This window comes from Neltuma alba, unplaced genomic scaffold, assembly GCF_004799145.2.
Source record: "Neltuma alba isolate B1F8T4 unplaced genomic scaffold, ASM479914v2 tig00011438_pilon, whole genome shotgun sequence".
Taxonomy (NCBI): Eukaryota; Viridiplantae; Streptophyta; class Magnoliopsida; order Fabales; family Fabaceae; genus Neltuma; species Neltuma alba.
In genome coordinates, this window is record NW_021636120.1 from 1 (window position 1) to 63,566 (window position 63,566).

The 63,566-nt window shown below is 34.4% G+C and overlaps 6 protein-coding genes and 1 non-coding gene across 8 annotated transcripts; 4 read left to right on the plus strand and 3 right to left on the minus strand.

Moving 5' to 3' along the window:
* Nucleotides 1–6,420: 6,420 nt before the first annotated feature.
* On the minus strand, nt 6,421–6,492 carry TRNAT-CGU (transfer RNA threonine (anticodon CGU)). The gene has a single exon. It is a non-coding gene; the product is annotated as a tRNA-Thr (tRNA).
* A 161-nt stretch (nt 6,493–6,653) lies between these two features.
* On the plus strand, nt 6,654–15,427 carry LOC114713577 (asparagine synthetase domain-containing protein 1-like). Its single transcript, XM_028898248.1, has 14 exons — nt 6,654–6,746; nt 6,908–7,268; nt 7,592–7,737; nt 7,838–7,965; nt 9,360–9,646; nt 9,796–9,887; nt 10,473–10,587; nt 10,743–10,848; nt 12,224–12,317; nt 12,656–12,852; nt 13,366–13,465; nt 13,558–13,674; nt 14,759–14,815; nt 15,177–15,427. The coding sequence occupies exons 1-14, from the start codon at nt 6,654–6,656 to the stop codon at nt 15,288–15,290; spliced, it is 2,007 nt and encodes a 668-aa protein (XP_028754081.1). The 3' UTR covers nt 15,291–15,427.
* Nucleotides 15,428–16,019: 592 nt separating this feature from the next.
* LOC114713574 (protein ENHANCED PSEUDOMONAS SUSCEPTIBILTY 1-like) lies at nt 16,020–17,630 on the minus strand. The gene has a single exon (XM_028898245.1). It carries the CDS (start codon nt 17,609–17,611, stop codon nt 17,069–17,071), a length of 543 nt encoding a protein of 180 aa, XP_028754078.1. The 5' UTR covers nt 17,612–17,630; the 3' UTR covers nt 16,020–17,068.
* LOC114713571 (uncharacterized acetyltransferase At3g50280-like) lies at nt 16,214–16,930 on the minus strand. Its single transcript, XM_028898242.1, has one exon. It carries the CDS (start codon nt 16,928–16,930, stop codon nt 16,214–16,216), a length of 717 nt encoding a protein of 238 aa, XP_028754075.1.
* A 3,249-nt stretch (nt 17,631–20,879) lies between the features above and the next one.
* On the plus strand, nt 20,880–28,252 carry LOC114713572 (cell division control protein 48 homolog B). The gene is made up of 13 exons (XM_028898243.1): nt 20,880–21,015; nt 21,207–21,251; nt 21,544–21,618; nt 21,764–21,884; nt 22,003–22,152; nt 22,854–22,958; nt 23,447–23,546; nt 23,711–23,995; nt 24,077–24,246; nt 25,282–25,410; nt 26,914–27,001; nt 27,240–27,317; nt 27,650–28,252. Exons 1-13 carry the CDS (start codon nt 20,880–20,882, stop codon nt 28,115–28,117), a joined length of 1,950 nt encoding a protein of 649 aa, XP_028754076.1. The 3' UTR covers nt 28,118–28,252.
* Nucleotides 28,253–36,581: 8,329 nt separating this feature from the next.
* LOC114713575 (protein SPIRAL1-like 1) lies at nt 36,582–38,683 on the plus strand. 2 transcript variants are annotated; one of them, XM_028898246.1, is made up of 3 exons: nt 36,582–36,650; nt 37,703–37,927; nt 38,384–38,683. In XM_028898246.1, exons 2-3 carry the CDS (start codon nt 37,712–37,714, stop codon nt 38,468–38,470), a joined length of 303 nt encoding a protein of 100 aa, XP_028754079.1. In that variant the 5' UTR covers nt 36,582–36,650; nt 37,703–37,711; the 3' UTR covers nt 38,471–38,683. The 2 variants fall into 2 exon arrangements, with proteins under 2 accessions (XP_028754079.1, XP_028754080.1); XM_028898247.1 differs by having other exon boundaries at nt 36,632–36,650; nt 37,699–37,927.
* Nucleotides 38,684–53,606: 14,923 nt separating this feature from the next.
* Nucleotides 53,607–63,288, plus strand: LOC114713573 (serine/threonine-protein kinase 4 homolog A; the record flags this gene model as incomplete). Its single annotated transcript, XM_028898244.1, is given in 14 exon segments — nt 53,607–54,423; nt 54,697–54,785; nt 54,886–54,993; nt 55,164–55,271; nt 55,515–55,605; nt 56,303–56,355; nt 57,980–58,042; nt 59,208–59,252; nt 59,696–59,731; nt 60,515–60,570; nt 61,088–61,169; nt 62,564–62,692; nt 62,833–62,977; nt 63,159–63,288. Coding segments are annotated over 14 exon segments (1,937 nt in total), but the record flags the coding sequence as incomplete, so codon positions are not given.
* Between the last annotated feature and the right edge of the window lie 278 nt (nt 63,289–63,566).

Below are 63,566 nucleotides of genomic sequence, written 5' to 3' on the forward strand. Positions count from 1 at the left end.
AGACATACAAGAGGAGGTTCAGCTAATGCCAATGAAATATGATGGAAACCAATAAATCTTCACACAAGTGTGCATGAGAAGAACCCTGGCCTTGGAGTATTGGCAGCCATTGTGATTTTGCAGGCCTTAGAATACATGAGAGAAAGCTAGTGCGGAAGCAAGACCTCCAAGCCATTACTTGCTCAATTAAATAAGGTTCAGGAGCTCCAAACTCTTCAATGAAGTAGGTAAACAAGAACTCTTAACAGTCCTGGGAGTCAGATTGGAATATCAATAACCTTTTGCATCTATGAAATTTATTTACTAGGTTTACAAAAGTGATTGATCAAGCTAATTATGGATAGAAATATTAGCAAGTTGTTAGAAATATGGGAGTAAATTATCAACTTGAGGCGCGTTTAGTATCACTGTTTTTAATGATATTTCATCTACAAGAGTATGCATCACCTTAGGACTCACCAGCAGGGAATTATCAGAATACATTACCATCCGTGTGATATAGACGAAAGATCAGAATTTCAAATTCTCAATCATCCCTCTCCTTTCGCTTCTCCTCCCCTCCGATTACGATAAGCCGAAAACCTTCTTCTTCCTTCCACCGCCCCTTCAACGCCTGATGCTCCTCCACCGTAAACAGGTTGGCCGGGTCTTCTCCGCAAATCTCTCCAAGAAGAGCTGGAGAGGAAAGGGTCATTAAGCATGGAGAGGAGAGAAGAGGGAGACGAAGGTCGTAGATGAACAAGAAGAGCTGGAGTAGGAACCCGTCGAACTCCCTTGTCCTTCGTCCTTCTCTGTTCTTACCTTCTGCGGCTGCTTTCTCACTCTGTGTATTGTTCATTCCCCTTCTACTACTGTTTTCTTTTCCTCCTCCTCAGCCGCGCCTCGTCTCCCCGCCCCCGTTCTTCAGCCGCATTCCCTAATAAGTAATAACTGGAAATTATAATTATAAAATGCTCCTTGAGTCATTAATACAGAACATAATTAATTAATTAATTAAATTAAATTAAAAATATGGTTAAATTGGTTAATATGATATTTTTTAATTAAATTTTTTAATTCTTTTCTTCTTTGTACTATTTGATTATTGTTGGAAAAAACATCAATAAGGTTAATTTAGAAAAAATTTTAAATATAAAGAATACGTCTAACACTCTATTAGTTCCTATATTAAGATTAGGGGAATAATAAAATTACTAAACCACCCTTAATGTCCCCAATACTTTTTTAACAAAAAGAATAAAAGAAATAAAAGTCAACATATGTTATCAAAAAAAAAGCCAACATAAAAGGGAAAATCTCACTTGAGTCCCACAGAAGGGACTTTATCAAAAATAAGTCTCAAAAGATTCAAAAAAATCAGTTGAGTCTTTTAAGCCTAAATTGAAATTAAGTTTGACAGCAAAATGACAAAAGCAACCCTGAGTAATAAAAGAAGAATAGATGGATGAAAACAATCAAACCCATTGGCATGTGCTCTGCTGTCTCTTGGTCAAGAATGCAAGGTTGATTATTCTCCTTTTATAAGAGGTATAGTCAAATTTTTCATTTTAGAAAGTCTCATCTTATTGATCTAAATTGTTAAAAAGTTGTAGTTTGAGATGAGCTTGTAGTGTGAGGAAATGGGTATGGAAATAATAGGGTTATTTGATAGGGTGTACAGTAGAATGTATCTTGCTTGTTTGGACGAATGGGTAAAAAATGATGGACGTGGATGGTATTAAATTGATCTGTCCAGAAAAAAGGTGTACCTTGTGTTGTGAAAATGCAAATGTTATGTTGTAAATACACTAGTGATAGTTGTAAAGTTATAACTAGTTAAAGTTTTGCTAAGCAATTGAAATTTACACAAGTACCATTATGAAGTGGGAGTTGTGAATTTACATATATACCATTGTCATTTTTCTATTCTCTTTATTGCTATAATCTATCTTCACTTATAACTTACTTATGAGTACTTGAAAAGTATGAGCTGTAAAATTTCATTTGTATAGATTGTCATTTTCTATTTTTTGTTGTCAAAAAATGTATCCCCAATTATAACTTACGTTTGAGCACTTACAAGTACTTATGAGATAGCTGTAAATTTCCACATGTACTATTGTCATTATTCTATTCTGTATTTCTAAAATGCTATCTTTACTTGTAATTTATTATGAGCACTTGAAAAGTACGATTTGTAAAACTTTCACCACACACACACAACCACACGTTGTTATTATTTTTATATTATTTGTTATTAAAACATGTACCGCCACTTATAACATACTTACACGAGCACTTGTGAAGTGAGAGTTGTGAATTTTCATGTATACTGTTGTTATTTTTTTAATTTTTTGTTGCTAAAACGCATATCTCCACTTGTAACTTCCCCATATTTTTTTTTTGCAAACTTGTAGCTTACCTATATGATTATGTAAATTGGGATATTATAAACGAAAATATCATTTCACTGCATCACTTGTTTTCTATTTACATTGTACAGTTAGAAATACTACTACAGAAAACATGTCATTGCAATAAAATGACTATTTCTTTACGCACATTATATTCCTGTATAGTTTTAACTAATGATTGGCTATTTCTTTCCCCTTGCTCTGTGCAACTAGATTTCATCCAGCCGTATGGGATGAGTCACAAGCCCCTGAATAAGTTAGGCTTTATTACATCAAGTTGTTCCTATATCGCGAGTCCTCTGATTAATAACCCATATGTGCAACATTGTTATCAAAATAATATAGTACCTCCGGTCATTAATATAAGAGCTGGTTTGATTTTTAATTTGGCTTTAAATATAAGATTTTAATTCATTTTGCTTTCTCATGCTTATTTTTTTTTAAAAAATAGTCTTATAGTAGTTGTACATGTTAAATGTTCAATCAAATCGTAGTTTTAGCTAATAATACCTTCGATCCTTAATATAAGACTTTGTTTGATTTTTATTTTGATTCTAAATATAAGACCCTACTTCCACTTTGTCTTGAATATTTATACATTTTTTTTATAAAATAATCCTTCTAATAATGATAGTTCTAGCCAACACATTTGATTAACAAGGATATTTTAGGAAAGACAACACCTATTTATTACAAATAACTAACTTAACTTATTTTTCAGTTTCCTCAAATTAGTCAACTAACTCTTATAATTAGAACTGGAGGTGGTACACGAGAAGCAAAGGCATTTTAGAAAAAAACAATACCTAATTATTATAAAGGGATAATTAATCTCCAACTCCTTATAGTTCCATTTGATTTTTAATGAGATTCTTATAAAATTTTTCTTTTATCAGATCCTTTTACTTTCGTGTGTTTTTAATGAGGTCCTTCTTTTTTTTTCTTCTTTTTATTAGGTCCTTATAGTTCACTTATTTTTTTAATTAGGTGCTTTGTAGTTTTAAAAAATTATTTATTAACTTTATTCTTTAAAATTAATTTATTTTTAAATTAATAATTATATATTGGACAAAATAATTAATATAATCATTTAGTAATTAATAAATAATCAGAATATACTTAAATATAATTATTTATAATCATATTTTAATTTTAGAAAAAATTATTATTATAATTTGAATTTTATAATTATAAAAATTTGAATTGAAAATAAATAATGTATTTGTTTAACTAAAAAATTTAAAAGAATATTAACATAAGATTGTTACAATGATTTATTATTTTTAAGATGTTATTATTTGTAAAATAAAGAACAAAAACTACAAGGACTTAATTAAAAACAAAGTAAAACAATAAGGACCTGATAAAAAAAATTATATGGACCTGATTAAAAATATATAAAAGTATAAGGACCTGATAAAAAGAAAAAAAATTATAAGGATCTGATTAAAAATATATAAAAGTATAAGGACCTGATAAAAAGAAAAAAAATTATAGGGACCTGATTAAAAATCAGTTAAAACTATAAGGACTTACATATTAATTATCCCTATTATAAATAACTAACTCAACAATTTTTTAGTTAATTAGTTTTTATATTATTAAGGATTGAAGGTAATATATGTTTACAAGCACAGTCTGGAACTTCTAACCATATCTCTTGCATCGCCACACTTCGTGAATAGTTACTTAGTAAAACTTCAACAAAAAATAAATTTACAGCTACCATGAGAATATTTACAACATAACATTTGGATTTTCACAACACAAAGTTACATTTTTTTTTTTCCTGGACAGATCAATTCTTCCATATCTATCCCTTTCACCCATTTGTTAAAACAAACCAGATACATTTCCGCTATCCACCCTGTCAAATAACCCATTATTTCCATGCCCATTTCCTCACACTACAAGCTCATCTCAAACTACAATTCTTAACAATTTGAACCATTAAGATGAGACCTTCTAAAATGAAAATTCAGACCTTACCTCAGTTCGATTGCGTAACTCAACAAAGACGCGACTGGATAGAGTAGAGTGGTGCGATTTGGGATTGATTGCGAAACTCAAGTTTATACTACAAAAACTGATTGCAAAAAGAGAATAACCGACCTCGCGTTATTGACCAAGATATGGGAGAGTACATGGCCACCGAGCATCACTCGCATTTGTGATTACTTTTATCCATCCGTTTCTTACTATCTCCAGTCTTAAATATAAGAACTAGTCGACTAATTTGAATAAATTAAAAAATAAGTTAAATTAATTATTTGTAATAAATAGATGTTGTCTTTTTTAAAATATCCTTACAAATCAAGTTTATTGGTTAGAACTACCATTACTAAAAGGATTATCTTAAAAAAAAATGAATAAGTATAAGAGACAAAATTGATTAGGGTTTTATATTTATGACCAAAATAAAAGTCAAATGAGGTCTTATATTAAAAACCAGAAGTAATATTTCATTACTCAGAGTTGCTTTTGTAATTTTGCTATCAAACACAATTTCAGTTCACGCTTAAAAGACTCAACTGATAATTTTGAAGCTCTTGGGACTTAAAGTACCTTGTGGGGACTTAAGTGGGATTTTCCCATAATAAAATAGCACAGAGAGTCAACTTCAATAAAGGGGTGTTTGACAACCTCCAAACCATGGTTTCAGATGCACTTTTTCATAAAATGAGATAAATTCCTCCACATATTTACTCCGTAAACCGTAAAAGTACTTCTGAAATCATGGTTTGGTTTCTATCCAAACACCCCCTAAATCAATATTAGTAATCTTCAATTTAACTCTCAAAGTATGCACAACATAAAATAATATTTATCAGACATATGTGCAAAAGCATCAAATGAAAAATTTAATCATAACTATTTAAGATTTAACCAATTAATTTTCATAAAATCTGAAATGGATAATAAAATAAAATATATTCTTCCACACAAAAAATATATTCGCTGGCAAATAAAATAAAATAAATTATATTCTAATTAAACTTAATCATTCAAAATTCATTACTAAAAAACTAAGCAAAGAGAATAATCTTCTCATTACTGACTTCCATACCAGGAATAAAGTTCTGACATATTACCTCCGGTTTGTAATATAAGACTCTGTTTGACTTTTATTTTAGTCTTAAATAGAAGAGCCCAATTTACTTTGTCTCTCGTATTTATGTATTTTTTTTCATTTAGAAAAGATAACACCTATTTATTATAAATAACTAATTTAACTTTTTTTAATAATCTCTTTAAATTAGTTAACTAATTTTTATAATTAAAACCAGAGGTAGCATTTAGCTAACAACTTCAGAATGGAATGATTAGCTAGAAGATCCCTAGTCATTGATCGGCAGTCAACCAAGCAAGGTTCGTATACCAGGTAGTCAGCCTCATTCCAGCCAAGCAAGTTATCAGGCAGCAGGAAGCACTGGTAAAGATTGGCTCCCATTAAGGAAGATAATAATAAATCCGCCAGGCCAGGCCCAGCCTGTGGCTGAGCCTCTAACTTTTTAGTCATAGATCGACCAACTTTTTTAATCTAGCTAATACTATTATCTCCTGTTCTTAATAAAAAAATTTATTTAATTTTTATTTTGATTTTAAATATAAGATTTCAAATTTATTTTGTCTCTCATATTTATCTTTTTTTCTTCTAAAATAGTCCTTGCACTAATAGTAATTTCAGCAAATATACTTGATTAGTAGAGATATTTAAAAAAAACAATATCTATTTATTATAAATAACTAACTTTTTTAATCTACTTAAATTAGTTAATTAGCTCTTATATTAAAAACCGAAGTAGTAATAGACAGGAAAAAAATAAATTAATAGAGCAGTAAATAGCTCTTCTGAAAACAAAAATTGGAGCGAACATATACTGCAAAATATTCCATGCCATGAACATCCGCTGAGAGAGCAGCATATGGTTCAGGCTTCAGAGGAGGACATTGTTCCCATTTCCCAAAAAGCGTTTCGCAATCGGAGAGCGGGGCCTCGTTTGGAGACGGAAAAACACAGCGAAAAAGCTCCCGGCGAGGATCGAACTCGCGACCTTTCGCTTACGAAGCGAACGCACTACCACTATGCTACGGAAGCTCCGGTGACGCTCGCTCTGGCTTGATATCTTGTAAACAAATATTCATTTGAAGAAGTCTTCTTCTCCAACTCTGAAGTCAAAACCCTTGAAGAATCTTGTGCTGCGGACGTCGAGCACGTTCTTTGTAGTTGCAGAGCTAGGACAAGCAAGTAAGCAAGAGATGTGTGGTATTGCTCTGATTGTCTCAGGCGTTCGGATTGACGTTTCATGTTTGTTCTTGGATTCGACATGCCCACCACACAAAACAGAAGATGTAAGTTCAAAATGGGCAGGATCTGTGCATTTCTGATAGAAAAACATTGTTTTATCTTGAAGTTAGATGGTGTTTTGTTTGATGTAGATGCAAAATTCTGCCTATGTACGAACTTATTTATTTTTTCAATTGTTAGTTCTTATTTGGGTGCTGTGCTTCAGTTGGTGTTCTCTGTAGATGATCTTAAAGCAGCTCTACGTAGAAGGGGTCCTGATAGCTTAGGTAGCAAGAAAGTGAATCTTCAATTCAACATCTCAGGTCAAAAAAACATTTCAACTTTCATTGAAGATGACGAGGCATTGGAATTGGGGGCAGACATTGAGAAGTTGCATATAGTACTGTCTGGAAATAAATGTGATTGTGTGTCCTTGGATAACGGGCTGTCTTGCTCGTTATACAATGCTGGTGTCCGAAGTCCGTCTGCAGAACTGCATTTCATTGGTGCAACCTTACAACTCAGGGGAATAAATCCGCTCGTTCAACCTTTGGTGGATTCGCATGAAAACATCCTTGTATACAATGGTATTCTGTATTTTCTCTGCATTTTTTTTTTGGCTTAATTGACATCCTGCCCTTTTTTTTTTCTAGTAGGCAACAAGTATAAGTGAGCGTGTAAATTGAAATATCTCTTTCCAATTTGAAGTTATTCTACTCAACATGTTTTCACAGAGCTTAAAATTGTAATTCCTTGAACCTACAGGCATAGGTCCAGGTCTTGAATATCATATGCCTGTTTGTATCTTTTTGCATGTATTCCTCTCTCGGTAATCAGGAACTCATTTTAGTTTGCTACATTTGCTTATAATGAAAATTTTGACATTCTGTTTTATTGTGCTGTTTTTCAGGTGAAATTTTTGGAGGAATCCATATTGCAAGTGATTACAATGACGCTGAATTTCTCATGCAAGCACTTGCAAAGTGCGGCTCACGTGATTCTATTCCTGATCTTCTTTCTATGATTAAAGGACCATGGGCTATCATCTACTGGCAGGTAACTCTGAGTGGTAAGTTTCCATCAGTCGAAATAAATTGTAGCATCATTTTCCTTTCCGCTATGGTGTTAGAAGTTGTGCTTCCTTTGCCATTTGTAGGATAGCTCAAGAACCCTTTGGTTTGGCCGAGATGCATTTGGTAGGCGGAGCCTGCTTGTTCACTGGCCTACAGAAGATGACCCAACCTTTATGCTTTCTTCTGTATCTCCTCTTTCACCTATTGAGAAGTTTTCTGGTATGTAACCTTTCAACTTTGAGTTATATAACGCTTTTATGGTCTATCCATTTTCTTTACTGCTTCACATGTGGCATCATTGATTTTAGATATAGGTGAGCTGTAGTTTTATTATTTTCTTGATTGCTTAAGCCTCTCATGGCTATGCCAAGTTAAATTTGGTTTAGTTAATATATTTGCAAAATCCTTGAGTGAAGTATTTTTTTTTTCCTTATATAAATTTCACTTAAGACTCTTTTATTACTTAGCAAGATATTAAATCTATGGTAATTTTATTAAGTGATTGATTACATCTCTATCCAGTGCATTCTATTTAATAAATATATTTACTTAGCATAATAATGATTACATAAAGCACGAGACATCTTAAAATCAAATAAGCACGTACTACAATTTTAGTGTAAACATATTGTCACATATTTTTCAATTCAAGTAGTTTACTATATGAAACATCTGATATAACATGGAGTTTATCACAGTTAAATAGGTATTTTAAATTCAAATGAACGTGGATGTTAAGCATGTATGTTAAATTCATATATATTATCCTAGTTTTCAGAGGATGTTACAGTACAAATCTTCTATTCTTGCACTTTTGGCTCCAATTCTGAGTACTACACGGATAAGAGCAGAATCTACTGTCACTGTTACACAACTAAGATTATTGGAACTACTGTTAAAAGCATACTATGTGCTATATCTCCTAGCATTGTGGTACTATGTTTCGGAGAAATGGTTCTGAAGCATGTGCAGATTCGGGATATTGTTATTAACGGGATACCATGAATGCTACTTATTTATTGACTGTTTATCCACCCTGTTCATTGTCGAAACTTTAAGGGTCCATGTCAAAAATGAAGGGCTTACGTCATTCATTTGTAAATTTAAATGTCTCAAAATTTTCCTGCCTAAATTTAATAAAATGCTAAGATAATTTTTTAAATCAAGCACTCATGACAATATGAAACTTTAGAGCCTTTCAACTGCCAACAATTTGGCGTCAACTTTCTAATTTTTCATCATGCCACATTTTCTACTATGTAAGAAAAATTATTTGTTGAGAACTGTGAAGATAAATAGCTTGGAGAGAGCCACTAATGATGGGATGTTTTATTAGATAAGAATGGTGTGATGTCAAATGTTAGGGTTATTTACATCTAGCTTAATCATCTTCTCTTTTTCCTCCCTTTTCTTTTTTCTCATGTTTTCACGCCACTTCAATTTTTTTGCTTGATATTTGGGCTATAAGTTTAATATATTTTCTCTCCTTTCAGATTTGTGTTTCTCTTAATGTTGTTTCTATCCTTTAAATATTATGAGGGTTTGTTCTTGGTTGGCACTGTTTGAATTGTTGAAATAAAACTTGCTATTATCGGAAATATTAAGTAAAATAAACCATGAAGCTTCAAATGGAACAGGCTATCTCAGTTACTGGGAAGAGCTACCATGCGGAATATACAGTGTACATGTTGAGGCATCAAATTCTAATCGGGGACTGATTGGTGAAGTCAGAAGACATGAATATACAAACTCAACGCTAAAGGAGCTTATCAAATGGGAGCGAACTTCTATTGAACCCAAACCTGAAGACCTTCGTACATCCCAATATGAGTCTTCTAGGATGCAACACAATGTGCATTCAACTCTGTTGGAGGCAGCTGCATGTGAGACAGGTAATTATCTTATTATATTGGCAGAATGTGGCATTGATTCATTTGAACTTGCTGCTTTTATAATGTACAGAACTTTGATTGAGGCTGCAGCTTTTGCTTTCAAGTCTTGTTAGGCTGTGATAGGTCTTCAATTTTTTCTTTTTGAGCAGGCCCAAATCAATTCTCATTGCCAGCTCATTCTCTGCTAAAGACTTTAAAGGAGTCTGTGTTTCGGCGCACTTCATTGTATACTATCTATCAGGTGTGGAATCTTAGTGAATTGAATCACAAATGTTGTAGTTGTATGTGGTTGATAAGATAGTGTAAATGTGATCAGTAGCTCCAAAATGGATCCCTGAATTCTCCATTTCTCCGCATAATTTGCTTGCCTTTAATTTTTGTCCGGCTGTTAGTGTACTTAAGCTGAATTTTATGTATTGTTTCTTGGGTTTTGTGATAGAGAGATGCTTCTGGATGGATAGAACATGCCACTGAAACATTTTAGCTCATATATGAGCTTTTCCAGTGGCTGTTTGCTGGCGGTTGTAGCTGATGCCAGTTATCTCCATAGACAGGAGGGTTAATTCATGTTATTTGCTAGCAAGCTAGAAAAAATGCAATAAACTGGTATTCTATGGGACAAAAAAGACTTCTGTTTTAATTTATTGCTAGGATTGGCATATCTGTTTTCTTGATTTCTTCTTGATAACCTTTTAGATGACAGGAACTTGTACTTTTCGATCTTGCTAATGCTGATACTTTTGAATTTGTGCTTGATCTGTCCTTTTCTTTTGGTTAATAGTATTTATATTTGTTATAGAACTCTATGGCTTTTTTTGTGGCATAGGCTACAATCTCTGATGTTGGACAAGAAGGTTATGTTCCTGTGGCTGTTCTGTTTTCTGGTGGCCTGGATTCCATGATACTTGCAGCATTATTGGATCAATGTCTAGATCCCTGCTGTCAGTGTTGCTACTTCAGCTCCTTTTGTTTACTGAGTTGACATTTAGTTCCTTGTTTGGTGTTAAAACAAATAGTGTTGGATAAAATGTTTGGCAAATTTCATTTTTAGGAACCTTCAGCATAGCTGATCGTCAATTCCTGTTTGTATTGGCAGATGAAATTGATCTACTTAATGTGAGCTTTGATGGCCAGTCTGCTCCTGATAGATTATCTGGCAAGGCTGGTTTAGAAGAACTAAGAAGAGTTGCACCTTCTAGAAGGTATGTACTTGCGACTTAAGTTTTCCATAGATATGTTTTTTGTGCTCTTTTTTTTTTTTAGGTGTATTATCGGAAAAATCTTTTGCTGGAATGTAAATGTTAGCTCCTGTTACTCACTTATTTTAAAACTGGCTCTATGCATAACTTTGAGCATTTTATGCACGTATTTATATGGAGAGGTTTAAAATTTATTCTGAAATACTAAGTTCTACTTGTTATTTTGGATGAGTGATTTTATAAACGAGTCAGGGAAATGCTGGATTTCTCATCTTATTCCATAGAATAGGGAAAAGAGAAGCCTTTTTTCTGAGTTCAGAAGTGATCCAAAAGGCATGTTCTGTACTGCATTGATTAGTTGAAAATTTTCATTTTTGTAATTAAAATGAATTCCACAAGTTTAATTAGAAATAGAGGCAAATCTTACAAATTCCTTGAACATTGGATGCTACATATTGAATGAATATTTGACAAACCCAAGCATCTGTTGAGATCAATTCGTATATGTAGGTTTGGAATTTTACGAATGCAGTTGTGAGGTTCAAAGTGACTTCGCAATATTTAAATTTTCGCATACCTAGGTGGGAACAAAGGTATAAGGAAGCTGTATTTGGATATTTTTTATTTGAAACAAGATCAAAGTAAAATCCAACTGCAATTAAAATTTTGCTGATTGATTGATAGAGCTCAATGGCATGTAGCCGATCCCACTTAATGGTATAAGACTTTATTGTTGTTGTGATCTTATTGCATAAGACAAGTGAAAAAAATTGTAATCATGGAAATATTATTGAAGACTATAATTGAAACTCCTAAGTTTGATGTTGCATTTATATATAAAGAATTTTTTAACCTTTAAAATATATCTAAGAAACAGTAATTCACCATAAGAGGGGAAGGATATTCTTTGTTAACGTTTTGTGGACTATCCTGATTCATCATTATAATAATTCATATTATCTTTGCTATTTACATAACCCTTTTAAGGTAATCAACATATCATGGAGTCAAATTTCTGTGTGATAATGCCTTGGGTTTAATATGATTTTATTGTCCCCCCTAAGTAGAAGTCCATGCTTCATTTTATAAGTTTTTGCCTCCAGGAAGCATATATTTGGTACATTAGTGATGAATATCATGAGCCTTGACTGTTAATTGTCAAGGATAATGAAGGATAAAAGAGGTTTTTGTTTGAGTTCGCGAAACTTATGAAGTACATCTTGCTTGCTTTGTTTATATGGTTTCTACTGTTACGATTATGTCGTTAGTGTCATGTATAATGTGACTGACCTGTTAAACACTATTCATTGTATTTTTTTTTTTAAAAAAAATTGTTGGTGTCTCTAAATGTTCAGTTACAACTATGTTGGAAGTGCAGGTGGAGGCTCGTTGAGGTTGATGCCGAATTGTCTGACTTGGCTTTTGAAACAAGTCATGTTATGTCACTCATAGAACCTGCAAATACTTACATGGTACTAATTTAATTATGTGGACCAGCAATTTATTATGCGGAGATTAAATTTTGCTAGTGTTAGCATAATAAAGAAAGAATCCAACATGCCTTTTCTTCTGTTCTTTTCTCAAATTCATTTGAATTGATCTTAACTTTAATTCTCTTCAGAGCCTTTCAAGGTTATAGTGATTTCTCTTCAGAGCCTTTCAAGGTTATAGTGATACAGTTCTTCAGAAAATTATAAAACTGAGAGAGAAAAAGTGGGTCCTCTTTAAAATTATCAACGTGTCCTTTATGTCAGATGAACTACTATTTCTGATCTGACCATGCATAAGTAGTTTGCACTTATCCTTACAGGACTTGAATATAGGAATTGCTTTATGGCTTGCTGCTCGTGGTGATGGATGGGTGTCTGATGGAAATAGTGATGGCAATGACAACAATCTTGCACGTATTAAATACAAGTCCAAAGCAAGGATTTTACTTGTTGGTTCTGGTGCTGATGAGCAGTGTGCTGGCTATGGTAGACACAGAACAAGTTATAGACGAGGAAGGTATTGATATGATAATGGTAAATCATGGCAATTTCTTTGTGCCTCCTGTGTTCATTTGATTCTCTATTATGGTATAAATCAGCATGGATTATATGATTGGTTGGATTCAATGCTTTTATAATTGTGATTTCTTTCATCTTTCTATTTTGTTATATGAGTGACTTCATATTACAAATGGGGGGAAAAATGTTAAGACTCTGGAACTTTCTGCGGGAAAGAAAGTCAGGGATCATATTATTAAAAACTTACAATGAAGTGAATGCTGTAATTAATTTGAACTTTCAAGAGCTATTCAGATAACAGGGTATAGTACGTACTGACAACTAATTAATGCTTTGGTTATTGACATGGGGGGTTGACCTTGTATTCATTTTGATAGTGTTATAAATGCTTGCTTAGAGCAGGGAACGTTATGGAAAGTATTAAGTGTTCAGTGGACAGTTCCAAACTGGCAAACTCTCCAGGTCAATTAGTTTTTCAATACATTCTGATGTTACCATGTGCCTTTTTCAGTTGGCTGGAGCTTGATAAGGAAATGAAACTGGACATACAGAGAATTTGGAAAAGAAATTTAGGGAGAGATGATAGATGCATTGCTGATAACGGAAAGGAGGTAAGGTGAATATAATAGGTCAAATATCAGTAGTCATTTTGTCTCAGTTCACCTGCCAGTAACTCTAAACGTTTTTCCTTCTAACATTCTAGGCTAGATTTCCTTTTCTGGACGAGGATGTCATGAGGATTTTGCTCAATTTTCCTTTGTGGGAGGTCACCAACCTTGATCAACCAAGCGGAATTGGTGATAAAAAGATTCTAAGAAAGGTATTGCCATTTATGTGCTGGGTTTTGATGATCTAGTATTGTCCTGGCTTACAATTATTATGAATGGTTTTGTAACTATGAATATGCTACTGGTTAATAGTGATTTTGTGTTTGTCTACTATCATAAAAAGCACTTTTTGACTTGAAAGTGCTTTAGAAACTAATTGAAATAGCTTCTCCAAATAATTAAAGAAAAATACCAAAGTTTTTTAAAAGTGTTCTTCTAAAGGAAAAGTGATATATTTCCATGGAAAAAGCTCAAACAAATGGACCTCAAAGTATGTAAAGGTTAACTGTGCCCATGTTTTCCCCTCAAAATCTTAGTGATTACCTCACATCAATTAGTAATCTCTGGTTGGTAACAAGAGCTTGCAGACATCAACGAACATAAACAGCTTTCAGGACCCATGAAGGATGTCACCTCTTGCTTGCTCTTGTGATATTGTGATAGAGTCAGCCTATTTAAAAATACCTATAAGAGGCGATACAGGCAGAATCAAGGAAAAGGCAACAACCCATTCTGAGCATGCAGGGAGTTGACTTCTGACTCCTACTAATTTGGAGAAAGCAGTATACTCTAGTATCTTTTAGGTCTCTTGTAGGTCTGTGTCCTAGATTAATGTTTTATTTAGGAGACTGTGCTGTTAGTTTTGGACAGGTTATTAGCCGTTGCTTTTTGGGAGAGGGGGGCAGGTATTGTTTTGAGGTATCTTCGGCAGGGAGAGTGCTAGCCTCTCGAACGCTAGGTCCAGGGATTATTTTGAGAGCCATTGATGTATTCCAGTCTGTAACTTCTTCCTTGTCCCACTGAGAAGGAAGTTTTGATTAATATTATTCATATTCGGCATCTTGTGATCTATTTCTGTTCTGGGTCTTATCATATTGATATATCGGTAAAATTGTTTTCCTGGATATGCAAAACAATAGATTTTATTGCAGTAGTTAATATATCAGATAATTTCCATTGAGTTTTCTGACACATTTATTTTAATTTTTACTAGATTATGAGCTCTTATAAATATAAAATGAAACTAGAGCAATTCTGATCAAAGTTTGAATCTTGTGCGTAACATTTTTCGTGAAGGTTGCACAATTACTTGGTTTACATGAAGCGGCAGTGTTGCCCAAACGAGCGATCCAGGTTTGTATCTCTGAAAATTGCTACACTTCCTGTCTCAGGTTAAAATGAATGAAGTAACAGGATCTTAAAAGTTAGGGCATAGTAATAGAAGAAAAGTTATTTGTGAAAAATACCTAATTGAAAATACAATTTTATGAGGGACTAAACTGATGTTGGTGTTGATTTTGATTTGTTGATAAAGCATCTTAGATACCGTAGAGCAAAAGGAAAAATGCATATAAAATGCAATGCCACTATGCTTCTTTATCCTTCATTGTACTGTTGTGTCATTGTTAAACGTTAGTTTTACTTTTACCTCTCCTCTCAGCAGCTTGGTGATTAATTAGTGTTTGTTTCTTTGAACCGAATTGTATCGATGTAGTTCGGTTCCAGAATTGCGAGGGAGTCCAATCGCAAGAATTTCGGAAGTAACCGGGCTGCAAATCAGGCATCCGCTGGCAGTGTGATGATTCACAGTAAATCCAACCTGAGTTGATTCCTTATTTCCTCATCTTTTGACCCACAACACCTATCGCCTTAATCCAGAGCACCTTGTTTAATATAAGCTTCAAAAAGATATATCTTTGTTTCTCTAACATCAATTCAAATCATGAGTATTGTGAAGCAAAAAAACTCATGTAGGTCTTCTTTCTTTCTTTCTTTCTTAGTTTTTTTTCCCCCCGAGTGAAAAGGGTCTGCTGTTAGTTGTATGGCTTAATCATTGCCTTATGGCCTTTGATTTATTTTTATATAAAGAAAAATCAGCTCAGATGGAGCAAATACCGAAGTGTATGTAGCATCTATTTTTCCCTGGAAATTTATGGTCATGTTGGATTTAAAAGAGAGTTGGAATAATTTCCCTCGAGGATTGAAGGGAATTATTGCATTTTTTATCACATTCCATCTTTCTTAATGTGAGATGGATGTTGATGAAAGAAGTCCATTTTTCTGCTTGTAATCTTGACTTTGTTCTTTTGTATTAATGGGTATATAGTTTCTACTCTAAAAAAGAAAAAAAAAATCCTTGCAACTTGCTATGTGACTTTTTAATTATATATCTCACATTCATCTACCTAAGGAGATAAAATATGTAAAATGCATTGACACTTTGGCATCACCCCCTTGCTCCTTAAAATATGAAATTGAAATATATTGGACTGCACACCAGAGAAATATTGATGCACAAACATAAGAAGACGGATGCTTCTATAGCATATCGAAGCCGTAACAATAAGCTATCATAGCGATTGACATATAACATAATCAAAAACTACAATACATAATTGATGATGTTAAAAACATTACGGGGAAGTTTGAATACCCTGATATTCAATTAAAAATTTTCACGCATGTAAAGATAATTTTTTTTACATACTTTTATACACTGTCACACGTCTAGATCTCTTATTATATCCAAGCCTACGCCAGCTTCTGCGGTGACACCATATGCATGAACTCAGGGTCCCTTCCCATGGCTTCCAATATTTCATGGGAAGCACACATCTCAAAGTGAAAGCTACCTTCTTCTGCTCCGGCATCAGCCGCCAGCTTCCAACACCTTGTGTTGGCGGGACCAAGGTGAATCGCCACCGGCCTTCCCCAACCAAAGTCAATGTCATAAAATTTGGTACTAGGGGAGCTACAAGTTCCCATGAACTTCCCAATTGTGGCACGTTGTGTGCGGAATGTTGGATTTTGTACCCAAGCTTCAAAGTCTCTCTTGATCTTCTCTTCTGTGCATGATGAGATTGCCTTGTTCAACTCCAAACCAAACTTCCCAAGGCCTCCATCTCCCACCAAGTCCCTTACTTTCATTGTCACAGTAGTGAATTGCACGGTGGGTCCAAAATAGTTGTCTGGAATTGGTGGGTAAGAAACTTTGGATCTAGCATATATGAGGAATCTGTAAGTGACTTCTTCTTCTGGGTCAAGCTTCTGATTTCTGATTGCAGACCTCCAAACCTGGCCTAGCACAGCATGCAAGGAGGAGATTTTGTTGCTAACGACACCATCCTCTACTTGTGAGTTAGCTTTTGCTTCGAGTTCAGCAATTTTTTCCTTTTTAAAGTGAAAGAACCTCCTAGAGAATGGGGGTGGCTGGACCAAATTAGCTGACGCCTTGCTATAATTCTCCATCATTTCTTTGAATGGAATTTGCAGGGGGCGTTTAATATTATCACTAGGGAACCACCTTTCAAATGTAGCGAGGTTTGAGTCAGACCTTACGTGATTCAAACCATTTCTGGAGAACCCTGCCCATGCATTCCAGAAATCTCAAGCTGGCTTCACATCAACAAGACTATGGTTGGTCGAGTAAGCGACAAAGATGCCATCCACTAGCTCTGTGACTTGAACCGCCATTAATGGGACCTGAGTTCCTTCAAAGTTCTTGAATTTTCCAGTTGGGAAGAAGGAGTAGAGAATTTGTGGAACATAAGTAGGTTCAACAATATCAGCAATTGTAGTATTCTCTGCAACAGCATGAACAAAGCTTACTCCGGCATTGTTGCAATTGATGAAGACGGAGGAGGTGTCATCGTCGTCGTTGTCGATGATGGCAAGACGGCCGGCGAGGGGTGGGTAGAAGTCGAGGGCCATAGAAAGCGAGTCCTTCAAGTGCTGGATCACTGTCTCTGAATGTTGGAACGACGAGGATGATGAAGTGGGTTTGTGATAAAGAAGCCCCTTTTGAGCATACTCAAGAACAAGATACTGAAGATCCCATGGATTCATGTCAATTAGTTTTGGTGAGTCGCCATTATTAACGTGGCTTCGAGCTTGAACTGTGGTTGTGGAGATCACTCTGATGGCTTCCATGGGGGATAAAGTTCCTGCTGTTTCCCTCCGCGATTGATTTAATACGCCGCAATTGCTTTCAATAACCTATTAAATTGTGAACCAGATAGTTATGGAACAGGTGAGCGTAATTGACGGGGGACCCAATAGTTGAATCATGTTATATATTAATTGTTTTTAACTAATTGGCCAGATGGGAAAACTACTCCCTCCGTCTCTAATTATAAGATCTTTTTTTTTTAATGGATTTGTCTATTTTTATAAGGTCTCTTTTAAGTTTATCTAAACATTTAATGCATTGTTACTTATTTTATCCCTAATGAATTTCATATATTACATTTTCTCTCTATTTATCTCATTATTATTCTCTTACATTTATTAGGAGTATATTTGAAAAAAAACTTACATTTGTTACATATTAATTACTTTTAACTAATTTTAACTATTTTCTTAAAAAGCATAATTTGACCAAAAGATTCTTATAATTAGGGACGGAGTAGTACTAATTTTGTTTTCTATTAGCCAAGTGCCATAAGTGCCGGGGAGCAGATATATGTGATATGTATTTTTTTAATTTTATATATGATTCTAAAATACATGCGTTCTTTATTATTCATCTTTTTATCATAAAATTTTGAAGCAGGTAAGATCATATAGATTTTGTTTTTTGGGACAGAAGTAAGATATCATATAGATTAGATACCTACTTTTGTTTTAATAAAAGTTTACTTTTAGTTTTTAATTAGAAAAATCAATATTTTAATCCTTATGATAATCATCATTGAGTTATCTGATACAAGAAAACATATAATTAAAATCATTAAACATTGTTCTTGGCCTTTCCATCAATATCCATCCATCCATCCTCCTCATTCACCATCATTACCCCATTTGATCCTAACATCACCAACTCTCCAATCAAGATCATTCTTCCTGTTGCTCGCATTCTCGCAAGACTCTGGTCTGAGAACAAGACACCATAGCTTCGAGGCTCGCCGTCTTTTATGGCCAATGAGAAGAGGTAATTTAGATTAGTGAGCTTCACCACCTGCTTGTCCTTCGTCAAAAGCCATGGAAGGTCACTAGCAATGAGTTTTGGCTTGCTTGGAATGGCAGTAGATTCCTGTAAAAGTGATTTTTTAGTCGTAACTAGATTGTGCTATCCCGTGCAACGTACAGGAGCTATTACTATAGAATAAATAAACATGTCAGAAGATTTTTGTTTCAAACTATGTGAATAAGTGTTTTTTTTTCTTTTTACCAGCATGTAAATAAGTAGTGGATAGTAGATGAGAAGAGAAGAAGATTTCTCAAAACTTTTTAAAACAAAAAAATAAAAAACACAAAAACAAAAACAAAAACAAGAAAGCATTTAAAAGTTGTTTTGGTTTTTTGGTTTTTAAAAACATGTTACTTTTTTTGTTTTTAAAACAATTAACTAAAAATAAGTTACCAAACAAGTTTTTTTGTTTTTTTATTTTTAAAAATAAAAAATTATTTTCAAAACAAGAAACCAAACAAACCTTAATTCTCTCCTTTTAAATTGCATTCTTTTTATTTGAAATAAGTAGTGTGAATACCAAATATATTAGTTTATGTATCCACAAGTAATAAAAAAGTGTCCTATTATTGTCTAAAGCATGGTACATTCAACTGATTTCTCCTTTGGTAGCTCATTATCGCGCGCACAAGTCGTCGTCTTCTCTTCGCCAATTCATGAGCTGCACTCACAAGAAGATGATATTTATACTCTTGAAATCACACCCAAACAACATGGGACTTTTTATTAGAAAAATAGTAAATAAAGATTCCTAATATATGAAATTGCGATTTAGGACCTTCAATTTGAAAAATGACAAATAAAGACCTGGTTCCATATTACAAATATGAAATCTTGATGAAATATCTAAAATGTCTCTCAGCCAAATTGTGATTTGGTTTACTGAAATTGTCATTCGTTATAGTGAACCTGTTATTTCCCATAGTTAACTTGTCATTTGGCATACGCTCAGCCAATTTGTGATTTGATCTATTAAAATTGTTATTTGTTAAAGTGAACTTGTCATTTCCCATAGTTAACTTATCATTTGGCTGAGGAGCATTTCAGATATTTTATCAAAATTTCTTATTTGTAATATGGGACCGGATCTTTATTTGTCATTTTTTAAATTAAGGGATTCCAATCATAATTTCACATATTGGGAAGTCTTTATTTGCCATTTTTTTTCCTTTTTTATTTGACACATCTACGCAATATCACAACAAAACACATCATACCATAATACCGATATCATCATATAAGACTTTTTTCTTTCATGGAATTTATTTTAGCGGTTCTTACCCTCCCATAATAATTAGGAAAAAGAAAAGAAAAGAATTTGAAAGTACTCCTCTCCAATTCAGTACACATGTCACTTTCTAAGGGGGGGAAAATGATAGTCATCGTTCTAAGTCACTTTCCATGAAAAAGATAAACTACTAATGCTTTTTTTTTTTTTTTTTTTTTTATGATGAGTAGGGCAAGAGGTTGCATGTGAAAGAAATACTTCTCCGGTTCTTAATATAGAACTCAATTGTTAAGTTAATTTTGGTCCTAAATATAAGACCCATTTATCATATTTATCTATTTTCTCTAAATTACCCCTATAGATACTCCCTCAATCATAATCAAGTAAAAGAATGAGAGGAGGTATTAAAAAAGATGATTATGGTGTTTTAGGAAAAATGTGTCACATTTCTCATAATTAACTAACTTACCTAACTTTCTTAATCTAATCAAATTAGTTAAATGGATCTTATATTAAGGATCGGAAGAGTAGTTTTTAAGGATGATAAATTCAAGAAGGGTAAATTAAAATAGTTAAAAATAACTCATATATATACACAAACTATTTGGTAATTATAATAGGGGTAAAAAAAATAGAATATTTTAATTTTTAAAAATAATGCTAACTCTCTACACTTTATATCTAGGGTATAAAGTTAAATTTCATTTTTACTTAAATTTAAAAAAAAAATTTTACACTCGTTGGTGTCAATAACTAATGTGAAAAATTATTTACAACTTTTTTAAACAAAAATTAATTAAATTATCGGTCTCCGTGTTTTTCGCCCACTGACTTGGTGGCTGAACGTTCTTCTTATTTCCCTAATCAGTAATCTCTAGTTCACTACTGTTGAGGCCACGGGCAGGGCCGTATTACAATAGAGCTACCTAGCCTACTCATTGGCGAGAACCTTCGGCCTCCGGTGAAAGCGTACCCTTTTCGTCTCTGCCATCTGAGCTCAAATGGAAAGCCACAGTAGCAGTACCGAATACCGGTGGAAAGCTGAAGACGCCATTGCTGGCAACGCGAAAGCTCTTCAAGCTCTGAGAGAGCTCATCATATTCCCGCTTCTCTACTCCCACCAAGCCAAGAAGCTCGGTATCAAAGTAAAGCTTCTTCCTTTCTCTCTATCCCTCTTTTCCCTTTACCGTTTTGGGTTCAAGCTATGAACACTCCCACATCATATATATATGCTTAAGTGCTAGAACTGCATGATTATGATTAGATGAATTCATCTCTTTCTAGGCCACTGTTGTGTTTATTGCTTTTTTGTTTTTTTGTGCTTTCAGTGGCCACAAGGTTTGCTGCTGTACGGTCCTCCAGGCACTGGAAAGGTAACTTCTTCAAATGATCCATTCAATTTAACACGGTACAGAGGTGTGGACCAACCCTGTTCCTTCCATTGTATTGGTTGGTAGATATAAACAATAACGTAATTTCGTCCTTGAAGTAAAGAACAGTGTTGAATTCGTGGTTTAATCATATCTTGCCTTCAAATGGTGAGGCGTTTTTTATTTCTGATCTTGAACGCCATGTATAATCTGTTATGATACTAATCAAGTTGTTTTTGAAGCTTTAATTAATTGTTTTGTATACAAATATTTGTATATCTTGTGAACCTTCCAGTTCGAGTCATGCGACGCAATGTCCTGTTTGGTTTGCTTTCTGTTCAGTATGGCTTCATGGGTTACCCAGTGGGAGGTTACCTTTAGTTGGAAAATGCTTGGTTTAGGCTTTAAAATCAATTCAAGTTTATTGCATTTCTGGTATCTTTCAACAGCAATGAGTAATTAAGATTGATAAGATAACCGGATGATTTTGCGATATATTGTTCTTAATGGTTTAGAATTATCATTTTGTTTCGCTAATTCAATTTCATATTTAATATTTGATGTCTCATTGCTATTGCAGACAAGTCTAGTACGAGCCGTTGTTCAGGAATGTGGAGCACATTTGACAATCATCAGGTTCTTTCTTTCTTTCTTTCTTTTCCTTTTTTTAAATTTATGTTTGGGGATCTTGTGTTCCAGAGCTCTAGTCTACGTGAGTTGTCTGTCGTTATTTTTCTGTTTATGTATTTTGCAGTCCTCATTCTGTCCATAAAGCACATACTGGGGAAAGCGAGAGAATTCTCCGCGAGGCCTTTGCACAGGCATCATCTCATTCAACTTGTGGCAAGCCATCAGTTATCTTTATAGATGAAATAGATGTACTTTGTCCTCGGCGAGATTCAAAGTAAGGGGCAACTGGTAACTGTTCTGTTTTATATTTATTTAATTTTTCTCAGCATTTGCTTCATCTGTGTCATAAAGTGTTTTGCTATATTGAAATGACTTGTAAATACATCATCACAGTTTTGTCATAGTAGAGAAAATGTTATATGGTGTTTAGTAGAACTCCCCACCCATAATAATTAGATTAGTGATGATAGCATTAAAAGTTCTCCATTAAGTTAATGGAGCAACCATTACTAGGCTAATTTCTTTGCTGACGCATTCTGAAGGAAAGATGGCCTTTGGCAGACTTTATAATTACAAGTCATGGTCACAAACCTGTGATATGATCATGTTTGGTCACCATGACCGTCTATAGTGGTCTTAATCATGGGCAAGAAATCAGTTTGCTATTGTCGTTTCAGAAGAAAAAATCTTAATTTTTTTTCCTACTACACGGAACTTGTTTTATTTTACTTTATTTACTTGTAAAATATTTGAGCTAGTGTAATATTGATGAGTTCTAGAAAATTTTTAATTTCATATGTATAAACATTTGCCATAAATTCACCAAAAAACATTTGCGATGATATCTTCTATTAAGCAAAATACATGGCTTGAACTGATTTTAGTGAATTCAGAGATAATATACTTATGCATGCAGCATGCATACTAATTTCATCTTTTTTTCACTTCATTATTCTCCATATTCTCTACATGCAGGAGGGAGCAAGATGTTCGGATTGCTTCCCAGCTTTTTACATTGATGGATTCAAATAAACCATCCTCATCCACACCAAGAGTTGTTGTCGTTGCATCAACTAACAGGTTGTCTTTTCTGTTCTAAAAGGTTGATATGTACAATTATATGAATTGAAATGATAACGGTTTAATGTGTATTGGTCCTCACCGTTTAGAATTATTTATTTGTATCTGTTTTTTTCAACCTACATGCTGTGCTTAATATCTGGCTGAATGTGAATATTTATTATACTATGTATATGATGCTCTATGTGGTTGTTACAACAAGAATGTTTTGATTATCTGGCGTTTTAGAGCCTTTTTGCATGCCTTGATGGATCACTTAAGATTCACGTGCTCGTATACAATATTCTGTCATTTAGAGCCTTTCTTCCTGGAAGTGATGCTAGAACCTGGAAATTTCCTATTAGTCCTGATTCTTTGAAGCCTGTGGTCTTAATAGTAGAATTCTGGTGTCTTTTACAACTGTTTTAGTCTGGTCGCTGCAGCTCTATTTGTTGTTATTTATAAAATTTATTTCTGCATTTAATCTGGTTTCTGCATACTGCATACAGGGTGAATGCAATTGATCCAGCCCTTAGAAGGTATGGACGCTTTGATGCTGAAATTGAAGTTACTGCCCCAAATGAAGAGGAGCGTTTTCAAATTCTTAAGGTTTTATGTTTTGAAATGCTGATGGAATTCTGCTATCAACTGCTTAATGATAAAAGATTAAAAGTCATCCTTGAATTTTTCTACCATTTAGCTGTTTTGTAGGATTCTTGATTTCTAAAGTTCAACCGTGTCAGCTAATCTGATATCTAACAACTGACTTTCAGCTTTACACAAGGAAGATTCCCTTGGATCCCAGCGTTGACCTAAAAATGATAGCTGCATCTTGCAATGGATATGTTGGGGCTGATTTGGAAGCCTTGTGCCGTGAGGCTACTACATTAGCAGCTAAAAGGTCCGGAGATGCAAATGGAAATGCTGGTCACTTAAGCATAATGATGGAAGATTGGAACAATGCGAGATCTGTTGTTGGTCCAAGCATAACAAGAGGTGTTACAGTGGAAATTCCTAAAGTGACTTGGGATGATATTGGCGGATTAAAAGAATTAAAGGTTTGTACTTTGTAAATTATACATTTGACATCACTCTGGTATCAACCGAGATTAATGGTAGTTGTCTGTATCCTTGAGCAGAAAAAGCTTCAGCAAGCTGTTGAATGGCCTATCAAGCATTCTGAAGTATTTTCTAGATTGGGCATTTCCCCAGTGCGAGGGATTCTCTTGCATGGGCCTCCAGGATGTTCCAAAACAACCCTTGCCAAAGCTGCTGCACATGCAGCCCAAGCTTCTTTCTTTTCCTTGAGGTTTTAACAATTTTCTATATTTTATTAGGGTTTCCCTCTGCCTCATGTGAGTGTCTTTGCATGATTAAGACTTGGTATTCATCTCATATGGAGCAAACCAATGGATGCAACTGGGTCATATTTATTCACATATAGTCTTTTAGGTCAGAGAATTGACAACTAGTTATATGAAGTCCTCCAAAACATTATCGTTGCTCCTGTACACGAGAGTTGCTTGCTCTTGGAATCTCTTTCATTTCAACTATTTGTTCTTTTTTATCTTTCTACCCCTTCCATTGACATGAGATACTTTTGATACTTTTTTGAAATATATGTTGATCCTTGAAAGATACTCCTATCATCAATTTCATCCTTAAAAGTTTATATATATTATTATCAATTTAATCCTTTTTGTAAATAAAATTTTTAAGTCCTGACCTTTGCTCACTTAGGATTTAATTGATAACTATAAACTTCTTGTTCGTGACAAAAATGATGTATTTCTAAAACCTTAGAACTGAATTAATGACAATAAACTTCTAAATCAAAACTAAACAAATTAATGACCATAGACTTTCAAGGACTAAATTGATAATTGTGGTCTCTTTCAAGGATTCATATGGTAGTTAAACTCTAGTCTTTTTATCCTATTTATAAGTCACTTTCAACATGTTTCACACAATCCAAGGAAAACTTTAAATTTTATTATCATTTAAAATTTAACAATTTTTCAACTTTATCCCTATTTAATATATATTATATTTCATGTAAATAAAGTCAACACAATAATAAATGAAGGGTAAAATTGGATATCCATACAAAAAATTTCTCTCGGTGCCCTATAAATAGGTTCAAAAAATATCTTCTCTCTTTACCCTATAAATAGGACCATAGGGGTACTTTCCTTACATCAATGATCTCATACTTTGATTTGTTTTATATTCTGTTGATCCATATGATTGTATTTCTATTTAAAGCATTTTTTTGCAATTGAGTTTCCATGCAAAATTTATTTATAAGAGATGAAAAACCTTAAAATGATAGATGATGGGTTAGTGGTGCAGAAATGTATTCGATGTATGTAGGAGAGGGGGAAGCATTGCTTCGGAATACATTTCATAGGGCACGGCTTGCAGCACCCAGCATAATATTTTTTGATGAGGCTGATGTGGTAGCCGCAAAACGGTGAGTTGCTAATCTGTTTTAAGGATTTCTCTGCATATGCAATCTATGCTAAACATGATTGTGATGTGCTGTGGGGATTTTATTATTGCTTTATAATTCCTGTGACAAACCATCGAAAAGTGAATTATTGTCATAGAGACTAAGGAGGTATAAGCTGCTTAGCCCCACAGTAAATAATATGGGTTGTTCTTTGGTGTATATAGTGGATTTAGTTCTCTCACTTGTAGCTCCCCGCCTTCCCATCCCTCATGGAAAGGGGGTTGTTCCCTATCTCTCTTGGAGTACTTAAGTGGCTCCATAAAGGACTAATTATAGGTTTCTGATTGGTGCAAAAGTCGATTGACGTGTACCTGTTGGGATGTCAGCTTTCCTAGGTAGTCAATTGAGATCATGGTAGTATAGGTTATTTAGTCTCGTGTTGAGCAACGCATGATATTTAATAGGGTACTCGAGTAGGTTGGTTCTTCTGCCCCATGCATGATTTTTGGAATATGTTAATCAGTACACAAGTGCTTAATATATAGTTAATGGTTACTTTGCAATTTTTTTGCTTTCATTTTTTTGCTTTCTTATCTTATACTTCTCCGGTTCTTAATGTAGGACATAATTGTTGAATTGGTCTTGGTCCTAAATGTAAGACCTGTTTATCATATTTATCAGTTTTTCTCAAATTACTCTTATTGATACTCTCTCAACTATAATCAAGTAAGAAAGGGAGAGGGATATTAAGGAGGATGATTATGGTGTTTTAGGAAAAACATGTCATATTTCTTATAATTAACTAACTTACCTGACTTCTTTAATCTAATCAAATTAATTAAATAAATCTTATATTAAGGACCGGAAGAGTATTGCTTATTTCCCGGTTGGAGCAAAATATGCCCTTCTTGATTATAGTTAATATCCTTATGCATGACCCTTCCCTGCCGGACTGTTTTATTTTTCAAAACAACTTGATCCTGCATATACTATTTCAAATACATGTATATGAGATTCAAAAAGGTGCTTGATTTAATATAAGCATGTGCGAGGATTTTAGTGCACCCATTAGTTTATGTTGATTCTGCAGTTTTTTTTTCCTTGTTTCTAAACTCATCAATATAAATTTTTATGGTGGCTTTTCTGAAGAACTTGTTTTTTCAAGTAGTTTCTATATCATCCATTTGAACTATAAAATCCATGCTTAGTTTAATTATGATTGCATGACGTATCCATGGAGAACCAGACATACTACGCATGACAAATAAGTGGATATGCATTTGACAATGTTCTCGAAAAATCCAGTAAATTGTCTTCTAAGAACGTTGTATCATATTTCTGGTGAAAAATTCTGGGAAATAATAATGTAGAGAGGAAAGTCAGCTGTGGAAAAAAACCAAATTGGACCATTGAAAGTTAAGTTCTTTTTTGACTTCATTGATGCAAATTTTTTGTGCATTGGAGCAGAGAATTTTTTTTCTATTTCCTGTGCATAAGTGCTGATTTGAAGTTCTCCCTTAACAGGGGTGATTCTTCAAGCAATAGCAGTACGGTTGGAGAGAGGCTTTTATCCACCCTCCTGACTGAAATGGATGGTTTAGAAGAAGCTACAGTAAGCTTTCTGTGATTGCTTGTGTGTGTACTGTTGCTTATGAAAACTTGTTATTCCTTCCTTAACCTTCAGTTGTCTCTTATAAATCCGTGTATCTGACTATAAGCTGTATTGAAAGAATAAAGTACACGTTACATGAAATGATAATTTTTCTTTCAATCAAGTTCCTATTCTAGAGAATGGCGGTGGTCTTCTGGTTCTCCCTTACATTATGACTATATCCATTGTCAATTTTCAGGGAATCCTTGTATTGGCAGCCACAAATCGCCCTTATGCAATAGACGCTGCACTAATGCGCCCGGGACGTTTTGACCTGGTGAGAACTAGTATATGCTACCTAACACCCCCCCCCCCCAAAAAAAAAAAATCCATACTTGTGATTCACACGGTTTTGTTCTCAATATAAAGTTTGCATGTAGCTATGTTCAGCTGAAAAACTGAGATTTATGAAAATGTTGAGAAACCAACCAAAGTGAGAGACTCCTAAGAAATTAGGAGTTGATTGTTTTTATCTCCCAGCATCATCTTTAATCTTAGTTAGTACTTTTCTTCATTATTATAAACAAATGGAAAGTGGCGGATTCAAATATTCTATCTCACTCGTCTTTTTTTTTTTTCCCCTTTTTTTTTGGTGGGCTGAATTGATAGGTGCTGTATGTGCCCCCACCTGATTTGGAAGCTCGATATGAAATACTCTGTGTACATACACGTGGCATGAAGCTAGGGAATGATGTCAATCTCTGTAGACTAGCAGAAGATACGGAGCTATTCACAGGTGCCGAACTTGAGGGTTTATGCAGAGAAGCCGGAATCGTTGCTCTAAGAGAAGACATATCAGCTACTGTTGTGTGTGACCGCCATTTTCAGGTTGTGAGAAATTCTGTGAATCCAGCATTAACAAAAGAAGAAATTGATTCCTATTCATCTTTCATGAAGACCTCGTCTTCTGCATTTTCTAGGCATGTAGAATCAAGTTCAAAACATGATAGAAAGAAAAGTAGTAACATTTTAGGCTCCATGGTTAAACTTGGTATTGTCAGCTGTATGCTACTTGTTGCTGCTAAATACTTTTTCGTGCATGAAGAACAATCTGTAAATGAAGTGGCTGTCACATGAAGAATGTATACCATTTTGTTTGTAGCCTTACTGTTAGCTCGGTTTAACATTCAAAATCCATTGAAGTACATGTTTCTGGTTTTTTCTTATTTTGGAATCTATGCTTTTTGCAGATTTGATCTGATCTGATCCAAACTCCTTATTAGTTCTTCAATTTGATTTTGTTAATTGGCGTTCGGTATTTGAGAATTGGGAATTTAGTTTCAATAAGAAATTTGAATAAAGCCTCTTGCCCCTAGTTTTCCTCACATTAATTTGGCCTAAGGCTATGTTAAACCATACATGTCTATAAATGCACAGATGCCTAGTAATGATAGGTATCGTTCTTTCATTGGTGTTAATAAATTTGGTATTTGTGTTTCATGTGTCCTTGTTTGTTTATGGTATAGTCCTTCTGGTAGTCACAATATTGTCACGATAATATAAAGGAACAAGTTAAAACTTGCAGGGAAAAAATTCTAGTCATTCATTTGCTTTATAAAAATAAAAATAGTTAATTATTTATAGGGAAAAGTTTGAAAATACTGAAATAGTTAATTAAGTATATTTAATGAATAAATGTGAACATAAATTAAAAAACTTTTTTTTTTTATCTCAACATATGCTCGCTTTCCCATCTACCAAGAACTCAAGTTTTATAATTTTCACGGCATGTTTAGCATTCAAAACATGAATCCAAACAAAGTCTTAAGTTTTTAGACTCATTAGTAGATACTAAACAACTCAAATAAAAGATAGATAATTTGGCCTAAGGCCTTATTAAAAGCTGAAAATGCAAAATTATAGATCTATACAAGTGTGCGCGCGCGCGTATGTAGAATGCAAACAACTTGAAATGATGCAATTGGAATTTGATTTGAAGCCTTCATGCCATCTTAAGGCCTTGCGCTATGCAATTTGATGGGTCTTCGCCACTCTCTACTTTTTCAAGCTTTCACGGCCTATAATATGACTTTTAATATTTTTTCCTTTTATACAAGAAACAAAAATACAATTTATATTTTGGATTCAATCCTTAGAATGGTGTATATGGAACAAACACTATTGGGAGGAGTCTCCGTTACGGCCTTTGACAGTATCCTGAGAAATTAGTCTCTAACTGTTTGGGTGGGAGAAGACTCTAGGCAACAAGAAAAAAAGTACAATTCATATTCTAAATCCTAAAGATAAAAAGAAGTCTTTACTAACAAAAACTTGTGATCAACAATACCACACTTCTTCATATCAAACCTATCAGCTAAAAGGTGTGCATTCACATGAATGACCTACTTAATTATCATCTAGTTTTTTTTTGGACTCATAATTATCATCTAGTTTGAATATGAAAGTGGGGAATTGCTGTTTTTGTCTTGGTTGTAATGATCAAACGATCTTGACCTTCCTCTTGCAACCTTGATCCCAACCTAAGATCGAACGTAATCCTATGTTTGACATGAGGCAAATGGAAGGACTCAACCTGAAGCTCAAAGGACCTTTATGGACATAAATCAATATGTTTTATTTTTTATTGGACATAAATCAAGCCATGAACACACACACATATATAATTATGTATATTTTATGCCAAAAATATGTTTATTATTTTTATATAAATCAGTGACTCCCTCTCTATCAAAAACTTCAGATCAACTTGCAACAACTATGAAGTATGAATATTTTAACAGCTGTATTTGTATAATCTCCATGTGCAATCAATAAATAAGAAGAATTTAGAAAAAAATATTATAAATTTAAAAGTCTTACATTTAAAAATAAAAGATATAAAGAAATATTACTTTTTAGAGTAAAATACTCTAAGCATTTTGTCCTAATTATACGAACATCTCCTCTATTTTAAAAATATACACTTAAATCCAAATCGTTAACTTTCTTAAGAATATTCTAAAAAGTTTTTTTTAATTAAAATTTCATTTGAAATACTTTTTATTTACTAATTTATCCTTCATAATACTAAATCTCTAAATTTTAACTAAAACTATTTTAAAGAATTTAAGATTTTTTTTCTTTACCTTAATTTTATTTTTTATTGTTGCAAATAATTTTTTTTAATGTTTTTATCATATTGGGATAGAAAATTAAGTAATTTAGTTAATGTGAACATTAAAAATTGAATGAAAATTTAATTAATTCTTTAAATAAATATGTAATCAATCAAATAAGTTATAAATGTTTGCAACAAAAATTTTGTTTAAAAATTTTAAATTATAAATTCAAATGATTTATATAATGTTTCAAAATCACATAATTTATATTATATGATAAAAAAAATATGTATTTACAATATTTTCTAGCCATTTAAAAAAAACCCTAATAAATAAGTTCAATATGTCATGAAGAATTAAAATTATATAATTCTGTGATATAATCAAAATTAATAAATTTTATAACATATTAAAAATTTTGAAAATATGTGTATTATGATTATTTTTGTTGTATCAAAATTATTTTTTATAGATATAAATGTTCAAAAATATTTATGTTAATGAGGGATATTTTGGTCAAAATAAAAGTTTAGAAGTCAAACTTAAAACTTAACAGTCAACTAGCTGTGGATTAATAAAAATAAAATCTTAAACATGTAAAGGTGGTTTGTATAACATATATTTTAATTTCAAAAAAAGTTTTATATGCATTTTGAAAATTATGGGAGATTTCTATAATTTATGCAAAATAAAGGGCTAACCAATGTATTTTACTCTATTTTTTATGTATAGACCTCATGGAAAGCTCCTTTAATATGTGCCATTAATAAGAAGAGTTTAGGGTGAATTATTTAGGGTAAATCATAAACTTAAGAGACAAAATATATTAAAGTCTTATAATTAAGGTAAACAAAATAAACTCTATAACCAACCTTTATATTTAGGATAAAAAAAATATATATGACTATTTGATTGAGTCATATTCGAGTATTGTTGAATCTAACTGAGAATTGTTCTCTCAAAGATATTTTCTTTGGTTACAAAAACTTGAATTCAAAACATCATGAATAAACAATCAAAACCTCTCCCACTAAAAACAAACACCCCTTGTTTAATGGGGTATTATTTTTAAATATACATATATATATACTCTTCCGGTCCTAAATGTAAGACCCTTATACACACTAGTATAAGGGTCTTACATTTAGGATCGGAGGAGTATATAGCATATATAGAATCCTCCACTAGTCCCAAAGTTAAAATATTTTTTAGGGAAAACTAATGTAGCAGTCCTTATAGTTTCATCTAATTTTGAATTAGGTCCTCATAGTTTTTTTTGTTTTTATTAAATCCTTATTATTTATTCTGTTAATTATATCAGTCCTTCCGTTCCCAAACCCGTTAGTTTGGCATCTGAGCAGACCGTCTTCCTGACTCAGCTGCTGCTACCTCCCTCAGCTTCTATTTCACTATCCCCTCCTCTTACTCTCTTTCGAAGTAAACGCGATCGTCTTCTCTCACCAATCATGTTCTACTTTTTTGGGCCATTAGTTTTCCGCCTCTTCTTCTACAACATCACATAAGAATGAGAAGAAGAAGAAAAGGAAGCAGAGGGGCAAGAAACAGAGGTGCGATGGGCAAGGTGTCATCTGGAACATCAACGTGAGGCATATCTGGAATCTTGAGAGAGGGAGGAGTAGCAGATTCTAATCGGTATTCTTTGCCATCTACTATTGAATTTTGAAATGATAGCTTTTTTTCTTATACTGACATTAATGGACCTTGACTCGTTCTATTGCCATCCTTCGACAAACTACTGCTGATTCATATAGGTGTGCTCGGATATGACAATCTGAGGGTAAAGTTATTTATTTTTTCCCCCCAAAAAGTTCTTAGGCAATTATAATTGCTCAATCGTATTTGTGGATCAAATTTTTTTCGCCACTTTCTGCAGATGAAATTAAACTCTTACAAGTTTCTTCCCCTTTGCATTTCCCCATGTTTCTTAATTAGACAATGGCGTTTACTTTGAAGGAGACTAAGAGGAGGAGAGACAGAGATAAAAGCTGAGGGAGATGGTGGTAACTGACCCAAGAAGACAGTCTGCTCAGATGCCAAACTAACGGATTTGGGAACGGAAGGACTGATATAATTAACAGAGTAAATAATAAGGATTTAATAAAAACAAAAAAAACTATAAGGACCTAATTCAAAATTAGATAAAACTCTAAGGACTACCCGATTAGTTTTCCCTATTTTTTATCATGAACAAGTTGTGCGTGGGTGGATGTGCATGACTCTTTATTATAGGTTGTACCACAGACCTTATCTTTTGATGATAACAAGACATAAACTGAAAACTTGGGGAAGAAGGCAGCTAACAAGGCCAATCCTTGTAAAGTGTGACGATGCCATTTCATTTTCAAACAGGTGCCCCCCACATGGAATGTTTACCACTTTCCATATAAATATAATCTCTTACCAACAACAAATTATGTCGCTTCTTAACTTAATAATATTATAATATTTCATATGTTTTAATTAAACAAATCTTTTTTCTTAAATTTTCTTTTTAATTAAGTAAGATCCTCAGTTCAAGTTCTCTGTCAAATCTCGCAGTCTCTTCAGAATAAGCTCAGAAACAGTTTCATTGGAATTCTTAAAGGCCTCACTGTCCATCTGGAAACAATAATTGCTGAGATTTGGAATTCTTATATAAAATTAGTGAACAGTGCTTATCCGTTTTGAACTTGTTGAGTGAATTGAATTCTATTTTGTTCTCTTCTTAAACTCGAAACTTTGTTTTGAATTAAAGAAAAATAGCAATTTTGGTTTAATAACTTTGTCTTCTTATGTGACTCGTGTATAAATGTTTTATTTATTTACAAATTAATATTTTTATTGGAAAAATCATTTTGAAGGTACTTATGTTAACATAGCAAATTTACAAGGACTAATGGAGGCTAATGAACAAAATTAAAGATTTTGATTAAGATTAAAAAAACACATAAGTATCAAATTAAAAATTAAGCGAAAATATGTGTGTGCCCGTGGAATGATTTTTCCTATTTTTATTTAATGTTACTCTTTTTGATATTATACTAAAATGTGTGCATATAAATAATGAACAAACCTAATCATAAAAAACTCACCTATAAATGTGGAGTTCAGAGGATTACATTGTAAAATTTCAGAAATGGTTAGTCGTATATGACATGTAGTTCATGAAGGCTATGTGCATTAAGCTTATATTCCCTGTAGTGATTAATATAAAAATTAGTTAGAGGTTATATTTGGCCTTAAATATAATATTTCAATTTATTTTGTCTCTGAAATTAAATTTTTTTTTCTTCAAAATATCCATATTGATTTGGAAGTAGTTCCAACCAAGAGATATTTCTAATACATCACGTGATTAAACATGGTAGTTTAGAAAATCTAATTGTTACAAATAACTAATTTAACTAATTTTTTTAATATTATCAAATTAATTATTTAACTTTTATATTAAAGACTCAAAATATTATTTTATATTAATTAAGCTAGTCTCTCTGAGTTTTCCTGAGGTTTTGATTTTTCTTTGATTTCTCACGTCTTTAGTGAAGATAGCATATATTCTGTAAATGCGTTTACCTTATTCTATTTTAACTATATGTGTTTGTATTTATATCCCACAAGTTGACCCCAAAAAAAATTAAAAGAAAAAACTATATATCCGACAAGAAGTTAAAAGCCAGGGAAACGAATGTAGATTGTAGAATATATTCTGTCAGTTTGCTTTCTTTGCTTTGCCTTCCAACGTGGGCATATATGTTAAATAATCCTCCTCCGATATTTAATATAAAACTCTTTTAACTAATTTGATTAGATTAAAGAAGTTAAGTAAGTTAGTTAATTATCAGAAATGTGACACATTTTTCCTAAAATGCCATAATCATCTTTCTAAATACCTCTTTTCCTCTTCTACTTGATTATGATTGAAGAGGTATCTATGAGGGTAATTTAGAGAAAATTGATAAATATAAGAAATAGATCTTATATTTAGAATCAAAACCAAATCAACAATTGGATCTTATATTAAGGACCGGAGGAGTACAATTATTACCAAAGAAGACCATAATATTTGTTGCTTTTAATCATGGCCTCTCTTTTTTAAAGTGGCCTCAATAATCCTCATTATATCAATACAATATAATTATATAATTGATATAGTCGTTATATATATAATTTTGTATAGTTAAAAAAATATTGATTTTGGTGCAAGACTTGTTGTAATTTAAGTTTAAATGTTAACATTAAAATAAGCACCTTAAAATTTTGAGATTTCAATAAATAATAGTCAATTATAAAGAGAAATCAAAATGTCCTGCATTATTGAAAAAAAAAATATAGATATAGATATGTTTGTGAAAGATGAAATGAGATAGAGATCAAACATGAAATAATTAATTACCGATTTCCCTTTTTTTAAAAAAAAAAATCTTAACCTCTGTACACCTTCTATTGCATTCTATTTTCAATTTTTTAAAATTTGAATTAAATTAAATTTTTTTATTTTATGAGAAAATATTTAAAAACTAATGTCAATCATGATTAATTTGAAGAATTAAAAAAAATACTCTTTTTAACTGAGTTGATAGCTATGATCGAACAATTATTATGTTTTTTTTTTTTTGGCCTTATTAGAGAATCAAAATCTTGTCCTCTTTGGATTATCTTAGCCAAAACGTTCAGAAAGGTATCTTATATGTTTAATTTTATACTTAGATATGCTGTCTTTATCATAAAGGGAAACAAACTGAAAAAATAAATCACATTATATTTCTATGTTTATCAAATATGTTAAGACACAGATATACTAATAATAAAATAATATATTATTGTTATCATTAAAGTATGCTTACGATATTATATTAATTAATATTCTCTCTCTCCTGTTTCCTGAAAGCGCTCATATTAGGCGGAGATAATTGTCCCTCAACTGTTATTGTTATATAAAATGAAATTTGTGCAAATTATTGAGGTTGTCTCAACTTAAACGTTCAATAATTTGTACAAAATGAATATTTTTTTCTTAATATTTAAAATAAAACAAACAAATACAACATGTTTGGTGTATGCAAATGAAAGGACTGTTTTATTAGATAAAATTTGGTATATAACAAAAATGAATTTGTAGGTCCTTGTAGTCTTATTTAATTGTTAATCAAGTTTGTGTAGTTTTTTTCTAAGAAGATTACGTATTATACATACATGCAAAGAGATCGACGATTATATCATTGGGAGCATAATAATTTTTTTTTTGGTGATAATGAATAAATTTTATCCTATCATTATATTAGCTTCAGTCCTTAATGTAAGAACTCGTTTGACTTTTATTTTAGTTTTAAATATAAGACTTCAATTCACTTTATCTATCATATTTATCTATTTTTTTCTAAGATAGTTTTTGTAATAATGATAATTCTACTAAATACACTTAATTATCAAAGATATTTTAAGAAAGATAACATATATTTATTACAAATAACTAACTATTTTTTTTAATCTACTCAAATTAGTCGATCAGTTTTTATATTAAAAAACGGAGGTAGTTGATCATTGGGAACAATTTCTGATTCTTTATCAGTTCTGTCCGTGGCATGGTACTCAAAATAAAAGTTGAAAATGAAGGAAGTTGCACCTAATTATGATTATCTTATTTAGAAATGTCAATAGGATAATTATTATATAGTTCAATCATTAAGATCACAATTTTATCATGCATCATAAGATGTCATTGTCTAAAGTAGCCCGCTCAACTAAAAGAAAATTAAGTGATAACTAAATCCATAACTTACTGTCACTAAAAACAAAAAACCATATAACTTGTAGATATGAATACATTTTATTAATTTTGTTTCTAAGCATGCAGTTAACTTGGTTATTAATTCACCACTGATCACTTGTCAATAACAATTAATTTTAATTAAAAGGATAATTCTTGATAGAGATTATAATAATATTATGCAATGAATATAAGTATTTGAAGGAAAATTTTATATAATTGTATTTAATTTAGTTGTTTTGGGCTTTTATAGTTAAACATTTGCATTTAATATTGTAATCCTCATGTCTTAAATAGTCGACATTTCTAAAAATGACAAAAATGGAAAAATAAAATCAGTTTGAGAGATAATAATTTATATAAATCCATGACAACCATAATTTCAATTTTGATGTTTTTTATTTTTATAGTTTTAAACATTATATGAAACAAGAAATGTTATCTGAAATTTACACTAAAAATATTTTATTTTAAAAACTTATTTAAAAACTAAGAATAATAAACACTTTTTTCATTCGTTCCGGTTCAATAAAGAGAAAAAAAAATATATATATATATATATGGAAAAGGTTATTATGAATTTTCAGTAAGTAATTAAACAAGCATGTTTAGGTTTTATTCTTTTTATTCTTCTTTTTTTTTTTTTGCCGTCTTTCTATTATTATTATTTTAAGTATATAGTCGCTGAGACCACCTATTTATAACGTACGCATTTCAGTTCACTGTGTCGCTCTCTGTGCTTTTGTGCTTCTCTTGCTTCCCTCCAGATCTGATTCCACCGCCGGTAACCTCTCCAATCTCTTCACTCTTTTTCCGATTCTCAGATCTGTGCTTCAATCAAGCTTCTAATCCTTGGATGTTGGGCTCAAATCGTGTTCTGTCACTGATTCCAGTGTTTTCTTCTACTTATTTGTTTCTGTTTGGTTTAATTTTGACGAAACTCTCCTTGTTTCCGTGATCTGCAAGGTGCTTTTACGTTTTTTTTATGTGGATCCCTGCGGACATTTTAATTACTTTCGCATGTTCTTTGTTTAGTGGGTAGTGGCACTGTAGCGTCTTTCATTATCTTGCTTTGCTTTCTGCTGGCTGTATCTTTGCATTTAGATTGATTTATGGGTTTTTGTATGTTAAGTGGGTGAAAAACATTTAATCTTATGTGGAATTAGTTGATATTCTTAAGGGGTGTTATGCCATTGTCTTCTTAAGCCGTATATGTGATTGCTTGATTTATGGTGGGGGATTATTTTCAGATTGAGGCTACTGAAAGCATGTTTATGAGATGAAGGGATTTAAATGATGAAGGAAATGCATACTTTACCTGGCTTTATTGCCTTTTTATGTCGATCTGCAAACCAAATTTTGGATTTAACGTTGCTTTGTAATTTGTATTGCCATGGAAGACAAGGAATCGCCCATTGTTTTTTCCAACTTCCACTCTATGATTTTGAAATATTTCACGGTCACTAAATGTAACAAACTACGTTGCGAAAGATAGTAGTGACGAGATAGTCTGGAGGTCAAGTTAATTGCATGCAACATTGCATCTTGATTAAGTTATCTGTGGCTTATTACTGAGTTGCCAATCATGGTTTGGATCCCTTCTGTTTGACGAAAGTGTAAAACCACGTGCTTATCTGTATACAGATACATTTGATTCATGCTCTATGCACTTGACATGCACTAAAAGTGACGGATGTTTTCATGGAAATTTGTTCGAGAATCTCAGTTTCTTGAAAACCCCCTCCCCCCCCCCCCCCCCAAAAAAAAAAAATCCTTTGTCTTATTTACTATATTTATTAATATTTTCTTGGGCAATTTTTGGACCTCCAAAAGCAGTTTAAGAGTATGGGTCGTGGAGTTAGCAGTGGTGGCGGACAAAGTTCATTGGGCTATCTTTTTGGCGATGGGGAGGCTCCAAAACCAGCAAGAAGTGACGCTCAAGCTGAAGCACCTGTAATTAAGCCTCCTTCAAAACCTCAACCAGTAGATGTGACCAAGCAGATTCCTGCTGGAATTCATAGTAACTCTGCCGATGGCCAGAACACTGGCAACTTCATCACGGTATTATTTGTGCTTAAATTTGTTTGCTTCCTTCCTAATGTAAGTGTCAATGTTATGAATTTATGTCAGAAGTGGTTTACAATGTCATGGACAGCGCTAATTCCACTTTATGGACACTAAAAAGGTTATTTTGGAGACATCTGACTACTCAAATGCATGTTTACTTCAGATTCTGTTACATTTTCTGTATGCTTTTCGTACAATCCAGTGACATCATAGTCACATAGATTTTTTTTTTCTTGGTGAGTTCTAAGTTGGTGGCATTTTAAGGAAAATTGGTCAATACCGTTGGTTGTAATGTTGCACAAAATTTGAGGAAACAAAAATAATCATTCCTATGCCAAGAAAATGGAGATCTGCTTCAGTTTGTCTTCCACGTGGTTGGAATTTGAATCTTTTTCCCTCTAAAATAATGTTGTGATTGGTGGTAAGTTTCTTTCCGCATTTCTGCTGCAGGACCGACCCTCAACCAAAGTCCATGCTGCACCTGGTGGCGGCTCTTCTTTGGGCTATCTGTTTGGAGGGCCTGGTGAAGGAAAATGACATCTTATTTGTGCAGCCTTTGCATGGAGAATGCCTTCTTTTCGAATTCAAACCTTGGAAACAATGTGGAACATATGTATTGATGTAATATAGGTTATGGTTGCTGGGAGATTTCAATCAATACTATATTCTAAATGCACAAAATGTCTAATACTGAATTTTCTGTCAGAAGCAATATCTTAACTTTTAACTGAATATTTGCTATTGCTTTTTCCCTGTTGGCAGATTTTTTTTTTTTAATGGTTATCTTGCTCTAATTTCTTCTTATGGTTCAAAATTAGGGACACTATTTTAAATGCACTAGATATCTATTACAGAACTGTTTGTCAGAAGCAATATTTTGACCTGGTGCATATTTGCCTTTGACTTTCATCTGTTGGCAGATATTTTATGTTATCTTGCTCTAATTTCTTCAGATGGGTTCAAAATTAGGGATGCTATATTTCAAGTGCTCAAGATGTCTGTTACAAACTATCTGTCTGAGAAGCAAAGATTTAACTTTCAAAGGCATATTTGTTTTTTATTTTTATATGTTGGCAGATATCTCTGTTAGTTTGCTCTTGACTTCTTCCTTCTCAAGGATTTAAAATTGGGGATGATCATTGCGAGGTATAGTCTTCGGATGCATATTTAGTAAGCAAAAATTGTTCAATGCTTACAGAATTCTTGAATCACTCGACTCATTCACTTGAGAAATATCTAAAATCTGCAAGGCTTTGAGATTCTTTGCATGAAATATTTTCACACACAATTATAGTGATAAACATGGGGAGAATGGCTAAAAAAGATCATAAAAATTGCAAAATTCTAAATCAGGATTTGTGATAACACTTTAATAGATTTTGATAACAATTAAATTACAAATAATAACGCAATTTTGTGAAAATACTTAATTTGGGATTTTGCAACTCATTCTTTCATAAACATGTTGTTTTAAATATCTGTTAATATAATCCAATGCTTCTATGATGTTAAATAACTGCCTTTTAAAGAACTGTTATGTTGAATTATGTAAGAACTACTGTTCAATTTAAAAAATTTCTGTATAGAGGATTAACATTGAAATGTTGCAGTTTGAGATATTTTAACCAGGTCAATTGCCGCTTATACTAAAAAAGAATTGATCACTAATAAATAGCTCATCACAATTTAACTAGCCTTTGGGCTTGAGAATATAAAGACAATTTCAATTTAATTTTAATATTCACAAAAAAATGAAAATATAAAAACAATTTGAATTTAATCTGAAAGTTAAGAAATTATTTGAAAATGTTAAAAAGAAAAAAGAAGTGCGGGCTTTCAGCATGCTCAATTTCGGTATATATAATTGAATCAACTCCAAAACTTGCAAATATAACCCATTTTATTTTACATAATTATTCTATCACTATAAATATAATAAATCAATAAAAAATAAAAATAATTTGTAAAATCAAGTTTTTAATATAAAAAGGTGCTTAAATGAAGTATTTTCATTAATTAGAGTAAAAAAATTATATATTAAAAAAAAGTGGGTCAGCCCACTAAAAGTTAAGTGGGTTGAAAAGACTTGCCATAAAATGGGCTCCCATTTTACAATACCAGCCTGTCGTGGGCCCACCTCTATTCAATTGTTGGAATGGTGAAATTTTTGTTTCGGCCAAAGTATATTTAACCTGATGAGTCTTCCAAACCCAATTTATTTAAATATTTTTATATAAAAGAATTATCATTTGGTCACACATGTGCTTGCACAGATAATCCCCTCTTCTGAAGCTCTTGTTGGTTCCAAGTTAATGTTCCTTTTCCTTTTTTACTGGGGGTGTTTGAATTAGTTTTTCAGAAGTGATTTTACGGACTTTGAGATAAGCATTTGTAGAAAGCTTTATCTCGACATGAGTATTTTTTTAAAATATTTTTGAGGGATCACAAACACACCCTGAATGAAAGAGGATTGGGTGAAATGGGATCAACAGTTTATTCTTGTTACATTCTCATTTACTCAGTAAATCTATCTTCGGGATACACCTACTCAATTCAGTTTTCGCTCGGTAACTACAATAAATAAAAGGGTAAAGATGCATTGCTCCCAAGGTATTTTTTTTTAATTGTATGCATTATTTTAAAGTATATACTACCTCCAGTCTTTAATATAAAAACTAGTTAGGAGTTGAATTTGATTCTAAATATCTGATCTCATATAATTTATCTCGCTAGTTAGAAATTGAATTTAGTTCTAAATATATGATCTCATATATTTTATCTTTCATTTTTTTTCCTCCCAAAATATCTCTATTGATCATAAGGGGTTTACCAATGAATAATTTCAATTCTTTAATATACATGACTAAAGAGGATAATTTTAGAGAGAATATCATATATTTATGACAAATAATTAAATTAACTAATTTATTTAAAATTTTAAATTAATTATCTCCAAATCTTTAGATAGATTGTTAACTAAAAATTTCCACTTATCCCACTAGTTAGGGTCAGTAGATCCCAAACTCCTGTTAAAAGATTTTTTAAAAAAAACTTGCATGCACCACTAACTTTCCCCGAATCCGTACGGAAAGTTGAAAACATTCATCTTAGAACCTACTTAACTTATTTTACTTATGTTCCCAACAATAATGGAAGCACATAAATTGGTTATTAACAATTTCGGCAAAGACAACAAGTGTTTCATTTTGTTTTCTACCTCAGAAGCTTCCCTAAACTTATCCAATTACTTAACTCTCAGACATATCCTTGAAGTTTCCAACACACGTACACTACAAAGGGGAAAAAACTTGAAGAACATAATAAAGATGAATAAATCTGCAGGATATATCACTTACTTCAGTGTTTATGTTTCACTGAGTTCAAATTGGGGAAATTTCTGGGAAGTTTCTTAACTTCCATAATATATATCTATATGTCTATCTATATATATACATATTGATCCTTGATTTTCAGTAGAACAAATTCCACAACTCATTCATCCTCCATAGATATCAGAAAGACAGAAACACACTGAATTCCCTTTATGGTTTCCTCACACTTTCCAATGCCGACCAAAAACAGCGACTTTGACAAACTCTTACAGTTTCTGCACATTGCCATCCTAGTTTTCCTCAACCAAGGCTCTTCTTCTTTCTCCAATGCTTTCACACAAGAGCCATGGTCATGGGGTCTCTCACTTCCTATCAGTTTATACTTCAAATTTGCTCTTGAGATTCATGCCCATCTGGGGCTTTGTGTAGGGGTTGGCCTTCCTTCCCTGGCCTACTGGGGTATCACCAGAGGCTCCATAGACTGGTATTCTGACACAGTCCTAGATTTCAACCTAGAATTTCTCAAAAGTTGTCTCCTCAACATTTTCATTGGGTTGGTCCACTGGGTCATCATGAAGCTTCTTCACAAGCTCCATGAATGGGCTATGCAGAACAAGAAGCTTTCTCAGTACTGGCCAGTTCTGTCAAAGTTTGAGAAAACTGACCTATTTGAACACCCTATGCTCGCACCAGTTTCTGGGAAACAAATATTTGTCCAGGTCATGGAGATGTTGTGTGTGTATTTCTATAATGGGAATGTGATGCTCTTGAGCTGGGGGTTTTCTGGGAATGCTTATGATTCCGAGATTGGTAAAGCCATATCTTGGGTTAGTCTGGGAAGTGCTTTGCATGTGTGGATGAAGGCTTGTTTGAAGGTTCTTGAAGTTAGAGCAGTTGAAGCTTCACCACTTGATATTGATGATGAGAAGAAGCTTTTGCAGATGGGAGAGAAAGGTGAAGAACATTCGGATCAGAGCCAGAAGCAACTCCAAGTAGTCAACTTTTGAGGCTGCTGAGAGAATAAGAAGATGATTCTGATTAATTCTAAGGGATTAGTAATGCAGAATTGTTAAGTATGTTTAGTTCACGGCAAAAAAAAAATAAAAAGACTTTCTTAAGAATTGTGAACTAGGTTCAGTCTCTGCCTAAAATAACTTGTCATATGAATGGATCTGTACAAAATTATTTGCATGTAGTGAATATGTATAAGCTCTTTTAGCATGTAGGCCTTATTTTGTGAGTCCTGGCCTAGCTATCATAATTGAGAGTTTTTCTTTTTCCTTTTTTTTTTTTCCCTTTTAAATAAAGTTCTGGTTCAAACCCATGCCTCTAATCTATTGGAGGAAAAGCAATACTCCCTCTTCTCCAATAAATATATGAAGTGATCTGAGACTATGTTTAAGGGGGTGTTTGGATGAAACCAAACTATGGTTGAAAGAATAGTTTCTGGAGAATAGATTCTTAGAAGAATAGATTTTATAAAGAATAAATGTTATGAAAAAATAATTCTGATAAAGTGAGAGTGTTTGGATAATTGTTATTAGCAACACTTTTTATATGTACAAATTACTAAAAAAAGCATAAGTTAATATGATAATTACATAAAAAATAGATTTTATAATATATTTTAATTTGAAGGAATAAAATTGTTAATAATATATTTTTTATCAACATAATTAATAATATATAAGATAATGTAATTAATAAATAATTAATATGTGTATATATATTTATAAAATATAAGATTAAATATGTTTATAAAAAAAATAATTGAGAGGTATTAAAGTCATATTATCGTTGAGATCTACTCTGACGGGTACAATCATACTCTCCAATTTGAGCCAGAAACAGAATAGATTCACTTCTTCTAAAACTATGATTTTGGGTCCAAAACTGTGATTTGTTAACCCCCCGGTTTGGCAAATCATGGTTTGGGTCCCAAAACCATGGTTTCTTATATTACCCAAATAAGCCCTAAATGTAAGATTTTAATCTATTTTATCTTTTAAATTTATAATTTCTTGACAAATTGTCTCTATTGATAGCATAGGAAGTTTCCATCCATGAAGATAATTTCCGATGCCAAATCAGTAGATGAGAGTATTTCTAAAAATTCAATGCACATTTTTTTAATAAATAACTCATGTAATTAATTTTTGTAACATATATAAATTAGTTATTTAACTTTTATATTACTTTCAATCTTTAATATAAAAATTAGTTGAGAAATTGAATTTAGTCTTAAATATAAAACTTCAATTTATTCTGTCTTCCATACTTATCATTTTTTCCTAAACCTCTATTGATTGCACATGGTAAAAGAATTTGCATCAATAAGTAGTTTCAATATAAATGATTTAAGAAGGTAATTTGAATACATTTTTTTTACAAATAATTAATGTAACTAATTTTTTGAGAACATTTAAATTAGTTAAAACAAATGTTACATGAAGGGCTCTATTTCTGAACCAAGGGGGCAAGACCTCTGGCATACTCATTCATTGGAACAGTACAAAGTCTAACAAGCTGCCCAATCAAAAAAGGCCAACAAATTAACAATTCGAGAAACATAAACCCTAACCCTAACAACAAGAGTAAGAAAGCAGCCACCCTCGAGTTGGTCTGTTTGGCTCGACAAGAAAAAAAGAAGGAAAGGAATTTTAAAATTATCTTGCTTGGATTAATGGGAAGGAATGGAAAAAGAGAAATTTTAATGATAGCTTGTTTAGTTTAGAAGAGGAAGAGCAAGAAAACATTTTGACATGAACAAATTCATTCTAATTTATTTAAATTGTTTTTCTGAAATATTTAATAAAATATAAATATAAATAACATTTATATATACCATTATAATTTTATAATTATAAAAATGAATAAATATAATTGTAATACATACTCAACAGCCAATAGATACAATGATTATAATTATATTTACATTTTTATATATATTATAAGTACACTCACCATATATATATGAGGATAATTATAATTATTAAAAAATTAATTATGACCATTGAAATTCTCTAGTTCTTGCTATAAAAAAATTGTTTCGCTGCTGTGCCGTTTCGGAGCGTGTGAAGATGATGAGAAAAGGGGGTATTTTTGGGATATTAAAAATAGTTATAGGTAAGCCAGTAGGTGCTAAAACCAAATATTACTCCTATCCACATTCCCCTAATTTTGGAGAGAAGGGCTAGAAAGAGAGGAGAGGAAAAATTTAGAAAGCCAAACGCCTCCTCTTGCCTGCAAATTCTTCACGCTACCTCGAGTCCTGATTATAAGGTCAGGTTTATAGACTACAAACAAGATCTTATAATTATAACCGGAAATAGTTCTAAACACGCAACAAGAGATGGGGATTTGGAAAAATCACACCTCCTGTGGGTTAAAGAGCAACCAAGAATGGTTGTTGACAAGCAAACATGAAAGAACCTGCGGAAGAAAAAGCACCCACGGACAATCAGACGCTGCCCAACAAACGACAACGGAGAAGGAAGAGAATTAATTGTTATCCATCAGCTGAGCAACATTGCTTGGGGATACATATACCCTTCATTCACGTTTTGAATTTGCTGAATAGGACCAAAAACCATCGTCTAATTAAGAGATGGAACTTATGACAACAAAGATGGACCCTTCCCCCAAAACTGCAAAACCAAACTATATATCGGGTCAGGATTTGATCTAACAACGTCCAAATGATATCAAAGCAAAAGATGCCACAAGCAAAATCCCACATATATACATTTTTTTTTGGCTAAAACATAGGTATCTTCCTATTGGAAGTAATCCTATTCGAGATATTGTCAGGCACTAAATGTGGACATTTCTCTCAATAGAGATTTGAATCTTAATTCACCACGTTATGAGGGACTAGTCTCTTTCGCTAAACCCAACTCTTGTTGGTAAAATCCCACATATTTGCTTTTTTTTTTTTGCTAAAGCATAAGTATCAATGTGATGAGCATAAGCCCAAAGGGAGAGCCCATCCCAAAAGACTAGCCTATTGGGAGGGAGAGCCCCTTGAACTTATAAACCCCACAACACTTGTGAGATTCCCCAATGTGGGACTCATAACAGAGCACCCCTCTCGAGAGCCGACGTCCCCGGCGGCTCCACTCTACGGCACTTCACTCGGCCTTCTTACCGGTCAGAACCCTCCGTAGGTAGCCCTTTCCGGTTGGCCAACTCTCAACGAAAGCACCAATGTGATGAGCATAAGCCCAAAGGGAGAGCCCATCCCAAAAGACTAGCCTATTGGGAGGGAGAGCCCCTTGAACTTATAAACCCCACAACACTTGTGAGATTCCCCAATGTGGGACTCATAACAGAGCACCCCTCTCAAGAGCCGACGTCCCCGGCGGCTCCACTCTACGGCACTTCACTCGGCCTTCTTACCGGTCAGAACCCTCCGCAGGTAGCCCTTTCCGGTTGGCCGACTCTCAACGAGAGCACCAATGTGATGAGCATAAGCCCAATCCCAAAAGACTAGCCTATTGGGAGGGAGAACCCTTGAATTTATAAACCCCACAACACTTGTGAGATTCCCCAATGTGAGACTCATAACAGAGCACCCCTCTCGAGAGCCGACGTCCCCGGCGGCTCCACTCTACGGCACTTCACTCGGTCTTCTTACCGGTCAGAACCCTCCGCAGGTAGCCCTTTCCGGTTGGCCAACTCTCAACGAAAGCACCAATGTGATGAGCATAAGCCCAAGGGGAGAGCCCAATCCCAAAAGACTAGCCTATTGGGAGGGAGAACCCCTTGAACTTATAAACCCCACAACACTTGTGAGATTCCCCAATGTGGCTCTGGTAATGTTAACCTGCAGAGCAAATTATATTCTACGATATATTCTATTCAAAACCAGAATCTGTATTCATATATCATTCATCGATGGAATTCACAGATTACACTCATAACTGTCATAGCAGCACGCAAGAGCACGTAACAGAAAATAATCACAGAATATTCAAGGGGGGAGAGAGAGAGAATGTCAGAAGGGAGAGTCCGTCCACCTACACACCCTGCTTCTAACAAACTTTGTCCTTATACTCACGCGTCGCCTTCCAATTCCCTCAGTTTCCACGTTTTCTTCCTGACTCGCTGGCTCTTCCGGATATGGGTCGACATATGCTCTGGTTGTGGGCCTATTGGTCCAATTTCACGGCTTGAGTCCATTACAATACCCTCCCCATTAGAAAGAACCTTGTCCTCAAGGTTCAAGTTGGGGTACAGAGAAAGTAGATCTGACTCCCATTCCCACGTGTCTTCAGCGGACCCATCCCAACGGATCAAATATTGCTTCGTCCACGTACCCTGTTGTTGAACCAGACGATACTGTAGCACCTCCAAAGGCCTACTGATGGGGCCTTCCGGAACTGTCTGCAGTGGTAACGGCAGGTAGGGTGGGGAAGGATCAGTCCCCACGAATTTTTTCAGCACCGAGACATGAAATACCGGATGAATCTTGGCATGATCGGGTAGAGCCAATCGGTACGCCACCCTTCCCACCTTTGCGACAATCTGAAAGGGCCTGAAGTACTGCATAGCCAGCTTGTGAAACTTCCGTAGCTGAACGGAATGTTGACGGTATGGTTGTAGTTTGACCAGTACCCAATCACCTGGTTGGAATTCGACATCTGTTCGCTTTTTATCGGCATAATATTTCATCCGACTTTGTGCTTTGCACAAATTGGTCTTGAGGGTGTCTAGAACGGTATCACGTTCTTCTAACTGCCGGTGAACGTCGAAAGGGGTGTCCTCTAAAGTTGTGTGACGCAATACAGGCGGGGGGTCTCGCCCATAGACAACCTTGAATGGGCTCATACCAATAGCCGAATGAAATGATGAGTTATACCAAAACTCCGCCCAGGGAAGGAAAGCAAGCCACTGTCGTGGGTAAGCAGATACGTAGCAACGAAGATACATTTCTAAACATTTATTGAGTACCTCAGATTGTCCATCCGTTTGAGGATGGTATGCGGAGCTCATACATAGTTGGGCGCCTTGTAATTTCATTAATGCACGCCAAAAAGCGCTCGTAAATGCTTTGTCTCGGTCTGAAACAATGGTTCGAGGAAGTCCGTGTAATTTCACAACATTCATCAAGAAAGCATCGGCAACCATCTGACTGGTATAAGTGCTCGGTAAAGGCATGAAGTGGGCATATTTGGAGAGGCGGTCAATAACCACAAGAACAACAGAGTACCCCTTGACCACTGGTAAACCGGTAACGAAGTCCATAGCTATATCTTCCCAAATTCGCTGGGGTACCGGTAATGGGTTTAATAATCCTGCAGGGTGCAACTGAGATACTTTTGCCTGTTGACAAACAGAACAATGCCGAATGAAGTCGCGTATATCACGTCGCATTTTGGGCCAGAAAAACAGAGTAGCGATGCGGTGGAAAGTGCGCAAGAATCCAGAATGACCTCCTAGTTTCGAAGCATGAAACTCCAGTAATATACGGTTGATCAACTCCGCATGGTCAGGTGGTATCACCAAACGACTTTTCCACATTAGATCACTACGTATAATGCAATAATGAGGCAGAGCACTAGGGCCTTGGAGCAACTTATCTTTCATTTGTTGGACCCATGCTGATGCTCGTACTTCCCCATAAACCCAGTCCATGAAGGTATTTTCTACTGCTGAGATCGCCATGTAAGAGGCTCTAGATAATGCATCTGCTGCTTGATTACATTTGCCTGGTTTATATTCTATGGTAAATTTGTAGCCCAGTAGTTTGGGTAAGCAAGATTCCTGCTCCGGTGTCTGTATCGATTGCTCATTGAGGTGTTTTAGGCTTGCGTGATCGGTACGAATAATGAACGGATGCCCAAGCAAGTAGTGACGAAACTTCGAGACAGCCTCTGTTATAGCATACAGTTCCCGAACATAGGCGGATTGTTTCTGCAACCTGGAAGATAGTTTCTTCGAAAAAAAAGCAATTGGATGATTGGCTTGGCTCAACACTGCTCCAATCCCCTCCCCTGAAGCATCTGTTTCTAGCACAAACGGTTTGGAAAAATCCGGGAGAGCCAACACAGGTGCAGTTATTAGAGCTCGTTTCAATTCCTCAAATGCAAGTCGGGCTTCACTTGTCCACACAAAGGCGTCCTTACGCAGTAAGTTGGTCAAAGGCCCTGCTATTTTTGCATAATTTCTTATAAACCGCCGGTAGTATCCACTAAGGCCCAGGAACCCTTTCAGCTGCTTGACGTTTTCAGGCGTTGGCCAGTCTTGCACTGCTCGGATTTTGGCTCCATCCATCTCTACCCCATTCTGTGATACGACATGCCCCAGATACTCAATTTTCTGACGACCAAATGAGCATTTTGCCATTTTGGCAAATAAATGATGTTTCTCCAAGCATTCTAGGACCGTTTCCCCATGCTGCATATGAAGTTCCCAAGTGGCACTGTAGATCAGTATATCGTCGAAAAAAATCAACACAAATCGCCGCAAGAATGGTCGAAAGATAGCGTTCATCAATGCCTGGAACGTAGTTGGCACGTTAGTAAGCCCGAATGGCATTACGAGCCACTCATACAGACCCTGATGCGTTTGGAATGCGGTCTTCTCTCTGTCGAATTCCTTCATTAATATCTGGTGATAACCAGAACGTAGGTCCAGCTTTGAATAAAAAACAGAGCCATGTAGTTCATCTAGTAGTTCATCTACCGTAGGCATCGGGAACGCATCCCTCACAGTCACTGCGTTCAAGGCTCTGTAATCAATACAAAACCGCCACGTTCCATCCTTCTTTTTGACAAGGATTACTGGAGCTGAAAATGGGCTTGCACTTGGTTGAATCAATCCTTCCTCTAATAGTTCGGTCACCATTCGTTCAATTTCTGCCTTCTGACTCATCGGATATCGGTACGGCCGAACCTTCACAGGTCCTGTGTTCGGCAAAAGTGTTATGGCATGCTCATGGTCCCGCGATGGAGGTAATCCGTGGGGTCTATCAAATACTACTTTATGTTGCTGTAGCATGTGTAACAAGTCTGCGGGTAAATCTTCTGGCCAAACACTGTTCTTCCCAGTGTTTTCATCAGCAGTTAATACATATAACTCAGCTATACCGTCCACATGAGTGATCCGCTGTAACTAGTGGCATTGGGCCCTTAACACGGGTGACCCTCTGTACCCCTTCAAAGTCGCGACCTGTCCATCTTGGAATATTTTGATGGTAGAAGTGCTGTAATCAGACACATGGGGCCCCAATGTCTCTAACCAATCAGCACCCATTACCATATCTACTCCAGCCACTGGTAGTACATACATTGTGATGGGGATGGTTTGACCGCAGATCTGTACGGGAACGTCTACGACCTGCTTATCACTCTTCATGATTCGACCGAATCCACCCAACACCCTCAACTCCTCTGCTTGCACGACGGGTAGTCCGATGTGGTCTACCATTCGGGGGTGTAGGAAAGTATCTGAGCTTCCTCCGTCTAGCAATATCTGGACCTTCGTGCCATATATTTCACCATTGAACCGAATGGTAGCAGCTCCTTGGGTACCTCGCAACGCGTGCAATGATAAGTGATGCGTTGGAATCTCGGCCTCAGCTAATATTTCCCCCTCATCCTCTACCACGACTTCGTCATTGTCCTCCCCTTCCCCTATAAGCATCATAAGTTGTTTATTAGGGCACCGGTGTGTCGGACTGAACTTGGCGTCACACGTATAGCATAATCCTTTCTCTCTCCGAATCTGCATTTCGGCCGATGTCATTCTCTTTATCTGTGCTGCCTTGGGCGTGGGTAATAATGGTGGTAAGTTAGCCTTTCCCCCACTCAAAGAGTTTCCTGGAGTCATAGTGTTGCCCCCCATCACTGTTGAATTAGGTTTGTGAAGGACCGTGGTCGTAGTGCGAGGTTTGTAACTTCCCGCTCTCCCTACTGGGTTTTCTGCAAACAGTCGCGCCAGTGCCATAGCACTTAGAATAGAGGTGGGACGCTGTACTAATACACTCCTCTTAAGCTCCGGTAGCAAGCCCCCCAAATAACAATCTAATAATGCCGGTTCAGGCACCTCTTCCGTGCGGTTGGCGAGGGATATGAATTTGTTGTTATAATCATCAAGAGCCCCTCCCACTCCTTGCTGGGTGAGTTTAAAAAGTTGTGCTCTAGCACAGTCGAACTTAGAGGGCCCATACTGCATTTCAATCGCATGAGTCAAGGAGAACCAGTTTGGGATCCGCCCTGCCTTCTCCAGCATTTGGAACCATGACAGCACATCTCCATCGAAATGAACTGAAGCAATAAGGATCTTTTGCGCGTCGCTCGCTTCGTAATATCGGAAATATTGTTCGGCCTTAAATATCCAATCCAACGCATTCGTCCCGTCGAATCGAGGGAAGTCAACCTTCATCGTCTTACCAGTATACGGGATCTGGTTAAGGGGTTGACCCCCAGATAAGCTCGACTGGAAGGTCTCCTTCATCACCGAGGATGAGGCTTGTTCGCCTTGAGCACTCAACCCGTCCATCTTCTTTGCCATCGTTTGTATCAAGTTCTCCAGCTTGTCAAATCGTTCATCCATGCGATCAAACCGATCTTTGGCTTCATCAACAAATTCGTTGGTTCTCCGCACCTCCGCTTGCAGTTCTTTCAACCGTGTGTTCTCGGCCATTTTCCGTCTCTCAACGAAAGCACCAAATGTAATGTTAACCTGCAGAGCAAATTATATTCTACGATATATTCTATTCAAAACCAGAATCTGTATTCATATATCATTCATCGATGGAATTCACAGATTACACTCATAACTGTCATAGCAGCACGCAAGAGCACGTAACAGAAAATAATCACAGAATATTCAAGGGGAGAGAGAGAGAGAATGTCAGAAGGGAGAGTCCGTCCACCTACACACCCTGCTTCTAACAAACTTTGTCCTTTATACTCACGCGTCGCCTTCCAATTCCCTCAGTTTCCACGTTTTCTTCCTGACTCGCTGGCTCTTCCGGATATGGGTCGACATATGCTCTGGTTGTGGGCCTATTGGTCCAATTTCACGGCTTGAGTCCATTACACTCTTGTTGGTAAAATCCCACATATTTGCTTTTTTTTTGGCTAAAGCATAAGTATCACTGTCAGGCACTAAATATAGGCACATCTCCTAACAGGGATTCGAACCTTGGTTCACCACGTTATGGGAGACTAGTTCTTTCTGCTAGATCCAACCCCCCATTGGTCACATATTTGTTTATTGTTAGAGAAGCAAAACACACTACCTCTAAAAGCCTATCAGCACAGAAAAATAAACAAAGGATGAGAAAAAAGCATTAACATTGAGGAGAGGGAAAAGCTTGCCCAGAGGCTAGAGGTGAGAGAATTAATGAATTATAACTAATATGGAATATTAGGCCTAATAGACAACTAATTATAAGTATTAAGAAAATTAGTTGGATTAGTTATTTATAAGAAATATTTGTTAAATTCAATCAGCACTCCCATTAATGAAGTCTTTTTAATGCATGCAATTAACTAGAATGATATAGAAAAAAAATTATAAATTTTGGAAATAGAGCGAATAGAGATGTTATATAGAAGTAAAGAAAACCACTCAATTGATTCATATATTTACAATTGGAAAGAGTACAGGCACAATAATAGAACGATATCAGAACAGAAACGATCGCTTGAGGATTAAGGCAAAGGCTAAGAATAAGTGCCTGTTTGGATCGGCATCCAAACATGACTTAATTTTAAGAGAAACCCGATTGAAAATTTTTGCAATGTTGGGGATGGCTTTTGACTTATTGAAAATAAGCCCCACTAACCGTGCGGTGGGAATAAGCCAGTAAGAGGAGCTTATTTTTCAAGATTGAAGAGCTTAATTGTGTGTCAGAGAATTTATTTTTCTCTTCCCTCTGGCATTATTCCCTCATGTTATTCACTTGCTTTTTTTTCCCCGATCTCTCACCTGTTAACTATTTTTTATATTTCACTTTATATTTAAAATATTTTTTTGATTTCTCTGAAGTTTTAAAATTTAATTCACTCATTAAATTTCACTTCTTCATATTAAATCATCTTGAATTTATTGTATTATGTAAAATTATTTTTTAATCATGTTTCATTATTTATTAAAACTCATACCCTTTTTAGTCATTTTACAACCTAACTTACTTTTACTCAATCATAATAATCCAAACAACTTTTTACCAATCTTATTTTTACAAACTAACTTTTCTAAATTCCAATCTAAACATAATTTAGTTTATCCAATTTAACTTTTACTTAATTTTATTTTTTTAAAAGTCAGATTAAAAATAAACTACTTTTTCTATCGCCAATTTAAATGAATCCTAAAAAGACAGTAAAAGTAAAACACACACACACATGTATACACTGTCTTATCAAATTGTACCCAATTGAGGAATTAATAAGACTTATTTTATATATTTATTAATTTTTTTTAAAATTAAATCTATTTATATTCTCCTAATAATAATCAAATGGGGAAAAGAGGAAAGGAATTAAAGAAAATATTTAGGATATTTTAGAAAAAATATATTATATTAATTAATTTAATTAATATCTTTAATCTACTCAAATTAGCTAATCAGGTTACTTTTTTTTATTAAGAAGGCATTAAGTATTAAATATTAAGAAAACTGTAAAAAAAAAAATACCGTGGAATGGAAAAATTGAAAATAAAAACCTGTTACAATATTAGTAGTTTTGAAAATAATTTTTATGAGCAGGTTTCTATATATAATTTTTTAATTTCTAAAGTTTTTTTTTGTGATTTTTTTCTTAAACATTAATCCTTCCGTTTCTTATTATAAGAGACACTTGATGTTTATGGTATGTTTCCATATATAAGAGACATTTAAAAGTTGTCTTGGATTCTCGAATATTCTTCAAAAAGCGAATACAACGCCGCTTTAGTAATTACTGTCAGCTTTGAAAATGAAAATAAGAAGGGTTAATATATAATCTTTGATCCTTAATCTAGTACGAACTTTGATTCTAGTTTTTTAATTTTTAAATTATAAGTTTAAGTCTCTAAAAAAGTAAAATGGTTTCAGCTTTTACCAAAGTACAGAGATCAATATTTTAAATAAAATAAAATTTGAGGAATCAAAATTTATGATTTTAAACTTAAAAGGCCTGAAACTTGATAGATAAAAAATTGTATTAATCAAATGGAAATTCATATTTATTTTATTAAGTATACTTTTTTATTCTACTTTCTAATTCTAACTAATTATAATCCGCTCTAGTTCTGGTCCAAAAGGAAAAAAATCCCCCGTCTGGTTCTCCGGGTACGTTATAACTCAGTGCGAACTCCAGCTGTGGCCAACTGTTTCATTCGCTGTGCATTGCTGTGAAATGGATCAGGGCACTTTCTCTGCCCGAACCCGGAAAGCCAGACCCAAGTCTGAGCTGTATTCCACCGTCGTCGTGCACGACGATGACGACGACGACAACGGCGGCAACAGCTACGATAAGCGAGAGCAAAGCCGGAGCAGACAGAATGCCAGAAGCTCGGAACCCGAGGACGATCCATTTGCAACGATGGTCTACAGGGACAATGGCCCTGAAGACGAAGATGACGACGACCCCTCCCTCCCTCCTCTTCTCAAGCGCCTGCCAAAGGACTTCGGCGGTGGAGCTCCGTTGGACGACGAAGACGATCCTGACGACGATGCCGGCGATTTTGGCACCATGATCGTCAAGACTGATCGAGCTCGGGAGCGAAATCGGTCTTCTTCGTCGCCCATGGGTTCGACCTGGAAGTCTCGGAAGTCTCCTTTGACGCAGGCAGGTCCAATGGCGGGACTGGGTGATGAGAATGATGAAGATGATGACGGTGACGAGGGGTTTTCAACTTTTGTCGTACGTAAAACGGCTAGGTCCAGTGAGAGAGAGTCGGTCAGTGGAACCGTGGTGCGTAGGACAAGTGGCGGTGCTGGTGGTGGTGGAACTGCTACTAGCTCGACAATGGAAAGAGCGGTGGCGAGTATGCAGGCATCGGGTGAGCTGGGTTATGGGAAACAGAGGAGGGGAAGTGGGTCCTTGCAGAACGACGAGGGTAGGCAGTCAATAGGTACGAAGGTTTCATCGAGTTCGATTCCGGAAAGCGTCACCAGAGAGGATCCTACAACTAAGTACGAATTACTCAATGAACTTGGTGGGTAGCAATTTTAATTCATTCCCAGTATCTTTGCCTGCATCCTCTTATCTATTTGAATTTTTACATTCGCTTGTCCTTATACTTCCATTTATCCTGTTTCTTGTTTCTCCATGCACATTTCAACAATGACCTTCTTGAATTTCTTTCATGCGATCGTAAGTGAAATTGTAGGTTAATTGTAGCGTTTCCTGGGAAGAAAGTCTATTCTTGATCGCTTAGTAATATTTTTTTGTTTGTTCCTAAAATTGGTCTTTCCCCGGAAAATGTCAGGGAAGGGATCTTACGGGTCTGTTTACAAAGCTAGGGATTTAAAAACCTCCGAGCTTGTCGCTATCAAAGTCATTTCCCTCTCTGAAGGGGTAAGTTTCTCTTTTCTATTCCCTGCTTTTCCTCTAACCGTGTATATAAGTAGAGTGAGTTTAAACTTTGTAAACAAACAAAAATGCTTCCTGTGCTTAGGAGGAGGGATACGAAGAAATCCGAGGTGAAATTGAGATGTTGCAGCAATGTAATCATCCAAACGTGGTCCGCTACCTTGGAAGCTATCAGGGAGAAGAGTATCTTTGGGTAAGAAGACATTAAACGAAAAGGAGGAAAATAGAAGCATTTCCCCTCTCTAACCTTAGTTTTCCATTCATTTGTTGAACTAGAGTGAAGCTCTTTAAAGGTTAAAATTTCATGGGTAATGGTGTGCCTGCATATGCTTGTTAAATGAGGGCTTTTCATATTTTTGGCAGATAGTTATGGAATACTGTGGCGGTGGTAGTGTTGCTGACCTGATGAATGTAACTGAGGAGCCACTGGATGAGGGTCAGATAGCGTACATCTGTAGAGAAGCATTGAAGGTATTCTAGATTGAGCAGGTTGAATTTGCATTTATCAATTATAGACCGCTTATTGATTTGCCCTTTAACCTCTGCTACCCTGAAGTATGCTTGATTTGAATTTGATGCCTGTGCTTAAGATCTGTAAAACGAAGTGCTGAAACATAGGCTCTGGGCACCAAGTGTATTATGTGTGTCAATTGTTTTCTTGGTTTATTTTCTACTTATTCCATTTTTGCTGTTTATTTCCTTAACTCTGCGTAGGGACTTGAGTATTTGCACTCCATTTTCAAAGTCCATAGGGACATTAAAGGTGGGAATATCTTATTAACTGAACAAGGAGATGTCAAGCTAGGTAAAGTTTGCTATGTGAATTGTGTGTAAGATCTTCTGAATTCTCGAGCTTATTTAATGATCCTCATTTAATCCTATTATTTTGTTGCTGATATTATTGTTTTATTGCACTTTAGTAGATTGCACATTCGATAAGCTTAAACGTTAGGCTATTCATTATTATTGAATATTTATATTGAGCCATAATATTGTTTCTAATGTGAGATGGGCCGCTAGAAACAATTGCCATATATATTTTTTTTTTGAAGTGTTCCTTTAAGATACCTCTAGCGAGCAGAGGCCCTTGTGTTATCAGTGAATGAGTGAGTGAGTGACTCCTATGCAAATATTTTCTTAACAAAATATAAGTACCTCAGTGAAAAAATTATCTTTAGTTGGACTCTTCTAGAAACTAGTGAAAGATCTTGCTGGATTGGCATGGAATTTTTCTTAGTCACTGTTGCATGCCTGCGTATTATTTACTCCTGCACAGACTTTAGTAATTATTCGTGGTAATGATTAGAAATCTTGGAAGAGATTGTAAGAAAGAATTGGGTGAAAAATAGTGCACGGACTTTGTGGTGCTTTTCTCCCCTTTCCTTCTGTGCTCCTATTTTCTATCTATGTTAACTGAAATGGAAATCTATATCTAATGCATTAGAATTCTTTGACTTCAATCAACTGGCTGTTTAAGAAAAGCTCTTTGACGATGTGAGCAGGGGATTTTGGTGTTGCTGCACAGCTTACGAGGACCATGTCAAAGCGAAACACGGTATTTAATTTGCGAACCTATTATTTCTGTTAAGAACGCACATGGGCATTTATTTTATTTTATTTTTTTAATTTTGCATACTGAAGTTGAGTGTGTTGCTACTGCCATATTGCATCTCTAAACTCTTCCGTTTGGTTAGAGTGGTGGAAATGAACTCTCTTTCTATAGCACTCAAAAGGAGATATATAGTTTGTATTTTGTTATGACTACTTCACAGTTTTTATTAGTTCTTTTACCCAAGGGATAATTTACAACATCTCTTTTGTCTGTCTCATCTATATCATCTTCCTTTTCATTTTCATTCCTATCTGTTATGCTTATCAAATGGTATTGTGATGGGTTTCTGGATTCAAGAAAGCTTATGCTGATGAGTGAATGCTCAGTAATACTCCTGTAATATCTCAAAAATGGCCATCATGTGGATGTCCTTTGGCTGTGAAGTGTTTACAAACCATGTACTGGCTAAACCTGTGCTGAATCTCAATTTTGATTAAGAGGGTGGTTGTAGAATGCAGGTTGATGCCTATTATCGAACTTTTTCCCTTAATGGGGTTGCACAGAAAACACCATAAAATTACAATAAATATATTAAATATGTTAATCAAAATAGGTATGTACAGTGTTTGATGTATATAATTGAAATTGTAATGGATGTATCAAAGCATGGAATTTAAGCTACTAAGTGAATTCTCATGAACGTTTCTTTATTATCACTAACTGAGATGATTCAAATTAACGTGATGTGTGGCATCTCTGCCAGCAATATCATTAACAGGAATTGGCTGAGGCTACAGGTAGATTTATCGGTTCTGACATATTCAGCCAGTCTTTTGGTCATGTATTTCTGATTTGTTTGTACAATTAGTCGTAATAGTGATGTGATTGCCACAATTTCTTTTCGTAATTTACCTTGATTTTTCCTTGTCAGCATGACTATTTGCTGCTTGCAAGTGATATGCACTTGTTATATAGTATTTGCTCCCTGTGAATAATTATGGCGTGTGGCTTTTGTTAAGGCAATGTGATTTCAGGGGGTGTTTGGATATAACCAAACCATGGTTTGAAGAATAGCTTTTGGAGAATAGATTTTTTGAAGAATGGATTTTGTGAAAAAGTGATTTTGAGAAGTGAGAGTGTTTGGATAGTTGTTACTAGAAGCACTTTTTACATGTACAAATTACTAAAAAGCACAAGTTAATATGATAATTACAGAAAAAATATATTTTATGATATATTTTAATTTGAAGGAATAAAATTGTTAATAATATATTTTTTATTAACATAATTAATAATACATAAGATAATATAATTAATAAATAATTAATATGTATATATATTTATAAGATATAAGATTAAAAATATTTATAAAAAAATATGTTTATAAAAAAAAACAACAAGATACATATCCTATAGGCTCTCACACTCTCCTTTTTTTTTCCAAAAGTAAAATTTTTTTGCTTTTTCCAAAACCATGGTTTTGGTTTTTTTTAAGGGTGGTTTGGGTGATTTTTTCCCAAACCATGGTTTGGGTTGGAACCCAAACACCCCATAACATACGGTTAATTATTATTTATTTTCTTAGCATGAACGGAGATTTGAAGTATTCTTTTTACTGGGTTTATAGTTCATTGGAACGCCTCATTGGATGGCTCCAGAAGTTATTCAGGAAAGTCGCTATGACGGAAAGGTACCTCAAGTCTAATTTCCCCTCTTCACTTGTCTGTATCTTCCTTTTCTTCTTTCATAATCTTGAATCTTTTTCTCTGCTACCTCACGGATCTCTAAAAAGAAATACTAGTTTTGCATTTTTAACCCTTTGAACACATGATGATGAACAAATAGATGTCATGGCGTTATTGTTGAACAGCATGCAGTCTCCGGTAGTTTTATTGTTTATTTATTATTCTGTTTATTAATATTTTATCTCTTAAGTTATCTTTATTAAGTAAGATTTGTTTTCAATTTATTTCATTCTATCCTTTCAAGGATATAGATAGATTCAACCTAGATTATTATTTTAGTTAGGAGGCAGGTTTGTTACCTCAGTTATGTCTATATAAACACTAGACATCGGTGAATAAAATAAGTTAGACTGAGATACTTCGACGCTGCTGACTTTCAATGATTATAGGTGCATCAGTGGTTTTGATTTGATTATCAGAAGCAGAAAGTGAATATTTTTATGCGAGTGATTGTAAATAACAGCTAACTTCATACAGAACAATTCATCACTGTTTGTGAATGTCATTATTTGAAACTTGAAACTATCTCTTTTATAAGTTGATGATTTTTTCCATTAGAATATATGCAAAATATAGTTATATCTGCAAACACGAATATGCTGATATAGAGTTTGGAATATAGGGAAAGTACAGAATAGTGCGTTTGAAAGGTACAAGAACTGGTTAAAATAAGAAATTTGATGCTGCATTGGATGTGAAAGCATCGAGGTTTTTGACAGCGCATGCATAAGTATTCGGCTATTTCAGTAAGTCAAATATAGGACTGATCGAGAAAAATGGAGATCTAAATTCATCACATTGGCGGATCACTAGAGTCTAGAACCGTTGAATTTTTTATTAATAAATTTCTGTTACTTGGGAATACTAATTTGATTTAGAAATGATATAAACTTGGCCTGTTATATCTATCTAGTCAAGTTCTAAATGAGGTTACTTTAATTTTTTTATTACAATGGCTAAAGCATTACTGATCTTCTAATTCGTGCTTATATCCGTTTACAGTGTAATAGTGGTTATAGATGGGTGGACTTTAAGTTCTTTTTTTTTTAAACTGATTGACAATATAAAACATTCCACAAAGTACTGTATTTTATATATTTGTTTATTCAGGTAGACGTGTGGGCTCTTGGTGTGTCTGCAATTGAAATGGCAGAGGTATTCCTATTACTTGTGCTTTTAATTTTGGCAGTCCTGTCATACTGTTACTTGAACCAAACGTGGATTACTTGTTGCTCTATAGGATGTTTGCAATTTAATTTGTCCATCATGGGTAGTGCTTCTTAGGTAAACATAATAATAGGTTTCCTTTTTAGCAAATTTTGTTCCTGAATATCAAGTGCCCAATATCATCTTTGCATATTATACATCCCGTTGTGCCGAAATTCCTTCTTAGAGGAAAGTTCATACGCTTGTCTTCGTTAACAAGTAAGATATTTTTGTTTGCTTGAATGATTTCCCATATAGTGTTATGCATGACATTAGCCCATTTAATTTGTTGGCAGTTTTATGTTAGCTATTATTCTTAATGTTTATTCTAGGTGGAAGAGTTTTATGATACTTATACTTCTTTGGATAAAATCTTTTACTGTAATTTTCAGGGCCTTCCTCCAAGATCAGCTGTCCATCCAATGAGGGTTAGTTTTCAACTGAGGAAATATACGCTTTTACTTATATATGCGTGTGCTGCACCCTGTTCAGTTTTCCCCCCTTATTTATGATATTTAACTATAATATATGTTTCAATTTGTTGAAGTTATGGTGATTTCATCCCTTGAACTGTAATAGCTATGAACTGGGGAAAATATTGGAGAGGAAGAAAAGGTAGAGCAAGTGTGAGGTGAATAGGAGTAACAACTGGCGGATTAAGGGTTAGCTAGAATGTATTACAGGATCCATGTAATTGCTTCTACTTGGTTAATACTGAAGCCTGTACTTGCTAGTTGCTATTGTTGTTGGTTGTTGATGTAAATTTTATTAACAGTAGTTTGTTTATTATCCTTAGATGTGACACTTGAGCTTTTGTAAGAATTGCTTCCTTGAAAAGCAAATTTTCTTTAGAATTACGGTACAAGCAATTTTTGTGATTTGGTTTTCCTTGTCAAGTGTCAATAGAATCGTTATACCTGCCCTTTTTTTTTGTCCTGTTCTGCTATGATTATTTTTTATTACTGGCACCATTCAAGTTTTTCATGTACTAGTTTCATGGTTACTTTCCTACTTAAACTGCAAAAAATTTAGCTGCCTTGTACCTTTGATACATGGTGCAAGAAACATGGCTTTGAGTTTGCTATTGAATCATCATTACACTAATATTTCAGCTCTGTGGTGCTCAAATTAGTCATCTTGAAAGCTATCTTATATGTCCATTTTTTATGGTATTTGGTGAAGTATCTGAGATACTTCGTTCCTTTTTATAGGTTTTGTTCATGATATCCATTGAACCGGCACCAATGCTTGAGGATAAAGAAAAATGGTTTGTCTTTAAATCCAACTCTTTGTTGCTATATAAAGCCATGAGATTAAAGTGGCAGTTAGTTGGTTACCTGGTATCATGTTGGTTGATGAAAATTTAGCTTGCTATTTTGAGTTTGATAGTCTCCTTAATCCCACAAAACACTTGTTTTGTGGGCTTTGAATTTTATGGTTTTGTGCATTGTTTTAATGGGAGAATTTGACTTAACAGCAGTCTTGAATCTGGATTAGAATTTCCGTGATCAGTCCTTTTCCCTAGGTTCGAGAAATTCTATCAGTATCCTTAATTGCCGTTCCATGGAGGAATCAATGTTTGTGCCATTCTTGGTGGTTTAAAAAATTGACCCAAATAAAAATGTTCTTTTTGTGGCCCGGACCATTTAACCCGGAACCAAATCTGTTTAACCCATATCGAAAAAAATAGTGTACCTCCTGATTTTCAGTTGTGTTTGGTCTGATTCATCTATGTTAAAATTAATATTATGAAGACGTACAAATTTGATGGTTTCCTTTTGTAGGTCTCTACATTTTCACGACTTTGTGGCTAAGTGCCTTACTAAGGAACCTCGTTTACGACCTACTGCATCAGAGATGTTAAAGGTATGCTGAGTAATGTTGATTCTGATATAAAATCTGAATATTACATGAAATTGGCTGCTGGTTAGATGACATAAACTATTCAGAGCTGTGCCGGCAAGTTAAAAGGAATTAGGAAAGGAGAATTAGACAGGAAAATAAGAGGAGATGACGTTCATTCCTTGTGTGAGCTTTGAATTCTAGGGAAGATGAGGTAACATGGAAGGTGGAGAGGGATTGGAGGCTTCATTGCGTCGATGACTTTTTTGTTCCCCTTGTTTTGATGAGGACAACATGTATTAAGCCCCTCCTTCGTACCCCACTTTTATCTTCAATGAGGTTTCTTGCTTCATCCAACAAAAGCCTGACAGGCATTAGAGTTTTAAATTTTCAATTTGTTGTGCTCAGTAAAGTTGTGAAATATATTTTTGGTATATATGAGGCAATGTGTTGTTGATAATGGGATTTAATGAATGAAATGAAAATGATTTCCACTCCTTTTCATGATCATACAAAGAATTAGCCTTTAATCCTTATAGTTTTACTCCCATCATCTTTATCCTCACTACATATGTCATGTCCTTATGGTGTCTTTCTCACTTTTTAACTTATGATACACGGCTGTAGAAGAGTATTAGGGAGAAGGGAAAGAAACAGAGAGAGAATAGGAGTTTGGAGATGAGAGAGAGAAAGAACAGAGTCGAGAGAGAGAAATACTCTGCTGAATATTACTCATGAATCATTCATCAACAACAACATTAGGCTATCCGAGTCCTATATATAAGAGTCAGCCTGTGCAATTAACCGTGTAATGCATTACTAACTAATCCTAAGCTAATTGCCTAAACTACCTTTGAGGCCTTATGGACTTAGTAAGCCTTTGTTTAATAAATCCCTGTGGCTCATAGACTTAGTAATACCGCTCCTAATCCCACTATTTATGATTATATATCAGCTTACCTCTCCTTTAATAAACAGTTGACAATTTTAGTTGGCAGTATTATCAGAAGATAACTGCCTAATTATACCTAATAGTTGTTTCTTATAAATGATATGTTTTCAATTAATTCTTTGACTGAAGCTTTTCTGTCAAGTTATGCCACAAAATGAATTCTTTTCCCCTGGTGCAAGTCAAGGCAATGATTTTCTTGTGATTTCAGACTACTCATATACATGAGTTACATAGTTTTCCTTTGATAAATTCACTTACGAAATAAGTTTTCTCCTCTGGTACTTTCTTCCTCTGATGCCTGAGCAGGCATGAGCTGGCAACTGCATATAAAGGATGGCTATTTGAAGTTCCTAACTTCTAAAGAATGCCTTTATTCATTCTTAAATCAATAGGTTTATGCTGTCACGTTTGCATATTTGTTTGATTGTTGCACTATGATTGAGTTCGAGTTTTTTCAATGTCCTAGCACAAATTCTTTGACAAATGGAAAACTGGATCAACGGCAATGATGCCAAAAATTGAAAAGGCTAGGCAAATCAGGAAATCGATGGCTTTGCAAGCACAAACTGTTGCTCCGGCTGCATTAGAAGATCAGGTATGACTAGAGTTTTGTCAGCCTCTTTCTGATACTCGTGCACAGGCACATAAACTCATTTATTACATCTTCCTTCTCTGAGGGGAAAATGCAAAAAGAAAGGCATTTTATATGTGATTCATGCCCTTGCTCTGAAACAGTGTAACGAGCAAAAACTGAATGATGACTATGGGGACACTGTTCCATCAAGACCTCTTAACGTTGGTGTTCAAGGGGCAGGTGGTCTTTCTTCAGATGGAACTCTGAGGACGCTGAATAGGTTGGAAAGTGTGGAAACGAGTGAAGGTTTGTTTTCTTGCTCTTAGTTGTAGCATGAACTGCAATTCTTTGAAAGTTGATTATATCCCAATGTCTCCAAGGATGCATAAGTACGACAAGAGAGGCAGAAATGGATGTGGATTTCAAGTTTTGCTGGCAAATTTCATCACGTGTTTGAATTAAGTGATATCGCCGATTGTTTTAACAGGTAACTTTGGCACTGTAGTAGTCCATGGAGATGAGATTGATACAGCAGCAGTCAGGCCACAGGGAGCAGATAATGCAGATTCCTCTGCTTCCTCAATTAGTGGAACAAGAGGCAGATTGGCTGATTCTCGGTACTTTTCTCTTAATTGCTGATATTCTAGGCATCCCCCTCCCCCAAAACAAAAGAAAAAGAAGTTGAAATGGTTGATATTTTATGCATGGTAAAGAAAGACAGGCCATATTGTGAAAAGTTTGTGTATCATGTCAAGAAAGTTGCCGCTATCATTCTTAACCTTTATTAAGATATGCAGAACTTATATTTACATCTTTTACCTTGCCATTTTGTCTTTACCCCTTCCTCCCCATTCTATTCATTTTTCGTTGAAGTTTCCTGAATGGTGCCTTATTA

Excerpts from the sequence above, each read along its gene's own strand:
- LOC114713577 (XM_028898248.1), top strand. The coding sequence starts at position 6,654 with ATGTGTGGTATTGCTCTGATTGTCTCAGGCGTTCGGATTGACGTTTCA. Across the intron at positions 7,269-7,591 it reads AAACATCCTTGTATACAATG|GTGAAATTTTTGGAGGAATC; the intron begins GTATTCTGTATT and ends GCTGTTTTTCAG. Across the intron at positions 14,816-15,176 it reads TGCCCAAACGAGCGATCCAG|TTCGGTTCCAGAATTGCGAG; the intron begins GTTTGTATCTCT and ends GTATCGATGTAG.
- LOC114713574 (XM_028898245.1), bottom strand. The coding sequence starts at position 17,611 with ATGGAAGCCATCAGAGTGATCTCCACAACCACAGTTCAAGCTCGAAGC.
- LOC114713572 (XM_028898243.1), top strand. The coding sequence starts at position 20,880 with ATGGAAAGCCACAGTAGCAGTACCGAATACCGGTGGAAAGCTGAAGAC. Across the intron at positions 21,016-21,206 it reads CCACCAAGCCAAGAAGCTCG|TGGCCACAAGGTTTGCTGCT; the intron begins GTATCAAAGTAA and ends TTGTGCTTTCAG. Across the intron at positions 22,153-22,853 it reads TGTCCTCGGCGAGATTCAAA|GAGGGAGCAAGATGTTCGGA; the intron begins GTAAGGGGCAAC and ends CTCTACATGCAG.
- LOC114713575 (XM_028898246.1), top strand. The coding sequence starts at position 37,712 with ATGGGTCGTGGAGTTAGCAGTGGTGGCGGACAAAGTTCATTGGGCTAT. Across the intron at positions 37,928-38,383 it reads ACACTGGCAACTTCATCACG|GACCGACCCTCAACCAAAGT; the intron begins GTATTATTTGTG and ends TTTCTGCTGCAG.
- LOC114713571 (XM_028898242.1), bottom strand. The coding sequence starts at position 16,930 with ATGGAGAATTATAGCAAGGCGTCAGCTAATTTGGTCCAGCCACCCCCA.